The following is a 72,089-nucleotide window of genomic DNA, read 5'->3' on the forward strand; positions in this document are numbered from 1 at the left end:
TTACTGCAGGTGAGCCAATTCTGCCCAAAGATTACTCTGTGGTGGGTCGGACCCCATGCCAGATTTTCTTTCCATTCCCTGGATTGGGGTAACGCTCTCACGTCTCTTGGGCAGCCCTGAGGCAGAGCTATTACTAATCCATGGAAAATCCACTCACACCTTTTGGTGATGATCAAAAACACAAGTTTTGGAACTGATTACCAATCGGTCTAAGAGGCCAGGTGATGTCCTGATTTGGCTTAGATCATGGTCCCTTGGTTCACCTGACTGTGATTTGATCGTGGGGACTACTTCCTGTCCCCCCAAAAACATACCTATGGGGTACCTGGTTCAAAAGGGTACCTAAAACCAAAAAGCTGATCTTTTATTTATAGCTTATCACACTGACGACAAGTTTGCAAAAACTCCATCCTTAGGCCTTTGTTTTAAGAATGCATCCCTCTCCCGCTGCTCCTCCAGGATCCCTCCCCCTCCCCACAGTTAGGACGTGGCTTCTTTCTTTACATCCTTTCCCCCTATATCTTACACACCAAATCCCGAAGCTTCCTTAGTGTCCTCCTTTCCTCCCCACTTCAACCATTTCTCAATCCCTCCCCATGCCGCACACCAGCTCGCCTTTCCAGGTGCATGCCAGGATGGAGGAGGTACGTGCGGATAGCATTGGGCTGCACGCTGGCAGTGCAGGTGGCACAGGCCGAGCGTGCTCAGTGTGCACTGACAGGGCCGTGCAGGCTGCTCTGGGCTCTCACACTGCACCCCAGCTGCGCGCCCCCCTCCCCATGTGCTCTGCCCCCCTACATGCTCCGCATGCCTCCCGAGCAGTCCCAGCCCCAACCCCTGCCTCCGAGCGTGAGCGCGGCTCTGGGCAGCAGCGCCGAGGTCCAAAGGACCAATTCTTATTTCAAGAGATCTCTATTAATTAATCTACAAAAGGGTTCGCAACAGAATTTTTAATATAGTTTAAATTGGCCAAATATATTTGAGTGAACTCTGATTTTATAAGATATATCTGTTGTTTGTTCAGTCCGTTTATACTGTACAGATATCTGTCCATGTTTGTCCATTTGCCTGCTCTGTAAACAGCTGTTCAAGTTTTTATTTGAGCTCAACAATTTTTTCCTTTTTTACATTCTCAAACCATTTAATCAAGTTTTATTTGGGTTATAGATTAAAAAAACATGCTTCCACCTAGTTTGCCAGCTGGTCAAAATGGTGCTAAACCTGGTTAAATAAAATCTCTTGGGGTGAGAAGACACTGGACAAGACTTCAATTGATAGATGGGGAAAGTGGCCACCTGGTAATTTTTCCAGCCTTGTTTATCAATTAAAGTCTCCAAAAATTTCCATAGCCTTATGGGAAACACCTCAACTAAAGTTCATACAACTAAGACAATTCATTGTTGCTGATCTGATAGTATATTCATGCTTTCAAATATAAAATTGGGATTATTTCTTCTGCCTTTTTCTTGTGCTCCAGCTAAGAGATACAAATTAGACCAACATGAGTAAACCAGTCAAATAATAATTTTTAAACAAACATTTGTATCATGTATGATGACAAGTGTTTTCTTGCAGATGCAGACATATGCTTAGAGATGCTTCACAAATTTATTCAGTGCTCAAATGTTAAAAAACTCATGGTCAATATTCATTTAATATTCTATGTTAAGCTTACTACCTATACTGTACTATACTGTTATCAATCTTCTAGATGTTCAACAAGTGAAATTTTGGATTCCTTTTGCTGGGATCCACCAGATCTTTTCCACAATAATCTTTTTTGGTGTATGCAAAACAAGACCAGCACTGGGGCAGAGGCCAGCCATGAGCCTTTCCCAGCCCGTCCACCTGCCCTGGCTCAGCCCTCCGCCGAGCCATAATTAACTATACTCAACTGGCATTAAATGACACTATAGCTGGTCTCTCTCCTAAATAAAAAGGTAAAGTTAATAAAACAGGCCATCCTCCAAAAATCATATCGAATTAGACATTCTAACAGCATAAAGAGATACTCATATATGACAAATAAATGACATATCAGTTCCTAAAATTCCCTGGACCTTATCCTCCTTATCCTCCTTATGGGAAGCCATTACTAAAGTTATGATCATAAATACCCTGTTGATTGTATTATTTGACTCCTGCATACTTAATTGATTCTACAGATACCTTCCACTGTGGGCCAGATCCCAAGACAAAAGGCTAAATGTGGCCCTCAAACCCCACAGGGAGACCTTCTTAATATGGCTTTGGATGTTTTCAACCACAGAGATGAAAAATAGCAATCTGATCTTTAGGTGGAGCTGCCTGAGCCCCTTCTGGACCATGCTTTGAATGCAGCAGAAGGACATTGGACAGGAGAGTGCCCCATCCTGGCATTCCTTTGGGGCCTTACCCCAGGGCTACTGGACTCTCCTAGTCACCAAAGAGTGGGTAAGCCATCCTCCTAACTTCTAGCCCTCACAGGAAATGCCAACACTGCCAGATTCATCGCTGACAGATCTGCTTGGACTTGCTGCTGAAGACTGATGGGACTTGGGGTCCACAGCCCCCATTAAGGTGTCCTTCTCAGAATCCCAAGTTCCACTAGAGGTCTCAGGTAAGACATTCTCTATACTTGTGGACATAGAGGCCATGGATAGGGTTCTTCCTGAGCTTTCAGGCTACTATTTAAGTCCTCAGTCTCTATATGGGGTATTGATGGTCAACCTATGCAGCCTTTACAGACAGGGCCTATTTCATGCAGGTTCCAGGCTTGCTTCTTCTCTGGTTGATCTCGTAGTTTGAGATACCTCTAATCCCACCTGTGTTGCCCATGCCATGCCTATTTTAATTCGTCTCAGGGATCCTTTAATTTTTCCTTGTGTTCCCCAATATCCCATAGCTCCTAAACATTTACAGGGACTTAAACCTATAATTAAGTGCCTTTTAGACAATAGTTTTCTTAAACCTACCCATTCACCTGGTAATACTGCCAATCTTCTGGTACTCAAGCTGGATGGGTCTTACCCTCTAGTACAAGACCTTAAGATACTCAGTAGTGCTATTACCCCAATCCACTCAGTGGTGCCAAACCCTTATACCATGTTCTCTCTCATATCCCTCCCTCCACCACTGACTTTACAGTCCTAGATCTTAAAAATGCCTTTTTATTCCTTTGTGTTTATGCAGACTGAACCAGACACTATGAAGTCTCAACAGCTTGCACCTGTTATCTCTAACAAAACCCTCTCCCTAGGGACGCATAGCACCACCTTCCTTTCTGATTCATCAATTTCTCAGACACAAACCTGGTCAAGATTGACAGATAAATTTTACACACATACCTTGCCACACAGCTCTCAAATATCTTCTCACCATTGCTTATACTTTTTCAGGATAAATAAATACTTACTAAAGTCCTGTTACAGGAAATCATCCCAAAGACGACAACCAAGGTGGAGCAGTTCATACCTGGTCTTCTTAGCAACCTCAACAGCAGTCAGAGTTGCTAGACTGCCATCCTGGTTTCACATCACTCAGGCTAAGTGGTGCCCTTCCAGCCCTAGATCTAACCACTCTTTCAGCCACTCACCTCCACCTTACCAAGACCTCACAGCCACAATTCTCAGGCTGAGTCATGTTTTGTTATTCAATTTGGTTCCTAATTTCTTACATTCTATTAATTATCCTTTTTACAGCAGGACTCTCAACAGTCTTTCCTAAAGACTCCCACATCATGCATACCAGAGACAAGTCTTACTTACCTACCCTCTTAACTTTTACCCTTTCAGATGGGAAAATAATCACCTCTCATAACTTCACTCCTCCTAATCCCACACTTATTTTTCAGAATTCTACCTCACCGTGGCAATGATTGTACCTCAACATGGTCCTGATAAAATGACATATCTAAATCAAGGCATCTTTCCTTCTACCTCACCTGGGACTTTAAATGTGATAGTGACTCACCTCTTCGTAACACCTTGTCTCTTTATTTTTCTAGTCTAACGTGCAAACATTCACCAGTGATAAAGTTGTCCTGGCTAAAACACCTGGTACCAGCTTCTACATGAGCATCAACTGTCCATCCCGTCGACCCTCCTAAACCCCAGTACAGCGCCCCCTTTCAGCAGGAATCAGTAAAAGAAAGAAAAAACTTCGCCCTTTTTCCTAATAATAAAAAGATAGGAATGAAAGGATTCTGCCCTAAATGAGAGGCTGTAGCGGTGGGAGGCTCTGGGAGGTGAAAAGTCATCTTCCCTGCCCCTAAGCAATTTACCTGTGGCACGAAATGAATTCCAATGGACTACCTGTGCATCAGTAATGCCTCTTAGGCTCCACCCCAAACCTAAGCTATATGTATGCCCCCACACCATGTGTCAACCAGAGAGAAAGCCAGACCCCAGAGGTCATGGAGTCTCTCTCTCTGCATTCTTAAAACAAAGGCCACTCTTGTCTCATATTTCTATCTTTTTAGGCTGTGCTGAAAATTCTATCAACTAGTATCTGTTAAATTATTCCCTAGTGGGCTATGTTAGAATGCAAACAATTATACGTGTTTCAAATTTAAAGATAATAGTGTTGGGGCACAATTATAATGTAAGAACATATCTATAAAATAGCAAACCTATAGGTATTTCATGATACAAATTAGAGAGCAATTAAAGGTCTCTGGCCAGGTTTCTGCTGAATTCAATAGACCTTGACAGTATCTAAAGCCCCTCTGCATACCTCTGATAAGTACTGAGTCAGCATAATTGCCTCTACCTTAAGGCACCCTTGGCTGGTCAAGCACGCCTTTATGCTGTAAGAGTCCTCTCCCCTTGCTCCCGGAATGTTTCTCTACTATGATAAAACAATTCCTTTGTTTCAACAAATCTGTTTAAGACTAGCCTGCCTGTCAATATGACTCAAAGCATGTAACTAATTGTATAATATTTTGCCACTTGCTTTGTCCTTCTAAATGCTACGTAAACTAAGCTCTTTGTAAACCCAGGGCTGTTGTCTTTGGGAACCATCCCACAACAGTCTTCCCAGCATAAAGATTAAATGATGCCTTCTAAATATCTCCTCAGTCCAAGGAGTTTTCCTTTTGGTTTGACTTAGAAATCTTCCCACAACAATAGTATTGTAGACAGCTAAGTTAGGTAGAAATAAGGTTGAGCCCTTCAGAGATCAATGCAGAAGACATCTGTGAAGCATATCACTGAAGGCCAGACTTCAGGAAAAAAAGAACTGTTCACACATCATATACTTTCCTTAGGGATGAACTCAGTGACTGATATTCTAAGTAGGCATCAATCGCCTTGGGGTAGAGGACCAAACCTTAACCCATCCCTTCCAGGAAAGTCTTTGTCAGACTGTCTATGTGCACATTCTTCCCAACTTGATCCCTGAGTAATCAGTATCACCGAAATGACTATACTTGTTAAATCTTTTGGTTCACCATAGTCTTGTCCCACCTCATACCCACTTTGTGATTTCCCATTGGATCAATGTTACCTGAGTGACTATACTTGCAATCTTATTGATGATAGTTCTGTACTACTTGAAACTGCCTCCCCTTGTGGCACTGCTCAATAAACACCCTTGGGAACTGGAGTTCATGGCAGCCCACTTTCTGAGCCCCTTTCTGTCTCTCTTAAAAGCTTTCTTTTTCTCAATAAATTCTTCCTACTCTTAACTGCATTGTTCCTAGAATTCACTCTTCAGTTTTAAAGTGCATGAACTATATCTAGCAGGTTGGGAGTTATATCTACCCTCTATCGATATCACTCAATTAATAGTGGTGTTTCCTTGTGAATACATAGTATCAGAATGGCCCAATATATAGGTTTATTCTATCTTTTAAGATTTGGGAATTTAGAAGAAACCCTGGAAGAGGAAAACAGGCTTAGACTTCAATAAAAAACCATTGTAACCTTGGAAACTTTGTGTCCTGGTGTCCTAAAGCCACGGTGCCGTCCCCCTTCCATTCTTTTGTGGGTATACAGAGGACTGAGTTTCATTTTGGTGTGTTTGTACATGTATAAATACATTTTGATCTTTTTATCTCCTCATTAGTCTTCACCTGCTCTCCCCTCTAGTTTCACATTTTTGGAGGTGTTCAATGTGTATATTTTTCCTCATATCCTCTCCCCTACTCTCTTTTTGGGGGAGTGCTGGGAACTGAACTCAGGACCTTGCCCTTGTCAGGCAGGTGCTGTGCTGCTGAGCTATATCTGCAGCCCTATAACCCAGGTCTTCTTAGAAGTACAATTTTAAAATTACAATTTTTTTGGTATTAGGAATCAAACTCAGGACCTTGTGCTTGCCAGACAGGTGCATAAGGCTGAGCTATGTCCCCAGCCTTAAAATTACAATTTTACGGTCTCTTTTCTACCTATCTTTATTTTGTCTATCATCCCTTACTGTTAATTCACATTGTTGTATAATGATAATCTCTATACATCTCCATAAATCTTTTCATCTTGCAAAATTAAACTCTATCCACATTAAATAATTTCCACTCAGTAGTGTTGCGAATTCAGGGCCAGCCTGAACTGCATTGTGAAACCCTGTCTCAAAAAATAAAAACAACAAACCAAAAAATTTCCATTCTCATTCTCATTCCCTACTCCACCTTCCAGTCCCTGGGAACCATCAGCCCACATTCTGTCTCTATTCCCTATATATTAATCGATTGCCTTCAATATGATGGGATGTGTATTAGGCTCTCAGTACAAAGATAAAGATAAACCTTGCTTCCAGTGTATACTTTCCCATTACTACACCACAGCACAACAGTGATGACAAACCTTTCAGACTTCCAGTGGTACAAACAACCCACCGTGCAGCACGGCATTTATGTCTGCTATAACTATCTATGTATCCATGTTGCTACTAGACTATAAACTCTGTGAAGTTATGGTCCTGCATGTACTAAGCACCCAATAAATGATCAGTGAATTATGAGGTGGAGATTAAATCTTACCAGAGGAAAGAGATTCACAATCCTGTATAATCAGGATTCTTAGTTATGAAAAAGAAAAGCTGTTGACTCATTGGTATAGCAGAAATAGTGTTAATACTGGTTACTTATTCTAAATAAAGGGAAGTTATTCGAAAGATGGTAGGCAACCATAAATATGATATGTATCCTCTGAATTGTAATCCCAACATGTGACAGGAGCTAAATTGAATATATACATTCAAAGTCCTTTTTTCTCATGAAATTTAAATCCTTGTAGGAGAGACAAAGAATAAATATCTAATTGAGTATAATGATAAACAGTGCTAGATGCTATAAAGATAAATAATGCTGTGAACTACAGTATCTGAGAAAGGCTTTTCTGAGACAAGCAGAGAACTGATGTGAGGGATCAGCATGCAAACAGCTTCTGGAATGGGAAATGACATTGTATTTCTAAAGCACTGCAAGGATGCTAGAGTTGAGATGTGGAAGAGCAGAAAATGAGGTGGGAGGCAGTCAAGGGTCATGTTACACGGGGCCATGTGTTCATGGTTTGGATTCACGTGGATGGTGGAAATGGCGTGATCTGACTTCGGTTTAAAAGGATCACACTGTGGAGAGCAAATTACATGGAATGAGAGTAGAAGTGGGAGAGTAAGCTGACGGAAGTATGAACAAAGGAATCAGAGCACCAAGCCCTTCCAGGATGATTGCAGAAGTGAGACGTACAGGAAATCTTAAGAAAACAATCAAAACTGTCCAGGAGTGTGTATCAGTAGGGTGCTATCAGAAGGCATCAGGGGCAGAAAGAATGTTAAAGTTTTGAAAGCTCAGAGACATTCTTCAATAACTAGTACTTATTTTGAAATAGCATTGCAATCATAGCAGAGTACTGTAACGGGAATACGTGTCCCATAGTAAACTAGGAGTGAATTCAAAGAAATTGAGGAAACCAGACGTTTTTAAAGACAAAAAAATAAAGCTTACATCAGACATTTTGAAACAATAATCCTTAGCCACAATGATTAACAAGGGTAGTGTCAGTCCAAGATTGAACAGTTGGTAGGCAGAGGCACTTTTTTGTGTAGGATTGTGATAGCCTTTGCACTTACAGTTCTGGCAGTCCTGTGATAGTCACTATTAGACAATCATTGGTAAGAACCCTTTCTTTGTGGCCTCCTTTGTAGCTTTATTCTTTTTTTGGTAGGGTTGACACCAGTGACTCAATTTTATTTTATTTTATTTTTATTCTTTATCGGTACCGGAGATCGAACTCATGACTGCCTGCTTGCAAGGCAAGTGCTTGTGCCGCTGAGCTAAATCCCCAGCCCTTATGACTCAATTTTAGTTCTGACAATTCTCACATTTCTTACCCAAGGATAGGTGCAGACACTGAAGCACACAAAATCTTAGTATATGAGGTTAGCGTTATCTGGATAAAGCTGAGAACAGCATTCACACTATGCTTTTGACAGCAAAAACGATCTGAAGAAGTTTCTATAAAACTCAGTCCCAGGAAAAGTCATCGATGAGGTGACATCTTGTCTTAGTCCCTTCTTGTGGTTGCAACCACACACCTTAGAGTAATTCATAAACAGAATTGGTCACGGTTCTGTGGTACTAGTGGATCCAACTTCAAGACATCAACTGACTTGGCATCTAGTGCTGGCTATTTCATGGATTGTATTTTCTTACTGTTCACATGGCAGGACTGTGCAAATTGCCTCACGCCTTTTTAGAAAGGTACTAATTCGATTTATCTTCCAAAGGCCTCCCACCTCTTAGTATCATCTTCCTGGGGAAGCATAGTACATTTAACCTCTAGAAATACCTTCTACTCTGCCTCAGATTACCAGAAGAACCTCAGGATTACACTGAGGTTCTAGATTCCTCAATGAAATAGAGCATTCAAACCTACATGTGCAGTACTTGCTTTTCACCCATGCTGGGACGTATCTATCTACAGGTTGGATGATATGAATCTACAGAGGCAAGTCTTTGTTAGATCAAACTGCCCTGGAAAACCTCTGTGATCAGTCACATCTATACTAACAAGATTTGCTTGTTACCAAAAAGTACCATTTTCTTCCATAACAAAGTAGGAGTCTTAACTGCGATGGAGTCTTTGTGTCATAAAATCTGGATCAGGTACTAAAGAGCCGCACCATTAAGTGCTGCAAAATGTAAATTGCACCCTCTTTTAAAACACTCTGAATCCTCAGCTAAGGGTTGTTACTCAAAGCCCTAATATTTGTCATTCTGCCTCATCAAAAGCAAGTCACTTCAAGTTCTGAGCAGAGTCAAAATGCAGACTTTGGGTACACTGGTGAGTCCAGACAAGTGTGTATGTAGCTCAGCACTGCATGCTTGAGAAGGAATTTGCCCAAAACTATACAGCTGACGACTGCTGTATGGTAGGTGTGTGGGGTTTGGTCTACACCGCGAAGAGAGGAGGATCCAGCTCCTCTGCGGGCCCCGCCGCCCCTGCACTCAGGTCTTTGCGGAGACGATGAGACGCAACAGGGGTATGGGGACCTTGGCTGTTTCACTGTGAAGAAAGCACTCTGCCGCCGCCCCTTAGGATTCTCAGCGCGGATCCCGCCGGTCAGGTCTCTTCCTTGGATCCCCTCCTGCCGTCCCGCAACTCCTCCTCAGCCCGAGACGCACGCACCCCACTCCCCACCCCGAAACTCCTCTTCCGACACTTCCTTCCGGGCCCGCGCAGCCCGCGAGCTCCGTATCCGGAGAGGCGGCGCTCTGAGATCCGGCGCGGCCACCCTGCCCCGAAGAGAAAGGCGGCCGCGGCCGGCTCACCACGCCCCGCGCCGCCCCGCGCCGCCCCGCCCCGGCTCCGACTCCCCGCGGTCCTCGGCCCGCGGCGCCGGCCAGCAGAGCGCGCGGAGGAGCACGCGGGCCGATCGCGCGCGCGCAAGGCCGCTCTCGCGCCGCTGTCTCCGCTCCCGGCGCCCACGAGGCCGCGTTCCTGCCGCCGAACAATGGGCCTCGGCGCGCGGCGCGTCCGGGCCGCGCTGCTCCTGGGGGCGCTGCAGGTGCTGGCGCTCGCGGGGGCCACCGAGACGCACGGTGAGTCTCGGCCCGGGCCAAGTTGAGCTCTCGGGTGGAAAGTTCTGCGCCCCCCACGCGGAGGAGCCCGGGCCGGGTTGGGGAAACTGAGGCTCGGGCTGGCCGCCCGCTAACGTCCCAGCCTCTTCCAGGGAGGCTGCAAGCGGCCGCGCCGGCCGGGAGGGGTGGGTGTGACCTGTTGTCAGCCCAGGAAGGCCCCTGGCCGAGGGCTCAGGTTCGGTTCTGTGGCCCGGAAGGTCTTGTTTGCGGCGGGTTAGTTTATGTAAGGCGTCCTTTGGTGCACAAGATTAGCTGGGTTGAAAAATGTCCCCTGATCGCAGCAGAAACTTGTCCACCGGTTAGTTGGGGAACCTTTCAGGCATCTTTCCTGGCATGTAATATCCACCAGGGTGAGTCTGAAGGGATCCGATGCCTCGAGTTGGACTTCGGGCCCCGGGAATTTGGTGGGAGCCCTTGGGGAGCGCGCCCTGCCCCCGCCGGTGTAGGTGAGGCCATTAACACCCGGCGTGAGCGTGCAGGGCGCGGGAGCCCCAGACTGTTGTCAGTGAGGGCCTCACCAAAAGACGTTGGCATTTCTCTCCCTTTAGAGCTTTGGCCCATTGGAGAGTTTGAAAAGAACTTTGTGGAGAAGGCCCGGAAGTTGGGCTTTGCTGTGTAAATTCTTAAGTATTGCCCTTTGTCAACTATTTGGAGAGTCATGGTCTGATAGACTGGAATAAAATGCTGTAAGTGACTGAAGTTTTGCATAATGAGTTCTGCCTGTCCTCTGGATGTTTAGCTTTAGATTACTTCACCCAGCAAGTGATAATGAGACCAGTTTGCATAACTGGGATGATTCAGGCACAACACCTGCTTTTGCTAGAATGATCTAGGTGTATTAACTTTTGTTGAATTTTCTGTTGGTTTGTTTGTTGAGTTGTACGTGTAACATGACTTCATTAACCTACTTTTGAGTTAATTTAAGAAAAGATCAATAAAAGGTCTGTCCACCACTTTGGTGCAAATTTTAAACTAGTATTAATGGGAAAGATGCCTTCATTTTTAAAAACCAGTTACTTGGTGTGTTAAAATAAACCTTTGCTTTGTTTTTCCAGTGAATACTGAGTAAAAGTTGGTGTGCCCTTGCTTTCTTTTGCCCTCATAACACACTTATGTGTCCTATTTTCACACTCACTGTGCTTTTTATTTATCCTTAAAGGTTGCTGCTATTTGGAAAATTTGGGATTCTTTACTTTAGAAGAACCCTGATTGCGTATATCCAAAGTGGGTTGAAGGTTTAATAAAGGATTCTCAAAAAAATGAGTGTTTCTGTTTTTATAAACATTATATAGTTGCTATAAAGTGACTTTATGTGATACATTCAGTCATCTTTTACAAACACTAAAACTTTTACATAGCAAATGTTTGCTAGCCAAGTTTTCTGTATACCCCACCCTATGTGAGAATGGAGGTTCATAAATCATCCCATTGGATCTTACAATATTATCCTTATTTTATAGGTGCATAGATTGAGACTTAGAGATTTAGCAAAATTAAAGTAAATTAATGCACAAATTTAAAGTAAAGCAACTAATACATGTTTGAGTTCAGATCAGAATTCAGACTCTCAACCATGTCACCAATAAGCCACACGAGGTGATTTCTGCTTTTAAAATAGGTGATGCTTTTAATTCCACAATACTGCTATTTTGTTGAATACTGTGGGAAGAGATAAAAACATCTTTGAAGTTCTGCTTTTAAAATATTAGTTTTATAAATATCTTCAGTTGAAGTAAGGTGAAACAGAAAAAATCAAACAAGTAGATTGTGGAAATCCAGAGAAGGACCTTAGTAGAAGGGAGCTGAGAGGTCATTTTCACAGTGAATAGTGACAGCCACCATTAGCAGGCTTAGGGGAGAGAAAAGACTTTTTACTCACTTAGCACTGCAAAGTTGAAGGAATGTATCAACAGCTGTATTAAAGGGTTGGAGTAGATTGTTATGAAGTCATCATAGAGATAACAGCAGGAAGACAGAGAAGATGTTTATGCAGCAGCCAGGAGAAATTTAACAGTGCCAGGAGCTGGGACAGGGTCACTTGCTAATGGGGAGCACTTGGAGCAAAAAAGAGGGAAGCCTCAAAGGCTGACCTCATGGTGCAGGACTTCACCACTGCTGAGAAGAACAGATTGATGCAAGAAAATCCCTGCTGCTTTGGCAGTCAGGTGCAGGCTTTGGAGTCACTCACCCTCCTAGAAATCCAGACTACCACTTAGCTAGGTGGGTGGCCTTCTATGTTCCTGTCACTGCAAGATGGTGCTCCTGTGTTAGAAGTGTGGGTGAGGTTAGATGAGTGCATGCAGGTAGATTCTCCCCACAAGACCCACAGCACTTTACAATGGTGATGATTTGATATCTGGTACTAAATACATCTGTACATTCTACTGATCCTGACCTATTTCAAGTTTAATCTCACACTGTATTCTTTTATGATAATGGATTTTAGTCCCATTAGGAGGACGTTTGCCTGAGGAAGATGATAGTAGAAGACTTCAACATTTTTCTTTCTTGCTTTCTCTGAAGTTAGTTTCTTTTTTCTTTTTTTTAAATGGGAAAGGGTTCCTCTTTTTAGAAAGTATTCAATAATACACATGCTCTTTTCCCTTGTGGTATATGTATTTAATTTTCCATTATACAAAGATTCAAGGTGAATAAGCTCCAGTGGAAAAAGTTGCTTAACTGAAACAGTTTTAATTTTTAATTTTTTTTTCTAAGCTGGTACATTTCACTCAGGAGGCTGAGGCAGGAGGATTGTTGCAAGTTGGAGACCAGTCTGGGCTACAAAGTGAGCCCAAGGCCAGCATGATGTGCATAGCCAGACCCTGTCTCAAAAAGACAAAAAAAATTTTTTTTCTAAATTTTGAGGTAAACAGCATTAAAATTTTTCATCCTGAGAAGACAAAAAATGAAAATGCTACCCAGTTCATTTCTCCACAGCCTGAAGTTAGGAGAAATGTGAAGACGAGCACCAGAAGTAGAAATGGCCCTCCTGAGATGGGCCACCCGGTTAAGAAGGGAAGAGTTGTCCAATAGCAGAAATCACTGTATCGCTTTTTCTCTGTCTTCATGTGCATAAATGAATTTTGGCAAAGCTGTTTGGCTGGCACATTGTAAGTAGTCTGTGTTCGTTACATAGCTGGGTGTTTTCTCTCTCTAGAAAGATCCAACAATACAATTTCAAATTTACTGATAGCTCCAAGGTATGTTTCATAGCAACCATGACCAAAGTAGACTTCCTGTGGAATAATGTACCCTCCCCCACACCACCACCTGGGGGCAGAAAGGAACGTGTTGGCAGTGTTCTTAGCTTAGTATGAAATGTTCTTTCATAACATGATACCTTTATTATTTTTTACAGCTTCTCAAGAGCCTCCTGCGCCTCTGCACAACTCCAGTGGTAACCTAACAGGTGAGTTTTAGAAGACCTAAGAAATGAATTTTCTTCTATTTGGGATACCTGAAATTTTAATAGCCAGGAAAGGACATGTAAGCTAGTGTACTGACCTCTCCTAACCATGATTCACTACAAATCACTGTAGCCTTCCTGAAAGGCTGCCCTACATAGACATTAATAACGGTAGTTTGCTAACAAAGCTATCATTTTAAAAATGAGCATATTGGAATTTTAAGCACATAATAGAGGTGAAGATTTTTATATTCTACGTGTAGTTACGAAATATGACAGTAAATCTGCAGGTCTTGTTAGTGAAACAAAGTCATTCTAAACTGGTCAGCCCTGATCACTGTTTTGGCAGACTCTAGGGAGATGCTGCTTACTTGTCAGCTGACAGACTTCAGCCTGCCATCTTGTTTCTCTCTCTTTCTTTTGTACTGGGGATCGAGCTCATGGCTGTGCGCTTACAAGGCAGGTGTTTATGCCGCTGAGCTAAATCTCTATCTCCTTGCTTCTCTTAAAACAATTGATTATACCCTTGCCCTGTCTGTTTGGTGTGAGACAAATGGAACCCTTGGGACTTGTGTTCAGAAGCATAGAAAGTTGCAGGAACCAGGCAGGTATCAGTGTCAGTAGTAAACCATCAAAGCGTGTTTTTTATAAGCAGTGGTAGGAGATTTTCTATTTTTCCTTGTTTTTCATGGTTCACTAAGTTGGAAACTAGGAAAAGTTACACATGTCCTATCAGTAGATCCATTTCTCTACTTTCATTCAAGTGAGTATCTAACACTATTCCAAGCATTACGGATACAAAATGGGCCAATCCCCAACTCGTGGGAATTTTTGTTTCTGTTTATTTTGCTATAATAAAAACCATAAAATTTATTGTTTTTAGCCATTTTTTACTTTACACTTTATGATTTTAAATGTTAGGTCTACAGTTCAGTGGCGGAAGGTGCACATGATCTTGTGCACCTTCATGGGATTTTTTTCGTGCATATTCCAGTATTCTGGTGTTCTTGCAGCTCCCATTCTGTTTCTCTCTTTGGTCTGCTTTAATCCTGGTGTATGGTAAAATAGGATATGCTTTTATTGTAGTTCTAGTAATGCAATGGGATAAATTGTGTATTGGAGGAAAAGGACTAGATAATCTCAAATAGAAGAGTAATTGTCGGATGGTTGTGAGAGGATTTTTTCAAAAATACTTCATTTAGTTGTCTTTTCCTATTGGCCTTTATTGGATCTGATTGTGTACTGCCAAAGTATTAACTTTAAATAAACCAAGAAGAAAGAAGAGAGGAAAAGATGAATTTATCAACAATAACATTATTAGTAACTGCCATTTATTGAATGCTTCCAGTTTACAAAATACTTTTCAAGTAGCAGTGAAGTGGCCATCATCACTGTTTCACACTTGGGTAAACCGAGGCCCAGAGTGGTGAAAGTCACGTGACGTAAGTGCTGCGTTCAGGATCTGAACCTGAGTGTCATGGGGTTTAAAATGGGTGATCTTTCATCACACTGGCCAAAACTGTGTTGTGCACTTGTCTTTAAAAATGCATTTCACTCAAGAAATTACACTGCTGACAGGAACTGTGAATGATTATTAAAAATCAGGGCAGTACTTTGAGGGCAGCTCCAGAATTGCTGGGGAGATTTCAGGTGTTCTTTGGAGAAAAGAGGAATTTATTGAGAGCAAAAGTATTGTACCATTTTTTTTCCAGAAAGAGATCAGATAATATCACTATTAAAAATGACTTGATCAATGTGTAACACGTCTCATAACCGTTGTTATTTACATCTCTTTGCTCTCGAAAACTTAAGAAGTATGATGACTTTGTGCATTATAGGACATGAGGCTTAATTTTTTTGTCTTATAGTAATGGACATTCTCCTAATTATTGAAATGTTTTAGAGATATTGTTTGCCAGGTTATTTGGTGCGATTTAATACAGTTTTTTTGGCACCACTACTAGTAGGAAGATTATTCTGCAAACTCATTAAGATAAAATATGTGGTACTGCATGTAGTGTACCACATAGAACACTAGGTATCTGTGACTTACAGAGCGTACCACTTTGGATTCAGTTCATCTTTTTCTCTATCATTCCTGCTACTTTCAGAAGCAGTTCTGGAAATCCTCTTTCATGAGTGTCTTTAGTTGCATGTTTTGGTTACCTTCACAACCCAGATCAATTGCAAACATTTACCTATCCTGGTCCTTTTGCCTTTGAGGACAAGCCAGGAATCACTCAGTGCCAGGTCTGGTGGAAAAGGGTACACTATATTTATGAGTCTGCCTTTTTGTCGAATGGCATGCAGTAGCAGTATGGACCGTATGTTTTTTAACCATACCTTGTAAAGACACTAAAGAAGCCGAGCAGACTGCTTCATTTCGAAAGCGGCCGGAATAGGAGAATAGGTGTGTTGGCAGCAAGGGGGAATATTTTGAGGGAGATGAATGCAATCTGTGATAAATTACAATAAATTTTTTAAGATTTAAATATCACTATAATTTGATCATACCTCATCTGGTAAATAGTAGATACAAAAATATGAATATTTTGCTTGAATTGAATTGTGAAATCAAATACATTTTATAATTGCTCAAGTACCACTTTATATTTTATATACCGATGCTGGTCCTTGGAACAATATAGCTGTTTTGTGGTTTTTTTTTTTGTTTTTTTTTTTTTGTCTTTTTCCTTTTTATCGGTACTGGGGATCGAACTCACGACTGCCTGCTTGCAAGGCAGGCACTTATGCCACTAAGCTAAGTCTCCAGCTCTTTTTTTTTTTTTAATATAGTGATAGTATGCATCAAAGAACCAGGAATGGAGGTTACTTTGCAAATTATATGAATTATATGTGGCAGTTCACCTTTTTTACGAGGACAGCCATACTTTTTGACGTGCTTGTCTGCAGAGACTTGATTGCCTCATTCAGCATATAGAAAACAATTTTCCCCATATATATAGTAATAGGATTTTTTTAAGGGTCTGTGGATGAATAAATTTACTCTTTATGGTAGAAGGAAGACATACACCCAGGTTCTTTTTCTAAATAGGTTTTTGGGTAAGTTTGTAAGGAAATGTCTAATAGTCTAGAACTGAGAACAGATCCTGGTAACAGGAGCAACAGGTGAGTATTATTCACAGTATTACCTTGTCCTTTATTACTTGGTGTTGACACTTCCCCAAAAAAAGAAGTCTGAGAAAGTTAGATTACTACCATCCAGCTTGAAGCTTTTGGCTGCAATGGCATGGTGGGTGGGGGCATAACAGGAATAGATATTCCCATGTTCCATACTTATGGCCTCTTTAGATAAAATGTTTTATGTATAAAAGAAATAATTCAATGAAAACTTCCTATGAAATCTCAAGCTACTGTTTCAGGTGGGAACCAGTTGTCCTGACAAAGTGCTTTTGATGCAGATGGTAACCAATAGCAAGACAGTTGATACTGGTTTTTAACTAAAGATCCTATGTTGCAAAGAATTTCCCTAAGTGCTATGAAGAATACCTTTTTACCCAGAACTGCTTTGGTTCCCCAGAGACTGTTGGTTATGTACAATTCATGTTTTTGATATTATATTTGAAAATTGGTAGTAATGTTTAATGTCACTAGATTCTTGTCTGAAGAAGTGTAGAGCAGATAATCATGCACTATTTTGTTTACTCAGCTAAGCATTGATTGTACTGCTGACTCTGCAAGTGGCTGTTATAGGCACAGGCATTTCATGGTAAATGACATGAGTGTCTGCTATCATGAAGTTTGTACCCAGGTGGAGAGAGACTATAAGGAGGTAAAACTAAAGATAGTATTGGGTTGTGGTTTTAAAAAGTAAACATGCAAGAGGTAATGTGGCAGAGAATGAGTAGAGAAAGCATATTAATTACTTTGCTGTCCCTGGGACAGAATACCTCACAGTCACACTGTAAAGGAAGAGAGGTTACTTAGACTTAAAGTTTTAGGGGGTTCAGTCTGTGGTACACTCCAGGGCAGAAATGACATGGTGGAAGGGCCTACCAGAGGAGAGCTGCTTCACCTGTGCATCCAGGAAACAGCAGGGAGAGAGACAGAGAGAGATCCTATAGGGCATACCCCAATGACCTTCCCCACCATCCCTCACCTAACGGTATATTCATCTTCATTATCTTTTGTACTGCGGATCGAACTCACGACCACATGCTTGGCAAGCAGGCACATATGCCTCTGAGCTAAATCCCCAGCCCCAGCATATTCATTTATTAACTCATCAAGGATTAACTTGCTGCTGAGCATAGTACCCCTGTGATCCAATTGTTCCAAAAGCCCCACCTCTGAACTCAAGAATTTAGGGGGACCTTTTAAATCTAAATTATGACAGAAGGTCTGCCTCAGGTTGGTTGCTCAGGAAAGAACTCAGCAAAGGTGGGACCATTTGTGCTAGACCTGAAGGGCAGGAGAGAATTGGGCATACAATAGCAGAGTTAGTTATTGCCAACTCTCTGAAGCAGGAATGAGCATCTTGTGACCAAAGAAGTAGTGTAAGCAGGTAACTATGCGTTGGCTCATGGGCGTGGCCTACACTTCAGTCAGTTTATATGACATACCGGAAATCAGAAAAAACATTTAAGATAAAAGAATTACACTTTGACTATCAAAAACATCGGAGACCAGAAATAAGGATTCTAATCACTTAGTTAACTTTTTTATATGGACATGAAAGTTCTTGCATTAAAATTCTGTAGTGGTTCAGAAAACACTTTATATTCTTCTACTTTGTACCCCCAAGACGATAGAGTGTTTATCAGTTGTGACTGTTGGTGTATTTTTCCTGAAGCATCACTGTACCCTAAAATTGTAATTAGGAACCTGAATTGTATCTAAAATACTTCCAGTTCAGGCCAAGAACTGCTGCTGCGTTTTATTGTGGCATAAGTAGGGAACATGTACCATTTTAAACATGAATAGAGAATATTTAACATTTTAAACATTTAGTCATTTTAAATGTTAAGAGAGATATGGCTGGGTGACTCACCTATTGTGTGACTTCTGAGAAAAGTCAGGAAATTGTGAGTGTGGTTTTGGGGTAGTGGGAGCAGAGAGGTGATGAGTGGGACTGAGGAGAGAGAAACAGGAGGGAAGCACACAGAAATCCAGACACAAGGGCAGAGCTGCAAGGAACTGAGAGAAAAATAAAAAGCCTAGACCATTTGTAGCATTTTCTTTTCACAGCAGGAAAAACAGGTGCTGTACCTGATAAACAACCACAGTCAGCTTTGGGACATTTTCATTACTCACAAGAAATCCAGTGCTCTTTAAGTTACCACCCCAAATCTCTCAACTGAGCCCCAAGCAATCTCTGAATCTACTTTCTATCTCTAGAATTCCCTGTTGTGGGCTTTTATAGAAACAGAATTGTATATTATGTGGTTCTTTGTGATTGACTTCTGTCACTTTCCATAATGTTTACAGTGTTCAAGTTACACGTGTGTCACTACTGTACTTCCCTTTTATGGCCCATATGGATATTCCACATTTTGTTTAACCTTTCTTCTGTAGGATGGACATCTGGGTTTTTACCTTCTGATATTATGAGTGCTACTGCAGTTCACAAATTTTTATGTACATGTATATTTTCATTTTTCCTGAGTGTTTATGTAGGAAGTGGAATTGCTGGGTTGCATGGTATCTCCATGTTTAACAAACTGCCTGAACATATTCTCACCAGTGGTGTATAAAGGCTGTGGTTTTTCCACTTCCTCTGCAACACTTAGTAGCTGTCCTAAACATTTCTCTGAAGGTTAATAATGTTGAATATTTGCTTGTTAGTTATTTGTATGCATTCCTTGCAGAAGTTCTGTTCAAATCCTTTACCCATATTTTAATGGAATTGACATTTTGCTAGTATATCTATATATCTGTTTTTAAGTATTTTTTCTGATTATGTCATACAGTTCTTGTAAAAAAATATGATGCTGTTTTTGTGCAGTGCAAACTTTTGTACAAAACTACAAAAAGTTTCAGTACAGCAAAGTGATTTAAATATCACTATTTCCATCAGAGGTCTATTGTACGTTGTGGTATCTATACTTAACGTATATCATATAGTTAAAAATTAGTATGGGTACAATCTTGAGTTCTTGGTATGAGAAAGTAAGGATGTAAAGTAATACATATGGTACTTTGGCTTGGCTAGCCATTCTACAGTGTGTACATGTTAAAATATCATGTTTATACCATAAGTATATACACATTTTAAAAAAGAGAAAGTATTCCCACCAAGTATTTTAAGGGTATACATGTGTGTTTTGCAACTAAAAGTTAATCACCCAGGCAGAGTTTCTTAAAATGATAACTAACCCTCGTCTACAAAATATTTATTATGGTTATATCTTTATGACTGAAAACAATTAGTTGAAAAGTGATACCACTAATGTATTGCCTGACTGTTCAGAGAGAATGAGTTTGACTACCTAGTTAACCCCACAGTGATTTGATTGACTAGTTTCAGGGCTCCCTCACCCTGGTATGTGTCTTACATTGTGTTTTAGGGAAAGACAAAAATAATTGCTTTGCTGTTAATGGAACACTGGCAAGTTACTTCATCTTCCCAGGCCTCATTGCCTTCTGCAGCACAGAGCTTATAATAAGACCGTGGCTCCCACGGGGCTGAGACAGTATAGCCATCTCAAGGGGTAAACGAGATAGCGGGAAAGCTCCAGACTTTAAAATACCTGCTGTGCAGGCTGAGATCTGAGTGAACCTGGTTTTCTTGCCTTTAGTCACACTGATCTTTTTTTTAATTTCTTCTGATTGGTTGTATGTTCTCTGCCCTCCAATTTTTGCTTTTGCCTTCAGATTTCCGCTTCAGGTTCTTTTCTTGACTTCCAGGCCTATAATTGGAGGTCACAGGCTTCAGAGGATCCTGTGGTTTACCGGTCACCTCTGTTTGCTTTGTGCTGTCTCCAAGTGCCTTCTTGAGGGGAAAGTTGGCTCTTTCAGGGGCAGTGCTGACTTCACTCGCTGGCATACAGTTCTGTGTAAACTGTAAAGGATAAACCAGTAATCCGAGAGGAAACCAGTAGTGTTATGTGCTACCCCAACATTAGCTGCCACGTAGTCATGTGAGCCTGTCACCCCACCCCCACCCTACCTCCACCCCCCGGTGTTTACCTTCACAGTTCAGGGTGAACAGGCCTTCTGTGTTTTGGAGAGTGGCCATAATTAGATTCTGTAGCTGCTGGGGGTGGTGATGGGGGTGGTTGTTCTGATAAAGCCCTGATGGTGGTAAGGATCTAGGAAAGGGGAGCGGGACAGCGTGACTCTGGAAGCGGAGCAGACCTTGCCTTCCCCCAGGGCCCGCTGAGTCCACTGAGGAGGGCTCCTCTTCTAGCAGCCCGGGAGCTTCTGTGTGTGGTGAGGGTAATAAAAGTGACCGGAAGGGGTGTTGGGAGGCTTCACTATGGGAACACAAGGAGTTGCCTAAGTTGCAGGAAGTAGGGAGTTGATTGTAGTGCATCGGGAAATCATTGCAAGACTCGAATGAAGATCAGTAATCGCATGATTCCGTTGACATTTTGAAAAGCAGAGGAGTTGGTATTAGCCTGTTAAGGAAGTCCAGATAGCTGCTGGGCCAGGGGGGAGTGGCAGACATGAAAAACAGTGTCTTGCTGATGGATTGGCTGTGGCAGGTGAGAGGAAGAGATGACTGGCTGGGTATTTTGAGTTTGAGCGCAAATGTTGCATTGTCCAAGTGAAAACCAGACACTTGACCATCCCTTATGTTAGAGGAGTAGAAGTTTATGAACAGCTGAGATCACGGCAGCCCAGAGGGACACAGCGAGCAGAGCTGCATCTGAAGCATGAAAGCCTTGAGAGTTAGATGGTGAAGGAGAGTCAGAGAAAGAATGGGGCTACAGGCGATGAGAACCCCACTTGTATTTTTCTGTCTCATATTTTGAAAACGATGGAGGTGGCACGGAGCATTGACAGTACCCAAATCAGGCAATGTTAGCTTCCCTGCCTGACCCAGTTATTAAAGACCCAGTTTCATGCAGGATAAATGGCTCTTTGAATCTTGCGTTTGATCGTTTAAATCTTACCATTATAAAATTTTCAACTGGACAAAAGTTTAGAGCAATGTTTCTCAGATTTGAACCACATTAGAATTACCTGGAATGTTAAAAATAAAGTCTAGGCCCCTTATGCAGATCAGTAAGAAATTCGAGTCAAGGGAAGGAAGGGTAACATAAAAACATACCCAGGGTAGCGTTAAAGTGTTCAGCGTTAGTTGAAGATGAGAATCACAGACAGACAGTGGCTGCAGGGGCCCCGTCCTCAGTGGCCTTCGCTTGGTTTGTGGAATACATGGCTGCTAAGCTGGGGTAGGGGAACCGATAGGAACTACAGAACCTTCCCTGGGGAGGATATGAAGAAAGTACAAAGCCGTCTGTGGTTGGCGCAGTTAGTGAATTATTCTCGTTTTCTCACTGGGTTTTAGAAGCATATCATGTAGTATCTGCTACTTCATGAAAGCCCCCAGTTACCTGTAGTCTAGAAAACTGATTTTTTTTTTTGACCCAGAAACAGGAACAGAGTAACAGTAGTTATATTAGAAGTACAGTGTTTTTATCTTTGTGATTAAGTTGTTTAATTTGAATAAAAAGCCCATTAGCTGTGAAGAGAGTTAATAAAGACTAATTCTGCTGTACAATTTCCTTGAAGTTTCAGAACCAAAAGACTAATTTTCATGAAAAGCTTCAGAGAATAGTCAAAGAGGTACATTTATAAGGGTTTTATTTTGTTTGTATCAAGTTAGTACTTACATTCTTATGCCTGTCCTTGAATTATTTGTGAAATTTTTCATTAGATTCCTGTAAGACATTAAAGCGGAACCATCTCACTCTTATCTCATTCCTGTTAATTCTTTTTATTCACAGTATCACAAAAGCAGGCAGAAAGGAAATGCAAACAGGAGAACCTTACAAATAACGGAATATGATTCATTTATGCCTTTTCCCAGGGTAAATTGGGTTAAACCTTAAGGGAAACTTTTTTTTGGTGGACTGGGGATTGAACTCAGGACCTTGTGCATGCTAGGCAAGCACTGTACCACTGAGCTGCATCCCCGGCCTTTTTAAGGGAAATTCCTGTCGCTTTTGTCATGAAGGTGTGTACACCGATTTTGTATGTTTATGTATACATATGAGGACTTTTAAAAAACAAAATCACAAGGCTGTTATTACACCTAAGTAGTAGTCATCTTGTCACTGCTGTTTGAATTAATTTTCATCAGCAAAACCTGCTTTAGACTTATTTATTTATTTATTTATTTATTTATTTATTTATTTTTTGCAGCATGTGGGATTAAGCCCCAAGACCCCTGGGTTATACCCTCAGCCCTTTTTATTTTGAGTCGCTCTCACTAAATTCCCCAGGCTGCCCTCACATTAGCTATCCTCTTCTCTCAGGCTCCTAAGTAGGTGGAATTATAGACATGTGCCATCATGCCATCATGCCTAGCTGCTTTCAACCTTTTTTTTGAGACACAGTCATGCTGTGTAGTCCAGGCTGGCGATTCTCCTGCCTCAGCCTCCCAAGTGCTGGGACTACAGATGTGTGTCATCACATCCAACCTTACATGTTTTTAAAAAAAGAAACTGCAGAATTTGAGAGGAGTGAAGTTTAAAAGTTCTGAAGTGGGCTTTCATCGCTTCACTTCCTTTTAAAGATAAATAGCTGTTTCTCTATGTCGGGTGAACAGTGTGTGCCTTCTAAATCCCTAGAATAGTGTTTGGCTTGTATATATATCCAGTAGTGAAAAAGATAAAATTCTGGAGATCATTCTGCTGTGGTCATGAGAAACACGTAAAGAAGGCTGGGCAAGAGGGTGTGATGTGTGTTTGTAGCATGTAAACAGAATGTAAGAAAACATACAAGTCCTTAACTTTGCTAGACCTGAGAATTCTCCAGAACAGATCTTTAAAATCGAGGCGAGAAATGAAGTCGCTGTGGAGTGTTCCCTCCTCCGTCTTCCCCAGATGGCTGCTCTACCCCTGCTGCCTCTGAGTGGATTGTGTAACATCACAAAATGTGGACGTCATCTCTAATAGAGATGAACTCCAAGGGCCTCCTTAGGATTTCATCATAGAGAGACCACAACATTGAAAAAAATATGTCAACAGAAAATCTCATCATTGTCCTAGTTGGATGATTTTTAAACGGTAGTTTAATCCATTTGACCGTTTCCTTTCAGGCAGGGACTATAACAAGGCTGAACTGTGAAAATTACATTGTGGATTTAGAAGTACTACGCAGTCCTTAAAAGTCAGACAACAGAAATTGTGCACTTTCTAAGTTTTCTGCAGTCAGGTTTGTTTTAAGCATTAAATTTTCTCTCAAGAATTAAATTATGTTGTCCTTAAATTATGTTATCCTTTTTGTTCATAAAACTTCCATTTCAGGAAATAGCCTTGAGCTTTAGCAGTCTGTAGTTAACTGATTACCGAGGATAATATGTGCTTACTGCTGCATAATGGTGTTAATGAAACTGCGTCATTTGTTGTTGCTATAAAAGAGAAGTTAATCTTCCCAAATAACAGGTTTGATATAGAGCGATTCTGATGACAGGGCTCATTTTCCGACTATTTATGCCTAAAATGAATCTCTCAGATTCTAAGAAGACACTATCTTCTAGTCCCTGTAGTAACATTTGAAGTCTAGAATAACTACAGGAAAATGTGTTACACCTTTTGACATACACAAAATGTTAAACATTTGTGTGGTAAAATGCTGTTATTTTAACAGTTTATCTTTGAACTAAAATCAGTCGGATTGACTTGGTGTAAGTGTAGAAACATCCTGGAAATACAGGCTTTCATTTTTTTGATTTTTTAAAAAAATTTTTTTAAATGTTTTTATTTTTGGTACCAGGCATCAAATTCACAATCTTGTACTCACCAGGCAGGCACTTTTACTGTTGAGCTAAATCCCCTGCCCTTTCTGATAATTTTTAGGAGCTGTTTTCTTTAAAGCAAGAGGCAAAGGTTCATAGAACAGTGACAAAAACTTCTCAAAGGGAGAGGTCTTAATGTAGAAGCTTTTTTTTTTGTACTGAGGATTGAACTCACGACCTTGCGCTTACTAGGCAGGCACTTAAGCCACTGAGCTAAATCCCCAGCCCTATAGGCTTGGTTATGTGCAGATTTTGGTGGTGGTGGTGGTGGGGTGCTTGGGATCATCCTCACAACCGCACACTTGCCAGGCAGGCTATAAGCATAATTATGAAGACAAAAGTAGGAAACAGAAATTAGACATCCCATGAGATATTGTTAAATTATTTGGGAGCAGCTAACAGAAACAGAGCAGGTTACCCATCTCTAGTTCACTTAGATAAACAAGGAGTTGTGGGGCGCATGTGGAGTTACAAAAATCTGAGGACAAATGAGCAGCCAGACCCAGGGTGGCTGGGAACTTTAGAAGTCTTTTTGCAGAGTCACCATCACAGTTACTTGTGTCTGTTAGCAGTTCGATTCCTGGGAGAGCCTTCACTGGCCTATTCCGAATTGGGTGCCTACCCCTTGACAGTTCCTCCAGACCCACGGTGTGGGAGAGGTGGTGCCCTGAAGGGAGTACAAATTCTTACAAAAAATGAGGAACAGGAGTCAGGCAGGGAAGAGAGCAGATGTTCCAGATAACCTGCCTCAGAGCCACAGTCAGTAAGAAGATTGGGCCCCACCAGAGAATGCGGAGTGTAAGTTGTGCTTGCTGGTTTGTGCCTGGGGGACACCCGACCTGTGGCAAAAATGTTGTGCCACTGTTGGATGTGTTCAATTGGAAATGGATAATGTTCCAAGGATCTCAGAATGTCTCAGGTAGCTTTAAAAAGTAATTTTCAGGTGACCAGGTAATTTATGATAGGAGGTAAAGTCTAGGCAGAAAAATGCTTCTTAAGAATTCTCTCTCTCTTTTTTTTTTTTTTTTTTTAGGGCCGGGGATTTAGCTCAGTGGCTTAAGCACCTGCCTGGCAAGTGCGAGGTCATGAGTTCAATCCCCGATACCAAAAAAAAAAAAAAAAAAAAAAAGAAAATTCTCTTTTTACCTAAGGAAGTATAAAGTATGGGGCCTGTGGACATAGCTTGGTGATAGAGTGCTTGCTTAGCATGGATGTGGCCCAGAGTTCAATCCTTAGCACGCCATCCCTCCCCTGATAGCCCAGAATAGATTGTATATCACAGTACATACTTATATAGCATGGCTACATTGTACAACAGTATATTGAGGTTAAGAGTCAAGCTCTAAGTCAAACCCGAAATTTCCCTGTGTTTTTCTTGCTAGTTAATACTGACATAATAAAATTGAATCACATTCTTGGGAAGGGTGAGAAGAGCACAGCTTAAGCTGCAGCTCTAACTTCCTTGCACAACCTGGTTGAGTCACTTTCTTATACCTTAGAATTGTCTTGCCATAGAATTACCGTGATGATTTTATATTAGGCAGTTTTCTTTTCTGTATCTCAACATAGACAAAATACTCTTTGTTCTCCTAAATAAACTGGCAGTGTGGTTATATTTAAATTCTGTATCCTTAGAATTTCTATCTTCCCTGTTCCACTTTCCCACTTCTACCCTTGCCCTACAGTGTTACCGGGCTCGTATTACTTCAGCAGGGACCTGGGGCCTCTGTTGTGAAACTCTTCCTAATCATCAGAAAGCCCAAGGCAAGGTCAAGACTGGGAACAGTGATTGGGTTGATCAAAATGTGAGATTACATGGCGCCATTTGACACGTAAGAAATTAAAGACAGCTCTGAATAATAGTGTTTGTCACTGAACTAGATAAGGAGCATGATGACACATGTGATAGTATGTTCTAGTCAGAGACAAGATTGCGAAAAAGAACCAGTAATGCATTCATATGTTTCAGGTGAAAACTTTCAAAATACTTGCTTCTAGCTAAAGGCTCCAATGTCGAAGGCTTGGTCTTCTTGCAGTAATATTCAGAGCTGGGGCTTTTGGGGAGTGCGTGGGTCATGAGGAGGTGACCTGCGTGTAGACTAATCGGTTGAGGGTTTATAATTGAAGACTGTGGGAAAATAGTAGAGACTGGGAGACTGGCCTAGGTGAAGGAAGGACTGTGGTCATCATCACTCAGGGCCACCCCCGGCTCACTTTCTGCGCTTCCTGCTCTCCATGAGGGGAGCAGTTACCACACTTCCTGCCACCTGGCTTGGCCTTGTCTTTCATTCCTAAAGGAACAGGGACAGCTGACTGTGGACTGAAACTCTGGAACCGAGACAGATACAAGCTTTCCTCCCATTAATCAGCAAGGGAAAACTAAGGCAGACTCCTCTGAAGGTGCGTATTTGTAACTATTTTCTCCCATTCTGTAAGTTCTTTCCATACTTATTGTTTCTTTGCCAGTGCAGAAACTTTTTAGTTTGATGTACTGTTTGTCTCCTTCTGCTGCTGTTTCTTGTGCTTTTGGGATCTTGTCCCAAAAATCCTTGCTCATTCCAGTGTCCCAAAGTGAAATTGTCCTGTGTTTCTTCCAGCAGTTAATACTTTGAGTTCTTGAGTTTTGATTGAATTTTTTTCTAGCTGGTGAGAAGGGTCCAGTTTCATTCTTCTGGATATGGACATCTAATTTTCCCAGTATTATTTGTTGAAAGGATTGTCCTTTCTCCATCGGATATTGTTTAGCACCTTCACTGAAAATTATTTGGCTCTAGAGTGTGTATTTGTTTCTAGGCTTTCTATTCTGTTCCAGTGGTACGTACATTTTCTTTCTATGCCACTGCCATGCTACTTTGATAGCTTTATAGTAACTAAAGCCAGTATAATACCTCTTATTTTGTTTTCTTATTCCTTTGGCTATTCAGGTTTTTTGTGATTTCATACAAATTTTAGAATTGTTCATTCTAGCCTGTGAAGAATGTCATGGATCTTTTAATAGAGATTACATTGAACTTGTAAATTGCTTTGGGTAGTAGAAGCATTTTAACTGTTTACTCTGCTAATTCATGAAGGTGTGTGACTCACTTTTTTGCGTCTTTTTAGCCGTCTTTTATCTGTTTTGTTTGTTTGTTTGTTTGTTTTTTTGGTACTGGGAATTGAACTCACGGTGTAATGCTTGACAGACAGGTGCTGTGCCACTAAGTTGTGTTCCTGGCTCATCGTTGTTTTTATATTAGTCATTGTAGAGATCTTTCATCTCTTTAGTGATACTTATTTCTAGGTATTTTTATGAAGCCTTTGTAAGTGGAATTACTTTCTTGATTCACATCCAGCAGCAGCACTACTGATGTTTGCATGTTGATTTTGTTTCCTGCTATTTTGATGAATTTATCAGTTCTAATTGTATTTTGGGGATTTTCTATGAGGAATGTCATCTGTGACAGTGACGTTTGATTACTTCTTGTCCAACGTGGATGTCCTTTTTCTTGCCTGTTTGCTCTGATTAGAATTTCTAGCACTATGTTGAATAAGAATGGTGAAAGTTGGGGTTCTTTTTTCAGATCTAAGGGAGAAAGCTTTTAAGTTTTCCCATTCAGTATGAGGTTTGCTGTTGGTTTAGTATAAATGGGCTTCACCATGTTAAGGTACTTTCCTTCTAACCGTCACTTTTTTCTTTGTTTTTATCATGAAAAGATACTGAGTTTTATCAAATGCCTTTTCTTTCTTTTGTTTTTTTCTTTTCCATTCACTCTTGAAGATAGAGTCTTGCTCTATAGCCCAGACTGACCTCAAACGCATAGCAGTTATCCTGCCTTAACCTCCTACAGTTAGTATTAGACTGGTTTCAGATGTCTTTTCTTTATCTGTTGGGGTGAGCATTGGTTTTTGTCCTTCATTCTGTTGATGTCTTATCACATTTACTGATTAGAGAACACTGAATTATCCTTGCTTTCTGGGTATGAAGTCCACTTGGTGAATAATCTTCACTCATGGTGATTTTTATTACTGTATATTAGTTACATAGATAGTGGGTTTTGTTTGGGAATATTCACACATGCATATAAAACACTTCCTGTATTCCCCATCACCTCCTCTCCATCCCTAGCCATCTGTATATAATTACTCCACATAGGAGAGAAAACAGCTAATTCTTTCCTTGCTGATTCTGGGTTATTTTGCTTAGAATGATCACTCCATTTCCATCCATTTTCCTGCCAATGACATGATTTCATTCCTGTCTGTCTGATTAGTACTCTATCATGTATTTACATGTACCGTGCTGCTTTATCCATTCATTTGTTGACAAGCACCTAGGCTGCCTCCACAGCTTAGCTGTTCAGGAATTGCGCTGCAGTAAACATAGGCATGCATTTCTGTAGTACACTCTACTGACCGTTTTTCAGGAGTGTACAAAGGAGTTGCTTGTATGTTAGGATCAAATGATAACTTACTGGTTTTTAGAGGAATCTCCATACTGGTTTTCATAGTGACTGTGTTATTCATAGTCACCTGTAGTGTAGAGGGGTTCGTGTTCCCCTACATCCTCACTAACATTTATTTGTTTGTTTGCTTTTTGTACAAACTTTCTTGCTGCTTTTGCTGTATCCTGCAGGTTTGGGTATATTGTATCTCTATTTTTATTTGTTTCAAAAAATTTGTCGATTTTCTTCTTGATACCATTTATTCATTGGTTGTTAAAAGTAATTCGTGTGATTTTCATGTTTTTGTTACATTTTTTGAGACAGATGGGGTCTCACTATATAGTTCTCGCTGGCCTTCAACTTGCTGTGTTAGTCCAAGCGAACCTCAAATTTGTGGCAATCCTCCTGCCTCAGACTACCAAGTGCTGGGATTACAGATGCGTGCCACCACACCTGGCCTTGATTTCTACACTTATTGCATTGTTCTTAGACAAGATACTCAATACTCTGAATTTGTAAAAGTTTGATTCGTTTTGTGGTTATCATATGATTGAGCTTAGAGACACCCCTCGTCCTGATGAGTAAAATGTGTGCTCAGTAGCTGTTGGGTAGGATGTCAGAAGGTGTCTGTTAGGGGTGTTTGTTGGTTGAGATGAGGTATAGGTTAACCCTGATGTTTCCTTATGGATTTTCCTGTCTCGATAATCTGTCCATTGCTGATAGTAAGTCCCCCAACTATTACTGTGTTGGCTTCTGTCTCTCCCTTTTGGTCTTTTAATATTTGCTTCATGTATTTGGGTGCTTTGATGTTGGATGCACATATTTAGAATTATTTCCTCTTGTTGAATTGACCCCTGTATCACTGCAGAATGACCTTTTAGTCACCTCTTAGCGGATTCTGATAGTTTGCTCTACCTGATTTTAGTGTTGCTACTCCTTTTTTTAGGTTTCCATTCGCGTGGAATGGCTTATTCCATCTCTTCACTTTTATGTAGTCTATAAGTATTCATAGAAGTGAATTTCTTGTGAGGAACTTGTATTGAGCTTTTTAAAATCCATTTAGGCACTCTTTTGTTTTTACTTATTTATGTTTTAACTTTTGGTACCAGAGATTGAAATCATGACCTCATACTTGCCAGGCAAGTGCTTGTGCTGCTGAGCTAAATCCCAGGCCCACACTCTGTCTTTTGGTTTAGGTCCCAGGGATTGAACTCCCCAACTCATACTTGCCAGGCAGGCGCTTGTGCCACTGAGCCATATTCCCGGCCCCTCACACTCTGTCTTTTAATAGAGGATTTAATCCACTTACATTAAAAGTAATTGCTGATAAGGTTTTAATACAGCCAACTTGTAACCTGCTTTCCACTTTTTTGTAGTTCCTGTTTCTCCTCCTCTTGTGTCTTCCATTGTGGGTTAAATGATTTACTGTACTAGTATGTTTTGATTTGTTGCATATTATTTTTGTTGGAGTATTACATATTTGTGCTTTGTGGTTGCTATAAGGCTTGCAAAACAGATTTTTTTTTTGGATATAACAAGCTATTTTGAAATGCTGACAAATTTCCCTAACTCGTGTGAAGGTAGCTGGTTATGTGAATTTGGTATACTTGAGTGGAGATGCTCATCAGAGGATTTTACTTGCTGCCAGCTCGGTGGGCAAAGCTTATGTAAAACACATGTGCTCAGCCTGTCTTGAATTTTTTTCTGGTGGCTAAATTTGCTTTCACTGTTTCAGTAGCAGCAAAAGGCATACCAAAAGCCCTTGCACATCTTACTTGATTGTAAACTCTCAGGGTTTTTCCATCAATGTCGTCAGAGGCCACTTTGGTAACTATGGAGATAGTGATACCAGGGCTGGGAGCGTAGCTCATAGTAGAGCACTTCTCTTCCCTGCACTTGGCCCTGGGTTCAATCCTCAGCACTCTAGTACAATTAGAACAGACAGCAACCTCTTTAAGCGGGGATTAATTATTATAACGATATTAATATTAAGTAATTCTCTACTAAGATTTTTTAAATTTTCATTTGTTTTGTTTGAAAACAGTCTTTATCTGTGCTTTTGAAATCTACTGCTTACACAGTAGTTGACCTCAAGCAAGGTGTTTCTTAGGGAAGTGCTGTTCCTGTAGATAAGGAACTCATTTTGTTTGGTTTTCACACTAGTTATCAGTAACTAAAATCATTTCAGTAGATTAGTTGAAATTATTTTTAGAAAAGAGATAGTAGGAACCTTTTTTGCCTATGGGAAAATACATTAATGTTTACCAAGATGTGACTAAGAATAGAATGGAAAGTAAAACAATTTGTGTGAAGATTTGTCAAGGTAAAATGTCATTATGACCACATGTGGTACATACCTGAAATCCTAGAACTTTAGAAGCTTCAGACACCTGGGCAATTTAGCAAGATTCTATCTAGGATTAGGGACTAGCACAAATGCAAAGACCTAGAGTCCTCATTACTGACCCCCCCCCCCCGCCAAAAATAAAGGTTGGGGTTTATATGTATATGTTTTGTCATCTGTGAAGGTAGCAGTTAATATGTTCTTTTTTTTTCCTTTTCCTTTTGAGACAGGGTCTCACCATGTAGTGCAGGCTGGCCTTGAGCTCACTTTGTAGCCCAGGCTGTTTTGAACTCCCAGTGGTCCTTCTGCCTCAGGATCCCAAGTGCTGGGATTACAGGCATGCACCACCACTCCTGGCCTTTTTGTTCTTAACAGATTAAAACTGTTACCTCTGTTTGACTCATTTCTTTTTAATTAGCTCTCCTTTTTTTCCCCCTCAGTGGCAATCAAACTTAGACTCAAAGCTATAAAAATCCAACTGACCATATTGATGCTTAGTGATAATTCTGCTACAAAAGCATCTGATACTCCTTTGTTACAGGCAATCAGCACGTGTTCTTTCTGTACTTCATAGTGCAGAATGAGGTAGGGCAAGGTGCCTGGTACTGACAGCTACAGGGACTTACCTGAACACAGACACCACCATTAGGATGCTTGTAATTTAATTGAAAAAGTGATAATGAAAAAATCCATAATAAAAGACCACCATGAGTGCTTAATGGAGGTGCAGATGATGTAAGTGAGCATGGTGAGGAGGGGAGCTGCTGTCAGGCAGGACACCCTTGGAGGGAATAGCACTCGACCTCGGTCTGACTGGCTGTGACCTTCAGCAGGAGAGGGGAGGGAGGTAAGTGTGCTGCCCGGGCTGTCTTTATTTGCACACAAATAATGGTGGTGGTAATAACAGTGGGGATGATTTGTTGAACGTGATGCTCTTGCCAGTCCTTGAGCAAAGTGCTTCGCCCTTGTTTTTTGCGTCCACACAATAACCGTCTAAGTTAGGTATTACTTCCCTTATTTTAGAGATGAGGCAAAAGTTATGTGAAAATGGCTGTTCCACAATTACAGCGTAAGACACATCGATGGTTCTGATGTGCCCTGCTGCCTCTTAAGAATCTCAAGTGATTGGCAGATAATGTGACACATGCAGTATTATACCCTGCCCCTTTGAGAATAAAAGTTGATACAAATTAGGGTATTCTTTATTCTCACTTCTGCATTTTAACAAACATGTCTTTCTGCCACTCCATGTTTACCAGAAACCATGATAAAAACACGATTTTTGTCTTTCATCAAAACTGCTTCTGAGAAGGTTGCTTGGTGAGCAAGCACGCTATCAGCAGACGTGCTGGTCGGGAAGGACCGTCATTCTGCTGGCTCTCTGGGCTGGAGGACCCACATCTGCAAGCTTTGTCTCTGCCTCCTTTAAAGCCCAGTAAATAGTATTATCTACATAAATCAATTTTGAACTCTTAGAATGATCTTTTGTGTGCCCCAACTCCACTTGCTTCCTGAGTTTATTTCCAATCTGTAAAATGACAATAAAGATACTAATACAGTAGACGTCAGGCCTGTTGTATGTGGGATACTTTATAGACTATTCATGCTTTATAAACATTGTTTCTATAATCATACCCTTGGGAGGCAGTCGCATCCTTGGAGACATCTAGATGTGGAGGGTCTTTGTTCCCTCATTTGAGTGGCTTCAGATGGCTTATTCTACTTTGTCTCCTTTTTCTGACAGATTGAACAGTCGTGTCTTTGTATTGGCATTGTGCCCACTCCTAATGGCCCATTCCTCCTTCAATTTGCTGCTTTTAATCAGCAGTCAGCTAGGATAACACATAATAGGATTTGGTAACAGTGTCCCTGAAATTAAAGTAATTTTGTTCTTTTATAAGAGATGATTTTTAAATCTCAGTTCATTTAAATTTTTCATATTTATGTTTTAAGTCTTTGTAGGCCTTTTAGAAAACTGTAGAAATTAATAATAGATGCACTAAATCTTTTGAGTGTCTAAACAAAAAAGTATGCTGTCTTCCCTTTCTTCGCCCATAATGCCCCAAGAATAATTACTGTTAAATGGTGTGAATATACAAAATAGACATATTTAAAAAAAAATAAAAACAGACACACACACAGTGTTCTGTGCCTTACTTTTTTTTTTTAACTCAACTATTACTGTGTGTGTGTGTCTCTGTCTATGTCTGTCTGTGTCTGTGTCTATGTCTTTAAATGAACATTATTGGTTGGTTATCTGTTGCTAAATAGCAAAACTCCAGAACTTAATGGTTCAAAATTATGCTATCTCACGGTCCCTATGTGTCAGGAGTTTGCTAGTGGCCTATGGGGCCCGCCTTGGGGCTGCAGACTCAAAGGCATGGCTGGGTTAGGGGATTCACTTCTCAAGTAACTAGCATGGCTGGCTGTTGGCGGGAGGCCTTGGCTTTTCTTCATAAGAGGTTCTTCATGGGGCTGGTTGAGCCTCTTCACAATACAGTGGCAGACTTTCTTGAGAGCAGATGATTATGGGGAGAACTGGTCAGAGGATACCCTTTTTATAACTTAGCTTCAGACGTCATATGGCATCACTTTTGCTGTGCTGTGCTCTTTTAGGAGACAGGTTACTTACACAGAACGTGGAATTTGGCTTCACTTTTTGAAGGGGAGCGTGTTAAAGAATTTGTGGATGTATTTTAAAACCACCACAGTACTGTATCTATAGCTCTATCTTGGTTCTTTCTCTCTTGCTGGGACAAAATACCCATGCCCAAAAGTTAAAGGAGAAAAGGTTTATTTTAGTTCACTGTTTGTTGAGGGTTCAGTCTATAGTCAGCTGGCTCCAAGGCAGGGTGATGTGGCAGAAGGGATCACAGAGGAGAAAAAGCATAGCAGGGCGGGCAGGAAGAAGCATCAGAAAGTAGCAAAAGAAACCTGCTATTCTCTTTTATCCTATCTAGGCTACTAGCCCTTGCATGGTACTATCCATACCCAGAGCTGTGCTATGAATTCCAGTCAGTGTACTGATTTAGTACCACACAGTCTTAAATCCTAGTATCACATACACTAGATCCATCCAGCTCTGAAAAGCCCCCCTCTGAGTGCATGAGGCTTTGGGGATGCATCTAATACAAGCCGTAACAAGCACTGTCTTGTTCATTTTCATGTTGGTGTTGTGTTCAGTAGTATGGATATGTACAAAAACTTCCTTAGCCTTGCCCACACTAGTGCATTTTTTCATTATGTATTCTACAATTCCGTTTATTTGTTTGTTTATTTTTTGGTGGTGCTGCTGGGGATTGAACCCAGGGCCTTGGGCATGCAAGGCAAGAACTCTACCACTGAGCCACATCCCCAGCCTCACTAGTAGGTGCTTTTACTCTTCTAAACAATGCACAGAGTAAACATATATAGATATATACATACATAGCGGTGTATATTTATATCTGTAGCATCTTGAGTTAGGATTTAACTACATTCCTAGATGTGGGATTGTTGACTCAGTAGTTGTTGGACTCTGAGGACTCAAACTGGACTCCTTAAAACTGAAGAGCCTGAATGTGTACAGACCTGTGTTTTGCCTTTCAGCTGTGTTCTGGATAGATTGCTGTGAAAGATAATTAGTCGTGGCTTGTAGGAAGATTCATAAAAACATAAAATATCTGAAAACACAGTTCTTAGAATTAAAGAATTTTAGTATTTTGAGAAATTGATGAATTATTTTGAATACAGAAAGCAGACAATAGAAAATATATTTTGCATAGTACTAATTAGTAAAATCTAATGTACAAAATAATACTATATTGCTTAGAAATAGTATGAGGTAAAAATATAAAGAAATACATGAGAATGAAAACCCCTAAATTCAGGTCAATAGTTATGATGAGAAGAATAAAAATGAAGAGGGGTACATCTTTTATAAATTTCTTAATTGGTAAAGTTTTATTTCTTAATCAGACATAAGACTGCAGGTGTTTTTATTCTTGGCACCTTTTCGTGGGCCTTCAGTGTTGCTGAGTGTTAACGAGGGGACCTAGGTGTAGCTCAGTTGTAGAGCACGTATTTAGCATGTGCAAGGCCCAGGGAACTGAAATCCACAGCACCAAAACATAAAAATTTAAATGAAGAGAGGATCTTGATTTTACATTTAAATTTTTATAAACCTGGGAAGCATTTTTTTTAGCTTCAACATTTGTGATTGTGCTCATTTGTTTATTGGTGGTGATTCTAGTTCAGCAAAGTTAATCAATGGAAAATTAATCCCTAATTAGTTCCTACAGTTAATACCAAATATGGTAGACTGCATTTCAGGTGGATTTTTATCAGTAAACAAAAGTGGCAACGGGAACCTCATCAGGCTTGGAGAAGTCTAAATGTAGAACTCTGAGGAGTTTTCTGCCATTATCCAACAGTAGATAGGACTATGTCAGTTTTCGCATTGTGGGGAGGAAATCTCCCTTCCATGTGTATTACAAAAATCCCGTGAAATTTTCAAAAAATAAAAGCACCTGGCACAGTGAGCGGCATATGACAGATGCTCGGTATTTTGTTCCTGCCGGTTGAATCTGGGTTCATTCCTGATAAGCATGTGCACACTTTCAATAATTGCAAGGCTTGCAGTTTTTCCTTTGTTTTGTAGGAAAAAATGTTTGGTATTAAATATTAAATGTTTTAATGCCTTTACACAGGGATTAAAAGCATTTACTTGCAGATACTAAGCTGTGTAGTTGTCTTCTCTAGGGTTTCTTTTTGTGCTGACATTTGAGCAGATAGGGTTTTTTTCCCTTTTTTTCTGACTGATAGTTTTCTTTCTGACTGAATGTCTGTATCATGGTGCACTGAGCTTGTTAATGACCAAATTCTTCTGTGGCAGCTGCACATTTCACACGCTCGTCCTCCGCGTTTGGGCCGTCCGTCTCCTGTAAATGACTGGCAGCACCACCTGCGCGGCGTTTCAGAGTTGCAAATACAGCTCTGACAATGTGATTTCAAAGAAACATCAGACATTTTCTCTTGTACATTTTAGCCCTTCTCTGACAAGGAAATGATACAGAAGAGTATGAGAAGTCATGTAATGTTTTATGTGTGTTTTGCAATGGAGACCCACTAGTAGTAGTTCTTGTTTGCAGGTTTGTAGACTGTGGGACATAAAGAAGTGTTTGTATATACCTTGGTGAAGTTATGAAATACTGGAGTAATTCTGAACATATTTACTTTTTTTTAACCTAAAATCTATTGACTGTTTCATCAATCTGACCAGCAACATGTTAAAGTTTAACATGGAGCAACAATAGTCCCTCACCCATCCCAGCCAAAGCTTTTGACTTTGTGACCCTGCCCCTCTTTGTGGCTGGCAGCCTAGAAGTGGTTAAGTGCAGGGCTTTTGAATCACATAGCCTGAGTGCAAATCTTAGCTCTGTTGCTTATTAGTTTGGGTCCCTGGACAAGCTACTCAGCCTCGTATCATTAGTTTCATGTGTAAGAAGGGCTAACAACATCTATTATTATAAAAATTGCTAATATTTATAAAATATTAGAGGAGTGGTACAGAATAAGTGCTAAGTATCCACTCACTCTGGTGGGACAGACATATTTATAGAGCCATAGATCTCAGCTTTGTGAGTTTATTCCAAGTCAGGTCAGTTCTCAAACAGTAAAAGACATTTACTGTCCTCTCAGTTATGTTATGCAAGATAGTAAGGATGTGAAGAATAATAAAATATTGACAGTGCTTTTCCTTTGACCAAACTGAACCAGAGTGTTGGGTAGGAAGGACCTGTCCATGCAGTCTGAGTCTGCGATTCAGGGAAAAGAGCAGGCCAGACACAGTGGGGAAGGGGCTCCGGAGGAGGAAAGAGATTCTAAGACAGAATGTCTGCTGCATACTTCTACATAAGAATCATCCTTTTCCACTATATTTCAATATGTTTTCTAAGTTTCTGCAGAAAGAAATTTGGCTGCAGTGTGTAATTGGAATGAAACTCTCAAAATGCTTAAAGAATATTTTCAGCATAGTATTTTTGCCTAATTCAGGAAAACCATTCCAAGCAAGTAAGGAGCTGAAGGACAGAATTAATAATGCTGCCTTCCAGGCAGAAATACAGGCAGAACTACCCTTCTGTAAATGCTTCCAATTCATGCCAATAATTTCAGTTCATAACTAGGTGAATTCTCCTTTTAGATTAATAAATCCACTTCTGAGTCACCCATCTTGAGGCTCTTCTAGTGGAGACCCATTGAGGTCACTCTGATACTCACATTTTCAAGGCTAGCACATGCTTGACTTGAAAAGTACTTTAAAGAATGCTTAAGAAGAAACCATTGTCCAAAAGACTGGACAGTCCTGCCCTGGGACAACTAACTGATTGAAGCGATCTAATTTTTTTTTACTAAAGGATCATGCAAACCCTTCCCCCATCTTTAAGAAATTGTCTCTCTTGCCTCATACTGTTGGATTAATTTTGTGTCCAGTTATACAAGGTACATGATTAATCCTGGTTGCACAGTTGATATGAGTAACAGTGTTACTTGCTTCATCTGGACACAATGCCCAGTACCCAATACTCACAACTGAAAGGAGAGGGGTTTATTTTGGTTCACAGTTTGTAGAGGTTTTAGTCCATGGACCCCTTGCTCCAAGGCACGACAGCATTGGGAGACTGGCAACCACACTTAGCTATAAACATGTAGCTAATAAGTTCTTCGGGCATGAGTAAATATTGGCCCCTCAAGGGCTGGCTGGTGGTAGAGTCCTATCACATGCAGGGTTCAGTGTTTATGACTATTTATAAGTATGGCCTCTGTTAAAGTGAAGGCCTATTTGAAAATTTCTTTGGCCTTAAAAGAGAAGAAAGAAATCCCAAGTAAGCTGAGTGAATCCACATTGGAGAACTGTGCCCACTTTGGGACCAATTCTATTTCCCTTACGTTTGAACCTTTGAATTTAGTTAGAGTTTGCTGATGCTTTCCCTCATTTGATACTTAGCAAGTTTACTTTTCCTAAACTGAGAAAACTGTCAGTTTTCCCCAAATTGTGGGCAGAATCTTAAAATGAGCACCAGTGACTTTCTACCTTGTATTGTCTCTACTCTATACTTATCTTACAGGGCAAAAGTGTTTTCCAGATGTTACTAAGGTCACTAACCAGTTGACCTTACAGTAGGTGAAGAGATTATCCCAACTGGCCTAACATAGCCTCTGTGAGAGCAGGAGTTTTCTCTGAATCCTAGCAAACAGGGAAGTCGAGATTTGAGCAGTGAATGACAGTTGCTGGCTTTGGACATGGAGGGGGCCGCATGGATGCTGGCAGCCTTAAGAAGCAGGAGCACAGAGCAGCCCCACCTGACAGTGAGCAGAAGTGGAGCCTCAGGACTCAGTGACTGCCAGTGACCTGAACAAGCCTCAGGAGCTGTTCTGTTCTGTTCCCGTGCCTCCAGACAAGCGCCAGCCCAGCTAGCACCTTCATTCTAAGCCTTTTGTGAGATCCTAAGCAAAGACCCACTGGGTCCATCCGTACTTCTGACCTTCACAACTGTGAGCTAATGAATGTGTTTTAAGGTACTAAGATTGTAGTAACAGCAATAGAAACTAACACACTTTGGACTCCAAGTTATTTTTAGACAGAGCCCAGGATCTGAACACTCTACTTCATTCTAAACGTGTCTGTATGAAACTTCAGCCCATGAGGTCTCCCAGGGAAGATTTCCCACGTCCACAGCTACTGCACTGGAGACTCCCATCCTTTCAAACAGTAAACTTTTACCATTTTTAGAGAGGTAGTAATTTTTGGATCAGCCCTTTACAGTGTCTAAATCATAAATCCTTTAGGTTTCTCATAGATTCCATCTGAAATGTATGTTCATTTCCTAAGGCCTGGGTCTTTGAGATGAATATTTTGCTCTAAGAGTTGGCGGGTATTACTCACCCTTACTCACCCTCTGACGCTTGTTATAGTGTGGGTCTTGACGTCCCCAAGGGCCTGTGTGTTAAAAGTTTGGTCCCACATGGCAGTGTGGGGAGGTGGTGGGACCTTTGAGAGGTGATGCCTTGTCAAAGATGCTTAGGTCATTGGGGGCAGTGGACCTTAAAGGAAACATGAGACCACAACACCCTACCTCCTTGCTTCCTGGCTGTGAGGTGAGAGGTTTTCCTGTACTGTGAACTTGGGTCATGATGTGCCTCATCACAGGTTCTCAACAGCAGGGTACTTGATCACGGGCTGAAAGCTCTAGAACCAAGCAAACTAAACCTTTTCTGTTTGTAAGCTGTCTCATGTGTTTTGTTATAATAATGTGAAGCTAACATAGAAAATTGGTGCAGCACTTGGGAGGCTGAGGCAGGAGGATTGCTGCAAGTTTGAGGCCCACCTGAGTTAAAAAGTAAGTTTAAGGCCAGCCTGAACCATATAGTGAAACCCTGCTTCAAAAAAGAAAGAAAAGAAAATTGGTGGTCTTTGCTGTTACTATGTATTTGACTAGAACAGCCTTGAGTTGGTTTACAGGAGGAGCAGGATAAAAGAAGCCTACACTTTGGTGAATGGAGTTTAACAGGTAATTCTGGTGTGGCTCTGACCACCAGCTGATAGAATACATACAGTAAAGGTGATGCTGACGTGACGGTCTCCGGGCTGTATCCAAGTTCCCAAACCTAACCCACTCCCACAGATTCACAGACTACGGTCACAGAAAAAGAATTTTCAAGGATAGAAAGAAGCATGAGTAGGGTTTATTAGATAAACACAGATTATAGGACGCACTCTAGGAGAGGGTGGATGGTGAGAGAAATGAGACACATTACAGGTTGGTAACACTTACACTTGTCTCAAGGGGGGGAAAAGATATGAATGTGCCCCCCAACAAACCCTAGTCCATTTGCAGGCAGGTTTCTTTGTTTGCTTTTTTTGTTTGTTTGCTTTTTTCAAATAGATGATTTAAACATTCTCTGGACTCACTCAGCCTTTATTTACTCTCTCAATTGGGCTAATTTATGGTCTTGAAAGAATGGTTCTGGTATGGAAGGAGTGTAAATCTAGCCAAGGAATGTAAACACAGGGCTGTCTTGTGTGACTTATAAGTCCTGGAAGTTGTGGTCATTTTACAAACTATAACGTTTTATTTTAGTTTAGTTTAGTTAAGTTTTAAAAAGGATAAAACCAAGGAAAATAATAAAACAAATCAGAAATAAACCAGTATAAGTGAACAGAACTTCAAAACCTTACAAAACCAATACTAGTTACCGTAATGCCTTTTGTTATCTTCAAAATAGCTACAGATACCTTCAGACATAGTAAAAATTGAACAGATCAGAAATGGTAAAAACAAAACAATGAATGCAATAAAGAACTTCAGCATAAGCTAATAGTAAATCCAAAGTGGCTACCATAATATATTTTGTTATCTTTCAAATAGTTGCTCCTGCCATCACATATAACACAATCAAACAAAACAAAAGAGAATAAAACCCAACCCACAAAGCAATAAAAATGATACGGTTTCCTGGCTGGGACCGCCTCCTGGTGAGGCCTGAATCTCTCCCCACCCTTCGGAGTCTGGGAATGGTGCTAACCTGCAGAGAGAGAGGCTTGGGTATGGCCGGCTCCACTCCTGCAGCAGCTGGCCCAAAGTATACTTTTAGTTACAGTTTTTTTTTGCCTCCTTTCTACCTATCTTTTATTTCTTTGGAAATCAGAAACACTTTTTTTGCTTGTACGTTTGTTTGTTTGTTTTTGGTACTGGGATCAAACTCACGACCTCACACTGCCACACAGGAGCTTACGCCATTGAGCTAAATCGCCAGCCCCTGTGTTGGAAATCAGCTAGAAGCTATTCTCATAGGACTGTGGCATTTAGGAGCATTTTGTTCAGGCCCTGATACTTTGTGGGGGGCCAGATTTAAAGTTTATCTGATGGAGAGGATTTCACATCTGTACAGCATGCAGGCTGCAGCCTGGGTATTACTAGCTGCTTATAGTTAAGTTTACAGTGAGAAGCAGGAACAAAGATAAACAGTAAATAGATTTGGAATACTACAGCTTGGCCAGAAAAGAAGCACATTTACAGCAGTTGCTGTCAACGATAAAAATTCAAGTGCATCCTGACAACAGGAAAGATGCCTCAAGGGCATCTCAGATGCAGTTGTTTCAGACTTTCACGGCAGAATGCTTCCTGGAGAAGGGTGGTGACCTCGAGAATTGCTTCCCAGATTCAGCTGACAGGGCATTCAGAGGCCATGGCAGCTGCTGCTCAAACGAGCCAGGTGCTCTTCCTGGTGGCAGCAGGTGTTGGTGGTGCTCCTGGAATGCTGTTTTTACAGGCATGTGGAATGCAAGAGCTGTGGGGTCCTGGAGGCTTTGACTTAAGATTTCAAAGGAAAGCCTAAGAGATCAGACGCAATGCAGAGGATCTAGTGCCGCAAGCAGCCTTGAACAGAGATGCACGTAGCTGTGAAGTCGAAGGTGTAATGGAGACTCCAGGGAGGCAGAGGTACCAGCAGTGCCCAGCGCCTTCTACGGGAAGCTGCAGGCACCATGTGAAATGTGCGCAGTGTGGCCCGTGGGCTGTAGTGAGCCAGGCTGCCAGCACGGGATGGTCATTTGCTAGGTTTCAGTTGTACTTTGGGTTCATCCCTCCTCTGTATTCTCCTGTTCCTGCCCTTATCCTGTTATTTAACTTACCCCCGTCCTACCCCTGTATCTTGGAAGTACGTAAATATTTTGGATTTCTCCAGCGGCTCACAGTTCACTTTACTTTGAATGTTAGAGGAGACTGGATGTGGGCTTTTGAGCAATGCTAGAAGTGAAGAAGGTGGGACTTCTTGGGGATGGACTGGATACATGTTGAATTGTGATGAGCCTTTGAGGGCAGGTCAGAATACTTGTTTGGATTTTGAATGTCCCCCTAGATCTCTTGTCCTGGTCCCAAAGGGTGGTGCTGTGGGGAAGTGGTGGGCCCTTCATGAGGTGGGGCCTTGTTGGAGGTCCTTAGGGCACTGGGGGTCTGCTCTCAAGGGGACTGTGGCCCCCTCCGTGTGCAGCCATGAGGTAAGCACTTTTGTCCCACTGTGTACTCCTGCCATGATTGCTACCTCCAAAACCAAGGCAAAACAAGCCTTTTTTCTTTATAAATTAGTTAATACCAGTGGCTTTATTTTAGTAACAGAAAGCTAACAGACCGGTAACGTTTTATGTGTCTATAAACCTGCCCAGTGGAGTTCAGCCACCCCAGATGGCCTGTTAGGCAGTATGGTAAACAGAAGATGAGGCTGCTGCTGACAGAGTTCTATTAAAGTACACAAACAATAACCGAAGAAATTACAGTAAATATGTACACCAATAACATCATGCCATTGTCATCAAGTACTGTGTACTGTGTGTACATAGCTGGATGTGCGTGACCTTCATGTGTGTGGTAGGCTTGTTTACACCAGCATCACCACAAGCACAGCGACGTGAACAGTACATTGCACTACATTATCCCAGCTACCTTAGCACTGGGCCATATGAATTTTTCAGCTTTATTATAATCTTACAGGATCACTCTCATGTCATGTTGCTGATCAAAATGTTATTACGTAGTGCATGACTTAAGTGGCTTTAACATTAATCACACCTGGCAGAGGTTTCCCGATTGATAAATTAGTTATGATAAGCATAGTATTATGCAGCAGCCTTCTTAACCCTGAGGTACACTACAGTCACCTAAGTGCCACATCAGACTCATTTAAAAATGAGTGTGGGGGAGCAGGCCCGGTGTCACTTCCACAAGCGCCCTGAGTGACTGCTGAGCGGGGTTGAGGACCCTGTCACACAGCGAGTCTTCCCAGGTGAGGACCAGAACTGCATCTAGTGACAAGCTGCTTTCAGAGAAAATACCAGGGGGATGAGCGTGCTGTAGATACTGTACTTTTCCACGAAAGAAGCCTATGGCCAAGATGAGTGTTTTCCAGATTTAAGTTATTTTAGGCATTAGTGTTGTTGGAGAAGCTTCAGGTAGTGTATAATTGTTATGCATTTGAGTCTCATAGGAACCTTTGCGTAAACTGTTAGCGTTTAACAGACCAATGACCTGACTATACGTATGTCTTCATTCAAAGCAAAATAGTACATCTTTGTACTTTGGAGCTATGTAGTTTCTTCTGCAGTTATACTCGGTTTTGTCATTGTGGTACTAGAGCAGCTATAGAAAACACAAGAAAAGTCCTGTGTTCCTCTAGGACTATTTACGAAAACAAACAATTTAGCCTACATGCTGTAGTTTATAGACACTGATCTGCTGTGATCTTTAAATACAGAATTCAAAGTGCTCCCTACTGATTCCTCTATGGTGAGAATGCTTGAGTGCCTTTGGGGTACTGGGGGGTCACCCAGAGGGTCATAGTAGACCTTGTCATAATAAACCTGTGAGAACTGGGGCCCTTGGGGGACCTGCCTCTGTATTCCATCACAGTGAGCTTCCGGGTAAAATATGCTCATGCACACACCACACTCAGCTGCCCTGGCCTGCTGACGTCCTCAGAACCCGAACCTCTGCGCATCTCCTTCTGGTGGTTTCCCTCACTAAAAATAACTTCCTCTTATCTTTGCCTCGTCCCCCACCCCACCTGCTTCAGTGTCACTTCCCCGTCTTTCTCCTTTCGAGCTTTGGTAATTTGTTTCTGTGGGGTTTATATCTGCTCTGCCTTATATAAAATACCTATATTTGTATAACAGGGAATGTACATCTAATATTCCATACTAGATTAAAACTTTTATGGATTGTTTTGCCTTCATTTTTCTTGTAATTAGCATTGTCTCTTAAGCCAATAAACTTATAAATGCTACATAATTATATAAGTGCTAAATTTGTGGAATTGGTTGCTGAATTTAATTGAATTGACCTTTAGCTAGGACAGCATGTGTTTGTCCTTTGGGGGCTATCATGAAGTATCCGTCCAGTCTGTCTCTGGTCTTTCCCTTCCTGTAGGACAGGTTCTTGAGGTTGGGGATATGTCTCAGTGTTAGGAGGCTGAATACTTAGTGAATGAATGGAATGGAAGAATTAAGGACTGAAAATAATGAGTAAGTCATCTTTTTAAGTACAGTGTGTACTTTAATTTTTAGAAGTGAGCCTGAGCGCTAAAAAGGCCATAGACTTGGGCATGAGCATGAGTTCTCAGACATACCTGTCTAGAAGAATCATTTGGAGGTGGCTTTTCTGACAGAATTTGGACAAAGTGCAGTGTTCCTGGGTTGGTTCTCTTGCTGTGGCTGAGCATGTATCTTACAGGAATCTTCGAAATGTATAGACTTTTGACAGTTAAGATGCCACCTTTAAAAGTTCTTAAGTTTCCTCTGATAAGAAGTTCATTTTCTGGGCTGGAGAGGCAGCTCAGTGCTAGAACACTTGGCTTGTGTGTGAGAGGCCCTGTGTTTAATCTCTAGAACCTCTGTTCCACTGTCTTGTTCCCAGAAGGGTATAGGCAGGGCCCAGTGTTCTGTAGTTTGATCACTTGGGTGAGAGAAGTTTTTGGTGAGGATCCTTATCCTGAGGCCCTAAATTAGTTACTTCATTAGCATAAACTCAGGGGTGATCAGATTGGGCCTGTGATTAATTGGGCTCACTCTTAGCATTCAGGAAATTCCAAAGGTTTTTGGAGCCCTGTGACATTGACTAGGGATAAAGACCAAATATAGTTCATGTTATACCATCATATGTTAATTTTTAAAGAACTAATAACTATATATATATATATATATATATATATATATATATCAGACCTTAGAAAAATAGTGAAATTTAATACAAAGGGCGATGGAGATGCCTAGGAAGGAGGTGGCACGCTGGCCTGGCGTACTGGGACCCTACTGCCTGTCTTCTGCTGGCAACCTTGCAAGGATCTTGTGTGTCACCAGAGCCTGCCAGCAGAGTTTTGGCATGCGTATACTAAACAAATGTTTACATAGGGAAAGAACTGAGCTGCCCGCCTAACCCTCGTGTACTGGAGAGGAGTAGCAGGGTAAATTCTGTTTCATCCTCTGGGGAGCAGGAATGCAGGACAGGCTTGGATAGTTTGGAACCCAAACAGAGGAAAAATACCACAGAAAGAAAACACTAACATTCTTATTTAATACCTTCATGACTGTTGAATCCTGCCTCTTCCTTGAGGTTACTAACTGTGGGTGGGGTTTGTGGTCTTGGAATAGAATGTGCTTTACCCAAAACAAAACCGCTCTGCTCGGCTTTCATACAACTCTGAGAAGAAAAAAGATCACCGTTCAGTTTCTTCAGCAGAGCTGCAGTGCAGTTTCAGTTGTTAGCTCTGTAAGGCAAATAATAGCTTTGACAAAGAATGTCTCTTTCAGTCCTTGCCAGATAAACAAGCATCCTGTGTGTATTTTAAGCTGAGAAAGAGTATAAAATTGTAGAAATGAAAATACTACCTAAGACATCCTAATTGTTTTCTTTGGATAGAAATTTATATAATTGTTTTCTGATCAAAATTTTAGCTTTTTAACTTATAAAATTTAAGAATATTTAGCCTATTTGAGTTTCAGAAAATAAACTTTTCATGATCATGAAATTCTACAGTTTTCTCTTAATTTTTAATCTAGATTTTTTTCTAATTCCAAATTTTTCAATTCAGTGCATTTCTGACCCTTAAGTAATTTAAATTCAGAAAAAAATGTTTTGGGGGGAGGTACCTGCAATCAACCTCATGACCTTGCACATACCAGGCAAGCTTCCTGATCTAAATCCCTGGCCCTATTGCTCAGCAGCATAAGTGCCTGCCTGGAAACCACAAGGTTGTGAGTTCGATCCCTGGTACCAGAAATTGGTCAATAATCAATCAGTCAACCAACCCCCAGCCCCAGAATTCTTAAATGAGTCTGTGGACTGCATTGAAATGTGACCTCTTTGCTTCCTAACTAATGAATATTTCTGGGATTACACTGATACTTTAGTTGATAGGGTAAAGTTGTAAGAATGTTATTCTGCTCTATAGGAGATTTTCAGGGTTATGTTTTTAAATAAAAAAGAACCTCACACAAGAATATTTATTCTTCAATTCTGTCAGGCTACAGACTATGCTTAGAATTATGGACTCCTAAAAATAACAACTGTGACCAGAAACTTTGATCCATGTCTGAAATAGCCCAGTATTTTTGACAATTATAATTGGAAGTGAAAAGCTACCTCTGACCCATTTAAAAATAACTGAGTTTTTGTTTTCTTTTTTTTTTAACTGGGTGTTGCTGGGCCCAGTGGTACAGGCCTCCAATCCCAGCACTCTGAAGTCCGAGGCAGGAGGATCACTGTGAATTCAAGGCAGCCTGCGGTACATAGTGAGACCTTGCTCAGGAAAGCCTGAGTGAATGAATGTTGGTGTATAGTTTCAACACTGGTTCGCATGTGGATTTGATGTCCCTGACATACAGTGCACTTAATTTGGACTCCGGTTAATAGGCATAGGCAGTTACTTCAGTGTAGCACAGCGATATACTCAGGTAGTTGCAATAAATCCAGACTTTGATGAGTACTTTTACTTAGTTCTAGGAAAGAAGTAGACTGCTTCAGAGTGTCTTTGGCCTTTTTACAATAAAAGAGTGGCTAGCAGTTAGCCAAAGAGGCCTGGGCCATCACATCTTTTTTTGGCTGTTTGCATCCATAAGCTGGAGTGGTTCTGTTCTCTGTAAGGATGCCATTCAAATTGTAACTGTAACCCTGGGAAATGGATCTGTGACCGTACCTGCACTTGGCTTCCCATAGGGAACATTCAAAGTACACCTCTGTAGAGAAGTTCATTTAATGAAATTGACGATTAAAAAAAATCACTGAGCATTTCTGTCCTTACTGGTGCTGTGATAAGTGCTTGACATGCATTATCTCACTTAATTCTCCCAGTCCCCTGTGATATCAGTGTTGTGTAGATGTAGGATAGTGAGTCTCATCGCGGTTAAGTAATTTAAGATAGCCTAGCAGATAAGTGGGTATCAGCTGATGTAGGGTTTGAGCTCCTAACCACTGTGCTCAAAAAACATTATCAGGCCTGGTCAGAAGAAGAGGTCAGTAAATGGAAACTCTAATTTAATCATACTACAGCTGGGGTTGGGGTGTGTGTACTACAAAACATACGAGAAAACTGATTAGACCGATTTTTTTTCTTTGGTTTGGTTTGGTCGTTTTGAGACAGGGTTTCACCATGCAGTTCAGGTTGGCCTTGAACTCAATTTGTAACCTAGACTGGCCTTGAATTTTCAGTGTTCCTCCTGCCTCAGCCTCCAGAATGCTGGGATTACAGGTGTACCACTACCACGCAGGACTGAATTGAGTATTTTTATGGCAGTACCAAACATCAGACCCATATGCCTGTTCTTTCTCTTTTTGTGTGGTATGCAGCTGCTAGGAAAAAAGGTGCATGGATGCCGCTGTTGCCACCCTTCTCTTTTTTCCTGTAATTATGTCAGTTGAAACCAAAATTTAAAATCAAGAAATCCTTAATACTGCTGACTGAAATCTATAGAGGATCTTATGTTGTATTTAACAGTTCTTGATTGTTATTATTCTTTTTTTTTTTTTTTTTTTTTAAGACAGTGTCTTGTTATGTAGCCCAGGCTGGCCTTTACCTCGTGGCATCCCTCCTGCCTCAGCCTCCCATGTACTAGGGTTACAGGTGTGCCACCACCGTGCCCTGCTTAAAGGGCTTGAGATTGGTTTCTCAAGTTCCTGCAGACTTAATCTCACAGTGATTGGCTTCAGGGCTCTGTTAAAGGAGTAGGCTCCACACAGTAGGTCCAGCCAGTGATGTAGCACACTTTGTTGTAAATGAAAACAGCTCTGAAGGTGAATGTACCCATTTGCTGGGGCAGCTGTAAAAAGCTACCACAGACTGGTGGCTTAAATAGAAATATATTATCCCATAGTTCTGTGCCCTAGAGTGAGAAATCAGGTGGTCAGCAGGATTGCTTCCTTCTGTGGGCCACGTGAGAGTCTGTTCTGTGTTCCCATCAAGCTTCTTGTAACTTGCTGGTATCTTGGAGGTTTCTCAGCTTATAAAAGCTTCCCATGATCTGTGTCTTTGGATTCACACAGTGTGTTCCCTAGCTGTGTTTCTCCAAATTTCCCCTTCTTTTAAGGCAGCCATAAAGAATTATAAGCTACTAGTGACTTATTTTAACCTGATGATCTTTGAAAAGACTCTGTCTCTCAGGGTCACTTGGGATTAGCAGTTCAGCATAAGAATTTGGGAGTTGCAGTTTATTTAACCTTACACCATGCATGGACGACTGTGTCACATGCACCCTTTCTTTAGTGGGGCCACCGTCGCACCTGCACTGGCTGGAATGTACATAGTATGTCCAGTTTATCGGGTAAGCTCTGTGTGGTAGGGTACCGTTGCTGTCCAGAATACCATCATGATAATGACATCCTACACTGATGTGAAGGTGGAATTCCCCGTGTCAGCCCAAGCTGTTTCAGGCTTGTGGCCTGCAGCGGGGAAGCTGACACTGTTGGCCTCCTTGTTGGTCGTCTCAGGTTCAGCTTCTGCTGGGCTGGACCTTGTAAGGGAGGGCCTTAAGAGGAGAAAGCCAGTAAGTTGACAGCCCACAATTGTGTGGTTGTCTGGCAGATTCTTGCGGAGACCTCCTGCCCCATCCTGCAACTCTGCGTACAACTCTGAGATGCAGTGGGGCCTCGCCAGCAGTTGGCCCTGCTGTGGATTCCCATGCTCTGTGCGTTGTGCCCTCTGCTGGTTCTCTTTGTCATGCATTGAATGCTTTGGGAAGCTGTCTGAGGCATTCTTATACCCGTTATTTTTAGTAAGGTCTGACTAACTCATGGGAAGCAAAAAACCTTTGCTGTCAGTGGAGTATAGAGTCAGACTCTTTCATGAGTGCACTGTGGCCCAGCCACACATCTCACCTATGCGCATGAGTCATGTCCTAGTCTGGGACCATTTAACTGCAGGAAGTACTTGGCCAGCTCTTTACGTGGTTCCTTTGAAGTCTGTCTAGGGTGATGTGAGGGGAGCAGCAGCATTCTCTGTTGTCTCCATAGGCAGAGGTGGAGCAAAAACTGACCTTCCAGTAGCACACGCTGTTGGATCTTCATCGTCAGCTTATCGGACGCTACAGGAGATGAGTGGCTAAGACAAGCAGAGTCAAATAGGGCTCACACACATGGTCATGGTCTGTGTTGCTGATAACTCTGTGCAGTTAAATTTGCTGCTTCCTGAGGTACCAGTCACTACACAGCTAAGAGAGGGGTGAAGACCAGACTTGAGGTGGTTATCATATGTAGGGGAAAACAAATAACTGCTTAATTATATTGCAGAGCAAGGGAGTTGGGTCACCAGTAGTGCTAACTTTGAAGAGATCATCCTTGGTTTACAGTTTATACATTTAAACATGCTAAGAAAAAGTTTAATCAAACTTGTTTGGCATGTTTTATCAGTTTTAGAAATTCTAAGCCATTTAGTTATTTCTTAGCTCATCTGGATTTTCTTAGTGAAGGAATAATCTGTCACAGCTTCCCATTTTTGCCCATGTGGCTATATATACAATCTCTAACCAGCATCTGAGGCAGAGCGGGTAGATACCCTGTGTGTGTGCATTGAACCCAAAAGGAACATTGTGTTTTATTCTACAAGGATCATTCTGTTTAAAGGTAGGAGCTAAATGTTTCCTTGTTACAGTATTCAATTTTACCACAGCAGAATTCATTCAGTAGGGCTGGGGATTATACTCAGCAGCACAAGTGCCTGCTTGGCAAGTGTCAGTCATGAGTTCAGTCCCCGTACCGACAACAAAAAAATCAGCAGTTTAAATGTGATTATTTCAATGCTAAAATATTTTAAATCCTTCTAAAACACTCAGAATTTGACTTTTTTTTTTTTTTTTTTTTTTTTTTTGCCTTTTTGAGACAGGGTCTCACTATGCAGTTCAAGCTGGCCTTGGACTCACTTTGTAGCCCAGGCTGGTCTCAACTTGCAACAATCCTCCTGCCTCAGCCTCCCAAGTGCTGGGATTACAGGCATGAGCCACCACGCCCGGCAACACTCAGAATTTGAATAAAAGATTAAGTATGGTAGCTACTTGGATATAGTCTGTGTAATATAGTATCAAGGTACTAATTCCTTTGGCCCTTTTAAACTCAGTGGAAGAGACCACAATAGAGACCTAAAAGGGAATAGTGTTGGAATTTGAGTATAGTAAAAACTGATAGGCAGAGAAACAACCCTGTTACAACCTGGAATACCGTTAGGCCTTTCAAAAATAACAGCCAAGGTACACACCTGTAATTCCAGCTACTAGGAGGCTGAGGCAGGAGAATCCTGAGTTCCAGGCCAGCCTGGGCAACTTAGAGCCGTCTTAACATTTTTAAAAGGATTAGGGTTAGAGAGCTTGCCTAGAATGGGCAAGGCTCTGGATTCAATCCCCAATACAAGCAGTAGAGGGGAGGTCATGGAAAAGGGAGGAAGAGGAGAACAAAAGAAACTCAAAATAGTTGTGGAACACAGGACTATATTTGGTGCAATCACTTTTGGTGCTTGGCAGCAGCAGTGATGGGGAAGAGGAAGCAGCAGGTGGAGTGGTTACTTTTTTTTTTTTTTTTAACCTTTACTATTTTGAAAGACAGGGAACCAAAAACCTGAAAGAAAATTAACTATGAATAGTGGACTTTCGAAAAGACACTATATTGTTAATGTAGAAAGATTTAACCGATTGATTTGCAGGACAGGCTAAGTTGATAGCAACTGAGGTACACAAACAACTTAATCCTTGTATTTTGACTGACTTTGCAGGCCTAAGGCCAGTAGTCTTGTCTATTAAGAAGGTAACAATATGCATTATAGCAATATGGGAGATTTCCTTGTGTTGTTTTTTAAATCCAATATTGTTCTCACTGTTTTGTTTTCTTCCGTTTTACTGATTTCATTCAGTAAATTTTGTAAATTCAGTAAAACTGAATTTCATTCAGTTTTGATTGGTTTTATTTTATTGTTTGATTGTATCATGTCAGATGGTATGGGCAGCAATTTTGAAGACAATACGAGGCATTATGTGTGGCAGCCATTGCTGAGTTCCTATTATCCTGCTTTGAAGTTCTGTATCACTTTTGCTGTTTTGTTTTGATTGGCTTTATTCTGTTTTGATTTGGTTTGGTTTTATTCTCTTTAAAATAAAAGACTAGTAAAAAAGATTCACTTTTGGCCACATGACATATATCCTCCCCCACAAAAACAGAAACTTTTACTCAAATGAGAAAATAATTATTGTAATTGTTAATTTAAGGAGTGTTGACATGATAAATACCTATTCCTTTTATTGTGTACTTTATCACAGCAAAAAGTTCCATTTAATGTAGGAGCTGCTGTTTGAGTGTATATTTTAAATCCTCACTAATGATTCTTATAAATCTGGCCTTTGGATTTTTAGAGCTTTCAAAAAGCTCTTCCCACCATGGGGAATTATTACCAGTAAATTCTAGGACAGCATTTCATTTTCTAGTCCATGATGGGGGCAGTTTTATAAAGAGTAATTTATGATGCCTACATCCTACCGAGGAGGGGTCAAGGTTAGATTCAGTCAGCTCCAAATTGACTTCAGAGTCCTTGGAAGTAAGTGGCAGAGAAGCTTGAACTTTAAAGAGTCTTTCTAGGCTCATTAGTTTATTCATTCAATTAACAGATACTTGTTGAAAACACCTTAATATGTAAGACGTTCAGACACAGACGACTAAGATATTGCCCTTGCACTGAAGGAATTCAGTCTTCTAGATTTAATTTTTTTATATTTTCACAAAAATTCCTAACTTTATATAAATTTGGTCTAGTTTCTATTGAGTAACTCCCTGGTTTGATATATTTTATTGCAGTATAGTACAGAACCTCAGTGGGCTAAATTATCCTTCATAATGCTGTGTTAAACTCCCTCAAAGTCTCAGTACAGTGGAATCTTTTCCCCTAAATCATAGCCCCAGTTTTAATATTTCTTGACATTCTTGCAGAGACTGTGTCCTCCAACGGTACAAGCACATCCAATGTTAGCAACAGCACTGTGAAACCATCAACAACTACGGTTTCCTTGGTCTCAATCAACATGACAAGTGTCACCAGGAAGTCCACAGCGACTTCTAAAATGGCAACACCAGGAGTCTCAGCCAGTACAACTCCCGCCACCTCAAAGTCTACGCCCAAAGCCACAAGTATTTCACAAAACGTATCCCAGGTGTCAACTTCCGTGATGACCACAACCCACACCAGTTTGCTGACTTCGCCAACAAGTATGTATTAAAGTTATCTCTTAGGCATAAGCGCCTGCACGGCAAGGGCAGGGTGCTGGTTTGATCCCTGGTACCAAAAGGAAAAAAAAAGTGGACCTGGTTTCTGTGCTTTGGATAAATTGTAACTGCCACATGTAGATCATCTTTTCATTCTGTGAAAATCAGAAACATTTCTGTGCCTAAAGTTTCATCATCCTCACGCCAACATTCTTTCACAGAAATCCTCAGAAGTTTTAGTGTGTTAAAAAAAAAAAAATCACTAACACGAGTATTGTTGTTTTCTTCTGGTCACAGCAACTGTTCATTCTAAAGAAAGCAGAGGATCGAGATTCGACACTGGCAGCTTTGTTGGTGGCATTGTTTTGACACTGGGAATTCTATCTGTTCTGTATATTGGATGCAAAATGTATTACTCAAGAAGAGGCATTCGGTATAGAACCATGTAAGTTTTTCATGTTTTTTCCCCGTTATATAGATTATTAGTACATATTCACTTTACAGAGTAATTGAGTTTTACTGTGGCATTTCCACACCTGCGTCAGACAGACTTTGATCCTGTGCACCCCCCACCCCTCCTTTCCCTGATCCCTTTCCCTTCAGAGTCCCCCTTCATCTTTTCCCCCCTAGTTTCCACGTATTAGGGAACACATAGATATTGTCTGCATCTAACATATTTCACTTAACATACTGATCTACAGTTCGTCCATTTTCTTACAAAGGATATAATTTTATTCTTATGGCTGAATAACACTCCATTGTAAACACATTTTCCATTACTCCATTGCATATCCCACATTTTCTAGATGTGAGTCAGTACATACAAAAGAAAATCAGGCTTGTTAGTACCTTAAAAAGTTATTAATATATAAGAGAAATTTCAGAAATTTTCAATTCACTGAAGTAAACCTGAGTGAACATATTATAAATAAAAATGGACTCTAGATGTTTCTTATTAAGTTGATGTTTATTATTAAGTTGACATCTTATTTTCATATTAAAGTACTTACGTGATTAAAAAATGTTTATTCAAGTCTACTTTCAGCCTTCTGTAGTTTTTTCACATTCTAAAGTTTCCAAAATTGGGATGCATCTTATAGTCTGTTAGATGAGAAAGCAGTCTGTTGTGAATTTATTTTATTTTGTGTTTTTGAGATATAATCTCTCACTCTGCAGTTCAAGCTGGTCTTGAGCTTACTTTAGCCCAGGCTGGTCTCGAACTCACAATGGTCCTCCTGCCTCAGCCTCCCAAATCCTGGGATTACAGGTGTGTGCCACCATACCCAGCTACCATTGTAAATTTAATTGGCTTTATTATCTTAGTCCTGCATTCTTTTTAAACCCAGTAGTTTTCCAAAGCTATAAAAAAAAAAATAGGAGTACTTAATTGCCCCATTAAAGCAACTGGGATCATCAGTATTAAGGAGCACTTCTAGTTTTCATTTATGTGGGTAATACTGCTTAAAACTTCAGCTTCTGTTGTTTCTTGGATTTGCATGGGGAGAGACAGTGGAATGAATGGCTAAAGATGGGCCTTGAAACAGACAAACTTAAGTGTATATGCATGTATTTTAAAAATTAACACTTAACATAAGATCAACCTTCTTTAACAAAAATTTAAGTGTGTGTATTTACAGTGTTAGAAACATTATACCCACAGAATAGGAACTCGTTTTCTTGGCTTCCCAGTCCCAGACATAGTTTGAATATAGTTCTGCTGGTGACTAGCAGGGTGCTTTCCTAAGTTTATGTAAGTGAGGTGGTATAGTATGATTGTGTCCAGTTCACATTGCAGGCCTAGCTTCTCATTCTACAGAGTTCAACAGTGAACAAAAACGCCTTGCTACTGTGATGATTAAAGGAGATATGAATGTGAAGGGTTTCGTTTTTCTAAAGAGGTTGTAATAGCTTTGAAAGGGTTATGATTGCCCACTCAGGAAGATGTATGAGCATCTAAAACGATGAGAGATTGGAATGTGTCAGGTCAGTTTGATACCCTTAACCACTGGTTATACTAGACACTTAGCAAACTTACAGCAATGACTTTTTTTTTTTTTTTTTTTTGGTACTGCAGATCAAACTCACAACCTTGCGCTTGCCACAGAGGCGCTTATGCTGAGCTAAATCTCCAGCCCCGCCAATTATTTTTTATTGTGAAACCTGAAATTGTTCTAATGTTAGTTTCCTTGCAAATATTAATGTATTTGTTGTTTTAATACAAATATAAATTTTAACTTTTGATATATTTCAGTGATGAACATGATGCCATCATTTAAGGAAGCCCAAGAACCAAGGAAAGAAGATTGATGCAGCTCTATAATTTTGGTTTATTAGTTTAAAACAAAATTCTTTTCTTAAAATGGTATAAATGGGCCAGGTATATGATGCATGATATATTACATAAAAATGTGAAGATTCCTCATCATTACTAAATGTAAAAATGTCTTCAACATTTAAATGAATAGTTGGCGCTTACAAATAATTTATACAATGATTATATTCACATTTAGCAAATACAGTAAGAAGTCCTATCTTATGTTTTCTGTGGCATTGGTCACATAGGGCCAGTAATTGAAACATTGCTGAAGGGCAGGCAGGATGCCATCTCAATTAAGGAGCTCATTCTAGCACTCAGGATTTATTGTGTTTGTTGCTCATACAAAGAACTTCAGTGCTTTTCGGAGCTGGATCTAACCTAATTACAAATGCCACAAGTAAAAATTACAAAATAGAGTAAACGAAGTCTGAAGTATAATTTAATAAAGCTTCAACATTTTATATTTTAATGTATGGTATTTGGTCTAGAAACAGAATCTTCAAAATAAAACCTCAAGCAATACCTGTGCTTTGTCATTTTTAGAGACCCAATTGAGCATTAGAACATCTTGTATTTTTATTAATAACTTCTTTTAAAGTTTCAGTGTTAGTTGATATAATTTTGTTTCTTTATAATTTAGGTGGACTGCAATGTTAAAAATGTTTTAGGGGCTCAGATGTAAGACTGGCATTATAGGAAAAACTAGACATTAGGTTATTTGCTACTGTGAGAATATCACTAGAAATTGCGTTTATTTCCTATTCACGATAATTTTATATTTAAAGAAAGGTAGAGCTGCTTTCAGTATCTAGAAATTTTTAATGGAATATAAAAACACCTAACTTTAAAAAGAGATTTCCAAAACAATATTAGAATTCTGTCTTGTCAGAATTATAGATTTTGCTGTTTATTAAACCAGGGATTACGGGAGTCTCCCCCAAGCTGTTCTACCTGCAGGGTGAAAATGCTGCATTTCATACACTGTCAACTTAAGAGAACTAGGGAAATGACATTTTTATACTTTAGATAAATGTATATGAGTAAATTCTTTAGCCAGGACATTTCCTGCTTCCTTATGTTGGGCATCTATCTTATTCCATTGCTAAAGGGGAGCTACTTCCAGATGCACTATGTTAATGAAGAGAAGAAGCACAGTATTATACCAACACCAGTACTGGGGAGTATATTTTGGAGTGATTTTAGTTTTACAGTTTATATTCTAGAACTTAAACTCAGGGTCAAGTTTTAACAAAAGAGGCTTTCAGTCATTAAATACCAAGATATTTCTATCTTATAGGGCCAAAGTAAATTACACCAATTTTCATAAATCTAAAAATGACCTGAGGTCTCTTATCGAACATGTACTGGCCTGGGATATATAGCTCAACAGCATAAGCGCTTGCCTGGCAAAATGCAAGGTAATGAGTTTGATCCCTGGTACCAAAAAAAAAAAACCAAAAAACAAAAACCATGTACTGACACTTAATAAGAATAAAATATAACTGTGTGATCAGCTTTTGGTTTGCAGAGAATGCCAGATATCAAGTATTTTGTTATGAAAGGATCATTTCTATTTGCTGTGCGTTATGGACGACTGATGTGATAAGTATAGATGACATCCTTGTCTAGAATATGAATATGATCAAGTTTATGTAGCATATGCAATATGGAGGAAATTTCATGAAGCATATGTGATTAGCTTTGCTGGAGAAGAAATGTGGGCTGATGAGTAAGTTGTGTGCTAACTTGGCCTTAACTGGTTTTGTAACCACTGCTTTCATTTCTTTGTGAAATACAGTTAAAACAACTTTATAGTGATGAGGGCTTTTACCTTCTTTGTCTCTTGCATTCTTGGTATTTCAGTATCAGCCTGAAGTTTTTCTTAGGTACTGCTTCTTTAGCACTTTGCAGTTAGAAAACCACTTTTAAATTACTGTTATTGCCTTCAAAGTTTCCTATGGGGAAGGGGCTGGAAATAATATAGTGTATGTCTTTTCTCTGTATGTAAGTAGTATAATTTGTTGTTTGCAAATACTAGTACTTTGAATACAGTTTTTTTTTTTAATCTACAGAAATGGTAATGCAAAACTATATATTACTTTGGAAGATATTTCCTGAGCATAATTTGTCTTAGTATGCTTATGTAAAAGCAAGTAACCAGTTTTGTGTTTCTTCAGAAAGTATTTACTTGAAGATAAAAATCCAGATGTATGTCTAAATATCATGCAGAAGCCAATCTGATTTTTAAACATTCTTGGATAATCCGTAAAAGGAATAATCCAAATAAAAACAAGTGAGAGTTGTAATTACAGTGGTAATTCCGTATTTTCAGAAAAAAAGTTCCTCTTATCTTTTGTTTTTCTATTATAATAACCAGCTTTTGGTATTTCATTGTTACGGAGATCTATTTTTAAAATAAAATTTGTTCTTCGTTTAAGTGTTTGGTTTTCCTTTGTTAAATAACAGAAAAAAACCTAAGCTGACATGAGTTGGTTGCCTGCAGTGGGGAGGGAGCAGTAACACAGGTCAGCCCAGGCCCTCACACTGACCTCCAGCCCCATCCCTTTGTTTTGAGACAGGTCTTGCTGAGTTGCCCAGGCTTAGATTTGTAATCCTCCTGTCTCAGCCTCTCTACTTCAGTTTTTTATTGTGCTCTGAGGTCTAGGTGGAGTTCAACCAACCAGCAGGGTAGTTATGATCTACACCAGAGTTTAAGAACCACTGTTCAAGGGTTATCATGTGTCCCTGCCTTACTGTGGTGGAAGATTTTTGAAATAGATTATACCACTTCATAGATAAACTGGCTACAAATACATTAATGCATGCATTTTCAACTTTTCTTTATAACTAGATATAATGTGCAAGATTTTTAAAGTGATATTATATTAAGAAAATGCCCTATGTAATAAGTATCCTTCTATAGGTACACTAAAGTCAGACTGCTTGGGTTTAAATCTTCCTCAAGTACTTGCCTCTGTGGTCTTGAGTAAGTCAGTATTTGCCATGTGTACTTAACTTCATAGGGTTCACTGAAACCACTCGGGGAATTATTGACTCATGGTTATGCAGAAAGGGATGTCTAAGGGGCCAGCAGCTGGCAGGGGACTTGTGGGTTGTCACATGGCAGAATCCACAAGAACAGTATTACCCAGGGTGCATGCTGAAGAACAATAAGCTCCCCTGGTTGACACAGCCTCCCGTGTTCACAGCCAGGACCTGTGGCTGGATGATGAGACTCAAAGCTGACCTGCAGTTAGAAGCTGGGATCTGGGCAGAAGAGGTGGTCACTACAGGCATGACCGGAAGGGTTGTCCCCTCCCCAGCTTCTCCCTTTACTTGCCCTGTTTCCTTGGTTGTGTGAGCAGCCTCTGCCTCCCACTTCTCTGATGTGCCTTCCTGCTTCGGAACCAGCAGACTATACACTGAAATGTGATACCAAATAAATTTCTTAAAAACAAAACAAACAAAAAAACAGTATTAGACCATGAATTGAGAGCAGATCCTTCATGAGTTCAGACACCTCTGCAAGGTCCTGTTTCCCAATACAAATTTCAGCGTGCTTTGGAGCTGTGATCATGTCCACTTGGGCCTATGCTTCAGGCTTTGGATCCATAGTCCATCATTACTGCCACTGTCAACAAAATGAGCCTGCAAGTGGAGCCCAGTGCCAAGGGTCTCCTAACCCACGGCTCCCCCAGTGAGAAAGGAGGACCCTAGCAGCCAAAACTATCAAAAAGCCCTTGCACACTGACAGGGTGCCTGCAGTGCTTTCAAAACTGACCTCAGCTGACAAAGCTACACAGAGACTAGGCTGCAACACCGCATCCCACCCAGCCTTGCATCTCAGGTAGGAAAGTCTTTTGCCTCCAAACTAGCCTATAAAAGGTCTGCAAGAGGTGACTGCTTCACTAAGTAACACAGAAGTCAACATAAGATAACAGCATTAAAAATCATAGAGACATGTATTGATCAGTCTTCACATCAGTGGACAATAATACCTATAATTTAGAGGAGAGGCTTCATTTAGCTAAGTTTTAGAGGTTTTAGTTTATGGCTGTAAAGTAGAAACCTAATGGCAGAAGAGTATGGTGGATGGAAGCTGTTTAGTTCACAGCAGCCAGGAAGCAGAGCAGAGGAAGAGCACCAGAGAGGAAAGGGCCGGAGATGAGGTAAGAGTACACACCGTTACCCATGATACCCCAGAATGTGCTTTCCTCATCCCCTAAGCAGTTTCTAAACCACTCACACTGACAATCCAGCTTAATGGTCGCAGCATAGGAGCATCAAACAAACAATTCCAGTAACTAACCCCAAGAGATTGCTGGATCACAGAGCACCTATGTTTTAATTTTTTGAGACACCTTCCTACTGTTTTCACTTTTTTTTTTCTTTTTGGCACCAGGATCAAACTTACTACCTCACGTCAGGCAAGCACTTAAACCACTGAGCTAAACCTATACATTGTGCAAATATTTTCTTTATAGCCATACCAAAAGTGTACTGTTTATCTCTGATAACCATTCGTTATGGTTTGTGTCTGGATCCCCCCACTCCAAGCCTCATGCAGTCATGGGGGTAGGCTTCTAGTTTGTGAACTCATGATCCAGTGCTGGGGTTCTGGTGTGAGTGCTACACCCAAGTGGGTGTAGCCTACATACAATATAAGGGAAAGTCTTCTCTGTGTGTTTTTGCCCTTCTTGCTTTGGTATCGGCCACCTCCATGAACTGTTGCCCTCTGCCATGAGCTACCTTGTCTTGGAGCTAGCTAAATATGGCTTGACGCCTTCACAATCTGTAAGCTAAATAAACATTTTCTTCCTTCACTTTGGGTGTCAGTATTTTGTCTCAGCAACAAGAAAAAAGTAATGCATCATTCTAAACAAGTATAAGGTGGTATCCATACTGTTTTAATTTCTGTTTCTCTGTTGATCGGGTACACTGAACATTTTTAAAATGTACCTACTGACCATTTTATGTTTTCTTTAGGAAAACATGACAGTTCAAAATTACCATTTTAAGGAAATTCTGCAAGTGTGGGGAAAACAATTCAAAAATCAGGAAAACAAATGACATGAAAAATTTTAACAGAAACTGAAATTTTCAAATTTCTGGAACTGAAGTATGAAAAGAACATGTGTTAACTTTACAGAAAAAAAAAGTTGAGATGACCAGCTTATAAGAAGAAAAGCCTTTTGGCTCACAGCATTGGTGCTTTCATTCGTGATTTGTTGTGTTGCTTTTGGACTTGTGACAAGACATGAACTGTAATATAAGCATAGATGCAGGAAGCTGCTTACCTATGGAAACGATGGAAAGGAGACACAGGATGGGGCCGGGACACCAGTGCCTCTTCAGGGGCACACCCCAATACTCGGACTTCCTCCCACTACGCCCCACCACCTAAAGATTCCATCACATTCCAAAAGCATGAGCTGAGGACCAAGCCTTAATGTGTGTCCTTCTGGGGGCACTCATCCAAAAGCATAGCAGCATGACCACAGGAGAATTAATTATCCCGAATAAAGAACATGTGAACTTAAAAAGGTTTAAAAAGTTTTCCCTTAGTATCCACTGGAAAATGGTTCTAGGACACCTCTCGTATACCAAAATCTGATCAAGGGCAGATGATCAAATCCTTCATATAAATATGCATTGTATTTATAATCTATACAATTGTCCTGTTCAAATCATTTCTAATTACTTACTATACTTAATACAATGAAAATGTTAGGCAGTAGTTATGCAATTATTTTTATACTATAACAACATGAAAAACTGTACATTAAGTACAGTTTTTTCAAATGTTTATAGTCTGCAGATGTGGAAGGCCAACGTCTGCATGTACCATGGGAAGAAAAAAAGTGGAAAAAAATTCTGCAGAATTCATGAGAGCATTAGAAGAGGTAAAAAAATTGCATTATGACACTCAAAGAAGAAAAAGTTTAAAAGAAATACTAGCTAAAAACTATACCCAATCTGCACAAAGACAGATATATATAGGTACAGAAGATCAAAATTACACATCAGATTCAACCCAAGTGAGATACTAATAAAACTGTCAAACACAGGATGCTGAAAGCCTCACGCAGCAGCATTTCACATATTTTGCTCTGTTGCCAGTGAGCCAAGGATTTTTAACTTGGATGAACATCACAAATTTCGCATGTTCCCAGATGGGATACTAGGAGGTCCCCCAAACAGAAAACAGGGATCCCAGCTTGCCTCACACATTGTTTGTTGATTTTAATCACAAAGGATTTCAGGCAGTGTCAAGAAAAAAAAAAAAAAGAGTCAATGAAATACACATGCAGATTAGAAAAGAATAAATAAGAAAGAGGCTTTAGTGTAAGGGGCTAAAGGAGGCACAGCTCTGGTGATCGGACTGTTATAGTAACAAAAGAGGAAGCCTAGTTTCATGGCCTCCCTGGAGTCGGCTGGGGGTTGGTGTTCTTCCATTAGATTGAGTTTTCATGTTTTAGGAGGTTTCCTATTGCATATGGATTATAGGAGTCATCCTTACCCCTGGAGACATCCTGGAGCCCCGCCTTAAGGATTACAATATACCCGGTTCTTGTGTAAGAGTACATGATGGGGGTGGGGTACGTTTCAGACATTGTTAGTAAGGAAGATAGAGAAAAAACTATTTTCATCCTTAGTGGGTTAACAGGTCATGGATAAAAGCCTGAGAAATTTCGTGTTTCCTGTCCCATGAGGGTATCTGTCCTCTCATTATAGTTTCTCAGCAGAAACCTTATGAGCCAGAAGAGCTGGATGATATACTCTGAAAAGGGGGACAGGCTGCCAAACAAAATATTTTAACTGGCAAAGCTGTGCTTCAGAAATGGAAAGACTCCAAAAAAAAGAAAATAAAAGAAAAGCTCCTGGCATGTATCACTACTAAACCTGCCTAGTAAGACAGGAGGCAGGTTCTTCAGGCCAAGAGAAAGGGACTAGGAATGTGGAAATACATACATACAAAATTCATTTTGTAAAAGCAACTAGTCCAGTTGGGCATGGTGGTTGGTGCAAGCCTGTAATGCCAGCTCTCGGAGCCTGACACAGGAAGACTCTAAATTCGAACTCAGCCTGTGTGAATTAGTCCCAGACTCAAAGTCAAAAAAAGACTGAAGATGTAGCTCAAGTTTGAAGGTCTTGGGTTTCATCTCCAGTATCTTATAAAAAAATAAAAGTACATACTCAAGTTAATATTTGAATACTTTTAGTTGTGTAAATCACCTATCTTTAGTATGAATGTTAAAAGACAAAACTTAAAAAATGATAGCTATGCTAATTTGTTAAGTTGTGATATAAAATAAATGGGTATCAAAAATAAATGGAGAGGCTAGAAATTCAGCTCAGTGATACTGTGCCTGCCTGGCAAGTCTGGAGTTTGATTCCTGGTACAAACCAACTAATCAACCAACTAACCAACTGGAGTGAGTGTTGATATATTATTTCAGGAGCATTATCAGCTTAATATACCCGTTTAACTGTAAAATGCCTCACTGTAACCAGAAAGCAAAAGCCAACAGTAGATGCACAAAAGATAGAAAGAAATCATACTACTACAGATAATCATCTAATCACAAAGGACACAGCAAGAACAAACAAAAGATCTGTAAAGCAACAAATTTCCTTTCTTATAATACAGGCTTGTTTAAAATGCTTGATAACAGAGTTCTTCAGATTTCTGATTTCAGAACACTTGCAGTTTATGAAATGCATCTTCAAGATAGAACAAAAGTATAAACAAGAAATTTGTTTCTTGCACACATACATAGCCTAATGATCATTTTATACAATATTTTTAGTGTGTCTGTTTTGCCTGCAACATGTCACATGTAGTCAGGTATGGTATTTTCTGTTTGTGGTGTCCTACAAGCACTCAGAATATTTCAGATTTTGAAGCATTTCAGATTTTCAAATTCAGGGTGTTCAACTTGTAATTTTTAAAATATAAAATATCTCCCATCACAACAGTGACTAAATTTAACTTCATACTACCTACATACTACCTACATCTATCTGTAAAGACACATGGCTTGAAGTAAAGGGATGGGTAACAGTTACACTCAAATGGTAACAAAATGAGAGCAGGAAAATACCTATATATCAGATAAAGTTCAAAATGGTAAAAAGAAAGGAGGCCATTGCTCATCAAGGTGATATGACAATTATACATGCACTCACCAGCAGAGCACCTACATGCTGTAATACAGTAACGGCAGGAAATTTCAGTATCATACTGTCAACAAACATGCAGACAGATAATCAGAGTAAGGAAATACAGGATGTGAATTACACATTAGACCAAATGGCCCTAACAAACATGCCAAACAGTCCATCCAAAGCAGAACTGCATTCTTGTCAAGATAAGCACATAGAGAAAAACCAGGATAATTATGTATCAAGTCACAAAAACAAGTCTCAACAAATTAAGACTGAAATTATGTCAAATATTCTGACCATAGTAGTATGAAACTAGGTATCAATAACAGCAGAATTTTGAGAAATTCACAAATACATGAAAATTTGGATTTTTTTTTTTGTACCTGGGACTGAACTCACAACCTCGTGCTTGCCAGACAGGTACTTACGCCTGCTGCACTAAAGTCCCAGCAAATACATGAAAATTAAACATGCAACTGAATAATGGGTCAAAGAAAAAAACTTTAAAAATATTTTATTTATTATCTGAAAACAGCTAGGTATGGTGGTGCACACTTGGCAACCCCCACCACTCAGGAGGTTTGAAGCACAAGAATCTCTGAAGTTCACGGGCAGCCTGAACCACAAAAACAAAAATTTCAAGTGAAAATTAAAAGATACCAAAAGCAGTTTTAAGTGGGAAGTTTACAGCAATAAATGCCTACATCAGGAAAAAAAACAATGTACCCTAGTAAGAGAAATTTCCAAGTTTTACATGTCATAAGGAGTTGATATCCAAAACACATTATGAAACTCAAGCAACCCTATAGAAAACAGCTTTTTTAAAAATGGATAAAATACCTGAGTACATATTCTTTCTAAAGAAAACATAAAAAGGCCAACAGGAAGCCAGGTGTGGTGGTGCACTCCCATAATCCCAGCACTCAGGAAGCTGAGGCAGGAAGCTTGTTGCAAGTTTGAGACCAGCCTGGCCACAAAGTAAGCCCAAGGCCAGCCTGAATTCCATAATGAGACCCTGTCTCAAAAAGACAAAAAAAAAAAAAAAAAAAGAAAAAGAAAAAAGAAGTTCAGCATAATCAGAAAAATACAAATTAAAACCAGAAAGACATACAAATCTTACACATAGGGATGGTAATTCTTAGAGAAGCTTGCCAAGGCTGAGGACCTTTGTACACTGTTAGGGGGATGTAAATTAGCATGACTGCAATGATAGAGAGGTTCCTCAAATATTAAAAATTAAGACTACCATGTCATCCAGCAGCACCTGAACAAAATGAAGTCAGTATGTTGAGATTTACATTTCCAGGTTCACTAAAGCATTATTCATAATAGCCAAGATGCAAATCAACCTACATGTCCATTAACAGATGAATACAGAAAATGACAGTGGAATATTTATCCTCTTATATTTTGAAACATGGACAAACCTGAAAGACTTTTTAAGTGAAATAAGTGAAAGGGTTGTTGGCCCAGACCGGACACTGTAGCCAGAAAAAGCCTGTCAGAATCAGGGAGCTCCTGTCTCCCCCGCCCCTAGAGATTTACCTGTAACTCTATATCCTCCCACCCTTCAGAACCTGCCCCTGGCGCCAAACGTGTGCCAATGAAATAGCTGTGCATCTCTAATGGCCTTAGGACACTGCCCTAAGCTTAGGCTACTTATATTCCCCCACGCCACGTGTCCAAGAGATCGCCAGACTTCAGCGGCCGGGGTGCCAGTCATCTCTCTCCATGTTCTCAGAATAAAGGCCTCTTTTTGTTTTATACTTTTCATCTTTTGGAAATAATCCTATCAATAAGTCAGGTACAGAAAGACAAATATTGCATGGTGTTACCTGTAGAACCTAAAGAAATTGAAGTCACAGAAGTAGAGAATAGAATAGGCAGTGCCTATCAAAGTATAGGCAGTAATGGGTAGGAGGTTATAAATGATGGTGCAAGGGTACAAATTTTAACTTAGACAAGAGTAAGTTTGAGAAATTCGTATACTTAAAAACTGCTAAGAAAATAGATTTTAAGTGTTTTCACACCTGCAAAAGATGATGTGTAGTACTGAACTTGACCTAGTGATTCCACAATGTATTCATGTATCAAAACATCTGTATTCCATGAATACATCAAGTATTTGTCAATTAAAGTTTTAATTTTAAACAGCATAATGAATTATTACAAACAAACATGTTTAACTTCCACAAAGGTCAAAGAACATAATCAGCACTCCAGATGTCCCCAACTTCCCCATTAACTCTCCTGTCTGCCCAAAATCAGAACCACCTGCCTTCTAACACCATCAATCAGTGTTACCTATTTTAGAACACTAGCAGAAGCATGCTTCTTTTGCATTAGTTCTTTTCACCTAATATTTATGTGATTCATCCATAATGTTACAGTCACTGATTTATTTCAGACCATCAATTTGTTTATCTAATGCACACCTGGGGCTTTCTAGTATTTGGTTATTACAAATAATGCCAGTGTGAACTCTCTTGCTTATGGCCTTTGGTACAAATTTGCATGCATTTTTTTGTGTACATAATTAGACCTACAATTGCTGTCATAGAGTTTATATATCTGTACAACTCTCACAGAAAATACTAAGTAGTTTTCCAAGTACTTTACTAAGTAGTTTTCAAAGCAGTGAATTTGCAGGTACATGGAAGTCAGGGATTCTTGTGTCCATACTCTCACCAACATATATTAGTTGAGTTTTAGTCATTTCAGTTAAATGCATAACAGTACACCTCTATAGTTTGTTTCGCATTTTTCTGATAATTCCTTTTCACACACTTGTTTGCCATTTGGCTATCCTTTCATGATGTATGGCTATACTCTTCTGAAGTGGCAATTCCAAGTGTTGTGTCCATTTCTCTAGTGGGCTTTCTAGGTTTTGTTGAACTGTGGTTTCACATATATTAAAGCAAACAAACCAGGGATCCAGCTCAGCAGCACACTGCCTGCCTGGAAAGTGTGAGGTTATGAGGTCGAGTCTCAGCATAAACACAAAAGCAAACAAATCCCTTGTCAATTTTATACCTGCAAATAGACGTCAAATCCACAGCTTAATCAAGAAAATTAAATTTTTGTTCTATGCAAAGAATCAGGTACATAACTGAAATAGTATATGGTATATACAAACTACATTTTCATTAAATATGTTTATAGCAAATAGTCTTTCATTATATCCTCTGAAAATGCTTCAACAGTAAGTCTGTTATTCTTAATTTTTTATGTATTGTATAATGGGGTGCACACTGCAAGTTCCAAAGGAATGTTTATTTAACACAACACATTTGGGGCCATGGATATAAATCAGTGGCACAGCGCCTGCCTGGCAAGTGCAAGGTCCTGCATTCAATTCCCAGTACCAAAAAAAAAAAAAAGAAATATTTGGTAAAACACAAACATTTTATTCTATTCTGCTTTTATTTTATTCTATTTCTGCTTGATCAGACAAATGAGTTTGTAGTAAAGGGGAGAACAATATTTAATATCACTGTATATAAACGGCTGACCATTTCATGAAAATCTTAAGAGGAAAATGAATTAGAGACTTGAGGTTATGTCCTGGATGATTTCTAATGTGCATAGAACTCACGTGTAGTCTTTTCTGCAGCAGAACCATCACTTGTATCTTCCACCAACATGTACCCCTGTACCCAAACTCTTTTCTTTCTCATGTCAGGAAAAGATGGCCTATTGTCCAAAAGTGTTTAGATTTATTACCTCTCAACTACTGGAAACATTTCCAAGTTCTATTAAAATATTTTTCGTAAACAGTTTTAAAATTTCAGAATCCCTTAAAGTCCTACTTCTTTTAACTTTTACCATGTTGCTACTGTTACTGCTTCAGTTGAGTGATGTGTAGCTCAGCAGCAGACTACACATTTAGCATGCATGAGGCCATTAATTCAATCTTCAATACTATTTAGGGGGGAAAACAGGAAAGGAGGGCATGTAGTAAAAGTTCTCTTGGAACATACTTTCCTGTATTGCTTGGTTTTTTTTGTTGTTGTTGTTGTTTTTTGTCTTTTTCCTTTTTATCGGTACCAGGGATCGAACTCACGACTGCCTGCTCGCAAGGCAGGCGCTTATGCCACTGAGCTAAATCCCCAGCCCCATGTATTGCTTGTTTCACTATGAGACTGAGAAGGGAAATTAGGAAGACACTTTCTCAGAACCTCCTATACTCTGTACTCAAGGGTATCCAAAAAGAAAAAAGGTCAACTGAGAAAGAACACTTCCTAATTCATTCTATATGCCCAGAGTTACTCTGACACCAAAGCTACATAAACATACCACAAGAAAACTACAAACCAATATCCCTTAATAAATGCAAGAATAACAACATTAGCAAACCAAATTCAACAACATTAAATACAATGCATCATGATTAAGTGAAATTTCTCCAGAAAATTCAAGGGTGGTTTACACAACAAAATTAACCTAACACTTAATAGAAAAGGAAAAAAAATCCCTCAATGGCAGAAAAACAAAGTGAAAGAATCCAATATACTTTCATGATAAAAATATACAGAAATGTAGGAATAAAGAACATTTCCTCAACCATACATTGAATACATAGCTGATGTACTCAATAATGAAATTCTGCTTGTTTTCCTTCTAGGATCAGCCACAAAACAGTGATAATTATCATTTCTATTTAACACTAATGGAAATTCTGATTTTCCTTGAGGCAAAAAAGCAAAAGGCATAAAAAGTGGAAAAGAAGTAAACTTGTTTGCAGGTAGCATGATGCTATAATGAAGAAACTCCAAAAAAATCTGTGAGACAGCTTCCAGAGCTAATCAATAGAGCAAAGCTGCAGGAAAAAGACCTACAGAATAATCAGCAATGAACAATCCAAAACAGATACTGAAGAAATAAACTCACAGTATGGTAACATCCAAAAGAATAAATACCTCAGAAGATGTTTAACCAGATTAAAACGTGTGCACCAAAAGCTATAAGCTACTGGCAAACATAACAGACCTACACCAATGGGAAAACACTTTTTTGTATGTTTTTTGTTACTGGAAATCAAACTCAGGACCTCGTGTTTGCCAGGCAGACACTGCTGCTGAGCTATATCCCCAGCCAAGGTCACCTTCATGTTTATGGACTGACAGATTCAATGGACTACAGATTCAATGTAGTCTCTTCCAAAATTACGACAGCTTTATCCTCAAATTCATATTGATAGCAAAAATAAAAAAATCTTAAGAATAAAATAGGGGAACTCACATTGCTCAATTTAAAAGCTTAGCAATAAGACTACAGTAAGTTTTGTTTTGTAAATGTTGGCACTGATAGTAGAATAGATGCAGACTAGTGGAACTAAACTAAGAACCCAGAAACAACCTCATAACCCATAGCTCAACTGATACTGGACAGGGGTGTCAAGCCCATTCAATGGGGAAAATGTCTTCAACACATGGTGCTGGGACAACTGGATATTCACATCCAAAAGAACAGAGTTAGTCTCTTACTGCAAGCCATATACAAAAATTAAAATGGATCAGTGCCTAAATATAAAAACCAAACTACAAAACTCTCAAAACATAGGGGTAAATTTTCACAATCTTGGATTTAACAATGGGTTCTTACACATGAGATCAAAAGAAACCAAAAAAAAAAAAAAAACCCAATAAAAAGGACTTTCTCAAAATTAAAAACCAAGTATTGTGCTCACTGTGTACATATTATCAAACCAAAGTATTTTTATCAAATGATAACATCAGGACCCTCTCTCAATCAATCCAGGGAACTGGGCGGCCAGAGAGGAGAGTCGCACCATCCCTAGCCCTGGGAGAGTTTAAGATCATCTCTCCTAGTGGTCAAGGAACCGCCCAGCTTCCAGCCACTCTCAACTGGCTCTGCAGCTTTCCGGCCTGCCTGGGCCACATGCTCAGTGAACTTCTCTCAATCTGGGGAACTGGGTGGCCAGAGGTGAGTGTCTGCACACCATCTTGAGCCCAGGGAGAGTTTAAAATCATTGCCCCCAGTGGTCAAGGACCTGCCTAGCTTCCAGCCACTTATACTAGACTAAGTTTTGTGGGAGGTTTTGTGGCCTGAGTAGATTATGCCCAATGACCTTCTTCACTCAAGAGAGTTGAGGGCACATGAAGTAAGTTCCAGAGCATTGGTCCTTGCCTGGGGATCATCATCCACAGTGGTTAGGTGCCTGCCCAGCTTCGTGGAACACAGGAGGTGGCACAAGAGGTCCTGTGGACCTGACTGCACCATGCTCAGTAACCTCCATTCAGGCCCAGAAGCCGAGGGCATCTTTCCATCAGGCCCAGGGGAAACCTCGGAACAACACTTGAAACACCAAACTATAGGAAAATGACACAACAAAAGGCCAAAATGCAATCTCAAACTGCCAGCCCATACCAAAGTTTAGGATCTATCTTATGTACATAGAAGAAAATATAAGCCATAAACCTGAAATACCTGAAATAATAGCAACTGAAATAAAGAATCAACTCTGGGAAGCCTTAAAGAAATTCAAACTAGAAATAATTTCCCAGGTAAAAGAAGAAATGATAAAAGTAATGAAAGAGATACTGAACACATCTAAAGAAGACACAGTTAAAAAATTAGAGGAACAAAACAAAAAGAATCCCTGGATGAACAATTAAGAAATAAATAGAATACATGAATACATTCAAAGAGATACACAGGAAATCAAAAATTCCATCGAAAGTTGTCAAAACCGCCTCAACGAAAGAAAAGATAGAATTTCAGACCTCGAAGACAAGATGGCAGCTAGTGAACAGGAAAGGAAAGCTCTTTTAAAAATAATAAGGAATCAGGAAATAATTCAACAGCTGCAAGACGATGCAAAGAAAAACAACATAAGATTGATAGGGATAAATGAAAAAGAAGGGGACAACATATGTTATCAAGAGGATATTTATAGAACTAATAGCTGAAAATTTTCCAAACATGAGAATGGAAACTGACATTAGGATTAGTGAAGCATATAAAACTCCAAATAACCATAACAAAAATAAAACTACACCCAGACATATAATAATCACTATCCCAGAAATCCAACATAAGAATAGAATATTAAAAGCTGTTAGAGAGAAAAAGACAGATCATCTATAAAGGAAAACCTGTCAGAATCACAGCAGACTTCTCAGCACAAACAGTGAAATTATGAAGGGCATGGAGTGAAGTATTTCAGATCCTATAAGAAAATGATTTCAACCTAGACTGATGTACCCTGAAAAACTGTCCTTCAAAATGGATGGAGAAATAAGATACTTCCATAACAAAGACGAGCTGAAGAATTCCATGATCACCAAGCCAACCCTGCCACGAATACTGAAAGACAATTTAGATACAGTTAGGAAAAAAAACCACTAAGCAAAGCAGACAATTAAACAGAACGGAAAGATAAAGATGCAACAGCAGAAAGATAACATGTCAACAATAAACCAATATATAACAATTATAACCATTAATGTAAATGGTCTCAATTCAACAATTAAAACAAACAGACTGGCAGAATGGATCAAGAAACAACATCCAGTCATACGCTATCTACAAGAAACCATCTAATGCAAAAGGAAACTCACAGACTAAAAGTCAAAGGATAAAAACAATACTTCATGCAACAAGAACCCAAAAAAAAGTGGGGGTAGCTATTCTGTTTGCAGACAATGTGAACTTCAAGAATGATCAGAAGAGATAAAGAAGGTCATTACATACTGGTTAGGGGGAAAACTTCAAGAGGAAGAGATAACAATCTTAAATATATATGCACCAAATTCCAGAGCACCCAGTTATACAAAGCAAGTATTAATAGAAATGAAAAATTAAATAAACAATAACACAATCATAACAGGAGATCTTAACACACCATTGACACCAAGGGACAGATCAACCAGACAGAAAATCAGCAAACAAAAAATAAAACTGAATCACACCTGTGAACAAATGGACTTGATAGACATATACAGAGTGTTCCATACAACAACATCAGACTGTACATTCTTTTCAGCAGTACATGGGACATTCTCTAAAATAGACCATATACTAGCCCACAGAACATATCTAAATAAATGCAAAAGAGTTGAAATTATCCCATGCATGTTATCAGATCATAGCTCTGTGAAACTAGAGATTAATGATAAAAGAAACTGCAAAAATCCCACAAACACATGGAAATTGAATAATACACACTTGAGCAATCATTGGGTCACAGGGAAATTAAAGAAGAAATGAAACAATACCTACAAGCAAACAAAAACACAAATACAACTTACCGGAATCTGTGGGATGCAATGAAAGCTGTCCTCAGAGGGAAATTTATTCCACTAAGTTCCCACGTCAGGAAAACAGAACGAATACAAATAAATAACCTGATGCTACACCTCAAACATCTAGAAAAAGAAGAGTAAGTTGAGCCCAAAGCCAAAAGAAGGGAGGAAATTATAAAAATCACAGAAATTAATGCAACAGAGACTAAGAAAACAAAGAATCAATGAATCAAAGAGTTGGTTCTTTGAAAGAATAAATAAAATTGGTAAGCCCCTAGACAACCTTATTTTAAAAAAGGGAAGAAAAGGCTCAAATTTATGCAATAAGGAATGAAAAAGGCAAAATCACTACAGACTCTGTAGAAACACAAAATGTCATCAACACCTATTTCAAAAACCTCTACTCTCACAGGTTCGGTAACACAGAAGAAATGGATGGATTCCTAGAAACATATGAAGCACCAAAGCTAGGTCAAGAAGATGTAAAACTGCTGAACAACCCAATTTCTATTAATGAAATTGGAAACGTAATTAAGTCCTTACCTACAAAGAAGAGCCCAGGCCCAGATGAATTCACTGTGGAATTCTACAAGAAATACAAAGAAGACTTAATATCGACACTCCTCAAACTCTTCAATGAAATCGAAAGGGAAGCAATCCATCCTAAGTCATTCCTGGAAGCAAATATTACTCTAGTACCAAAACCTGAGAAAGACCCAACTGAAAAAGAGAACTATAGGCCAATCTCCCTAATGAACACAGATGTAAAAATCCTCAATAAAATATTGGCAAACAGGATGCAGCAAATCATCAAGAAGATTATACACCATGACCGAGTGGGATTCATCCCAGGCATGCAGGGATAGTTTAACATACCTAAATCAATAAATGTGATCCACCATATCAATAAAGCTGAAAGAA

At 40.0% G+C, this 72,089-nt stretch overlaps 1 protein-coding gene across 1 annotated transcript; it reads left to right on the plus strand.

Annotated features, from left to right (window-relative positions):
• Positions 1-596: 596 nt before the first annotated feature.
• Tmem123 (transmembrane protein 123) lies at positions 597-57,169 on the plus strand. Its single transcript, XM_063255601.1, has 6 exons — positions 597-879; positions 9,449-10,018; positions 13,416-13,466; positions 52,143-52,418; positions 52,713-52,860; positions 54,667-57,169. The coding sequence occupies exons 1-6, from the start codon at positions 597-599 to the stop codon at positions 54,689-54,691; spliced, it is 1,353 nt and encodes a 450-aa protein (XP_063111671.1). The 3' UTR covers positions 54,692-57,169.
• The last annotated feature ends 14,920 nt before the right edge of the window (positions 57,170-72,089 follow it).

The sequence above is a fragment of the Cavia porcellus genome, unplaced genomic scaffold (assembly GCF_034190915.1).
Source record: "Cavia porcellus strain 051 isolate PalLab524CR breed Dunkin Hartley unplaced genomic scaffold, mCavPor4.1 scaffold_9, whole genome shotgun sequence".
In the NCBI taxonomy this organism is placed as follows: domain Eukaryota; kingdom Metazoa; phylum Chordata; class Mammalia; order Rodentia; family Caviidae; genus Cavia; species Cavia porcellus.

What these genes read in the sequence shown, in the direction of transcription:
- Tmem123 (XM_063255601.1), top strand. Translation starts at nt 597, where the DNA reads ATGCCGCACACCAGCTCGCCTTTCCAGGTGCATGCCAGGATGGAGGAG. An exon ending in CTCTGGGCAGCAGCGCCGAG is followed by an intron (nt 880 to 9,448) that starts GTCCAAAGGACC and finishes GGAGACGATGAG; the next exon opens with ACGCAACAGGGGTATGGGGA. An exon ending in GGCATTCGGTATAGAACCAT is followed by an intron (nt 52,861 to 54,666) that starts GTAAGTTTTTCA and finishes GATATATTTCAG; the next exon opens with TGATGAACATGATGCCATCA.